This window comes from Dermacentor andersoni, chromosome 7 (assembly GCF_023375885.2).
Source record: "Dermacentor andersoni chromosome 7, qqDerAnde1_hic_scaffold, whole genome shotgun sequence".
NCBI classification, from domain to species: Eukaryota; Metazoa; Arthropoda; class Arachnida; order Ixodida; family Ixodidae; genus Dermacentor; species Dermacentor andersoni.
The window spans coordinates 133,984,688-134,056,776 of NC_092820.1; the positions used below are offsets into that span (position 1 = coordinate 133,984,688).

The following is a 72,089-nucleotide window of genomic DNA, read 5'->3' on the forward strand; positions in this document are numbered from 1 at the left end:
GCTCGCTAATTTGATATTTTACCTCGTGGGCACGGCACGTGTCTGGTTTCAGACCCACGAGGAGGAACTTACCAGCTGGGACATTTGTAAACAGAAACTCAAAGATTTGTTTGGCAAGCCTGTTGGACGTCAACGCGCCACCCAAGAAGACCTCGCTTCGCGTGTCCAGACGTGCACTGAATCCTATCTCACGTACATCCAGGACGTGCTCGCTCTGTGCCGCAAAGTGAATCCGAAGATGTCCGAACCTGATAAGGTTGCACATGTCATTAAGGGCACAGCAGATCATGCCTTCCATCTCCTTGTCTTCAAGAATTCCTCCGCTGTGCAAGCCATCATTACCGAATGCCAGCGGTTTGAAGAAGCCAAGAGTCGCCGCATTGCCCAGCCATTTCCCTGCCTTCCCAACACGGCTGCTACGTCCACCTGCGAAGACCTCCGCGGTCCGCCCACACCCAATCGCGCTGATGACATCCTCCATGTCATCAGACGTAAAATAGAAGCCGCATCTCCTGTCACGACCCCAACCCATGGCCCCGACAATTGCCAGGCGACCGTCTCATTGATAAAGTCCGCCGTGCGCCAAGAATTGGCCAACGTTGGCTTGACCGTCTGCTCAGTTAATCCGTCTGACTACACTCCGTCCAGCACTGTCATACGCACCCGCAACCTGAATGTCCCAACGCGGTATCGCAACCCGGCCGAATGGCGTACTCCAGACGACAGGCCTATATGCTTCACTTGTGGCCATGTCGGCCATATTTCACGTCACTTCCGGTCTTCGTGGAATTCGACCCCCTGATCCTACGACCCATCCCACGGCCCTCATGCTGCTCCTCGGTTCACCCTGCAAACGCAGCCAGCAAATTCTGGCGACACTTCTCTTCCTACCCGCTCTAGCCGCTCTCCCTCGCCACGTCGCCGCTTCTTCCGATTGCCCCCATCTCGCCGATCACCATCCCCTAGCTCTTTCCGGTGCACCCTCCCGGAAAACTAACGGGTGCAGCACCTGGAGGTGATGCTGCCAAACCGACCCGACGCAAAAATCATCTTTTGCATTGCCCACACATCGGAACCTCATTAACGTGAACGTGGATGGTGTACCTGTTACGGCTCTGATTGACACTCGCGCGTTCGTATCTGTGATGAATGCTCAGCTTTGGAATCGTCTCAAGAAAGTCCTCACTCCTGCCCCTCCTCCTGTGGTCGAAGTCGCCAATGGTGGAACACCAGCCGTTATTGACATGTGTCCGGCTCGTGTGAGTGTCGCCAGACATCATACTTCTGTTTTATTTTATGTACTAGAGCACTGCCCTCACAACCTCATCCTGGGCCTTGACTTTCTGTCTACACATTCCGCTTTGATAGACTGTTCTGCTGGTGTTGTGCAACCCTCCCGATATTCCTGGCGATATCCCTGGCGGAATATCCCTAGCGCAACTAACGCCAGCCAGAGACTACCACATTTCGGCTTTTACTTGTGACAGCTCCTCGTGTTCAACTCTTGCTTCGCCCCCTGTCCCTTCGAACTTGAATGCCCTAACAAAAATGATTGCTCCCGACCTTCCTGCCCAGCGTGCTCAAGAACTACGTCGCCGCCTTGCCTCATACTGGGACATATTCGACCTTGGAGAACGCCCTCTAGGACGAACATCTGTCGTAAAACATCCAATAAACACAGGTGCTGCGAGCCCGATCTACCGGCGACCCTGCCGCGACATATCATCCAAAACGAAGTTGACAAGATGCTTTTTCGAGACATCATCGAACCTTCTTGCAGTCCATGGGCATCCGCTGTTGTACTAATTTAAAAGAAGGACAACAGTTGGCGATATTGCGTCGGTTATCGACACCTCAACAAGGTAACAAAGAAAGACGTCTGTCAGCTACCACGCATTGACGGTGCCCTGGATTGCATTCATGGAGCACAGTATTTTTCGTCCATCGACCTTCGCTCCGGCTACTCGCAAATTGTCGTCGATCATGGACCGCGAGAAGACTTCCTCCTAGAAAACGTCATCCTTCACCACGGCGCCCCTCGACAGCTCCTCACCGACCGAGGCCGCTACTTTCATTATAAAGTTGTCAATGACACTGTAAACTCGTGCGCGACTAAACACAAACTTGCTACTACTTACCATCCACAAACGAACGGTCTAACCAAGCGCCTTAACCGCACCCTTACTGACATGCTGTCTATGTGTGTCTCCGATGACCACCGCGACTGGGACGTTGCGCTGCCGTTCGTTACTTTCGCCTTTCATTCATCTCGCCATGATACCGCAGGCTTCTCTCCATTCTTCCTCTTGTTTGGCCGCGACTCTACGTTACCTTTTGACACCGTTCTGCCTGCTAGTCTGAATTCCACATCCGAGTACGCCCGTGAAGCCATCCTCAAAGCACAAGAAGCACGCCATATTGCCCGACGTCGACTTGTGCAGTCGCAGGACAATCAGTGGCGCTTATATGACGCCCACCATCATGACGTCCATTACACACCGGGAGCCCTGGTTCTCCTTCGGTCGCCGTCTCGACGCGTTGGCTTCTCGGAGAAGTTACTTGCACGCTACTCCGGCCCTTACCGTCTCTTGCGTCAAGTAACTCACGTCACGTACGAAATCACCCCACTTGAGCCAACCGTGGCTCAGCATCGCTCCGACGTGGTCCACGTCGCGCGTCATAAGTTGTACCACTCGCCTGCCTCCTAACCAGCACCGAGCCGGTGCTGCAGCCGCCGGGGGTCATGTGACACGCTGACGAAGATGTTTTAATCATGTCTGAAGAAGACGATATTTGGGTCTTCGCACGCTATCTACCATATTGTCAGCAGCTATATTTATTGTAAATATTACACGTCTGACTGGTCTTAACACCGCAACAATATATGTGCGCATATATATATATATATATATATATATATATATATATATATAAAGCAGACCATTTAAAAAGGGTGATGTGCGCAGAAGCGAGCGGGGGCAGGTATGCATGGAAAAATGGGGTCGTACAGTTGACATTTATTTCTTTCTATATTTATTATACATACTTTCAAGTCCTACTACACAACAGAAACTACTACTACAGTACACTACTACTACACTACACTATACTACTACTACACTACAGAAAGGAGTGGTACACAACAAAGCAATGTAATATGCTAGCGTAATATGTAATATGCAATGTAATATTATATAAACGTAAAAACAGGAAAGAGTATAATCGATTGAGTACTAGGCAGGAAAAAATGTTTTCGGAATGGTGAAATAGGTGAGGTTTAGGAATCAAGGTTAGCTGGTGGCATAACGTGTTTTGTGCTTGGCTGGTGGTATGACAATTTCAGATTTAGGTTACCGCTTTTAAAGATTCTAGGTTGCCACGTGCCAAATTATTTCCCGTCGGGTGCAGGCAACAAAACTTGTTTATGAGGTGTGGTTCTGTATATTTCCTTTCGTGAGGTGAATGGAAATTTGCTTGTAGTATATACAGCCTTGCTTTGTCGAATATATGACCATGTTCATTGAAGTGGCTGGCTACTGCTTTAGGTAAGTTGTGTGTTGTATCTGCGCGGTGACCGTTGAGTCCTTTATGAATTTGTTGTCCAGTCTCACCTATGTATTGTTTGCCACAAGCTGCACATTCACTTGATTCGCTTGACCAACAACACTTGATCGAGCCGAGGTCCTCAAGCCCCACCCGAGAATCACAAGAACAATAACGCCTCTTCTTACCACTAAATTCTCAAACGCAATCCCAAAAGTGAATAACATCCGCAGTAAATACTACCCAATCCTCACCAGCAACCAGAAACCTTACAAAAATTTTCCGCCCCGCCCAGGGTAGCTTACAGATGCTACACTAACTTTGAAAATATTCTTGTATATGCCAAACTAAGGACAAAAACGAAGTTGGGCACCGGTACCTGTGGCCACCCCAGTTGCTCTACATGCAAATATCTAGAATCTATTGCTACAGTAAAGAGCACAGCGTCGAATTACTCACACAAGGTAACTTCGGGTTTCACCTGCACATCAAGCAACGCAGTACACTGTCAAGAATGTGCCGCTTGTAGCAAACAATACATAAGTGAGACTGGACAACAAATTCATACAAGACTCAACGGTCACCGCGCAGATACAAAACCCAACTTACTTAAAGCAGTAGCCAGCCACTTCAATGAACATGGTCATATATTCGACAAAGCAAGGCTCTATATTCTAGAAACAAATTTCCGTTCACCTCGCTAAAGGAAATATACGGAATCACACCTCACACGCAAGTTTAATTGCCTACACCCGACGGAAAGTAATTTGGCACGTGGAAACTTAGAATCTTTAAAAGCGGTAACTGAAATCTGAAATTCTCATATCATCAACCAAGGCACAAAACACGTTATGCCACCAGCTAACCTTAATTCTTAATCCTCACCTATTTCTCCATTCCGACAGCTTTTCTTTCCTGCCTAGTACTCAATTTATTGTACTCTTTCCTGTTTTTACATTTATATCAACTGTACGACCCCATTTTGCCATGTAAGGCTGCCCCCGCTCGCTTCTGCTCACATCACCCTCTAAATTGTGATTATATATATATATATATATATATATATATATATATATATATATATATTGAAACGCCCTCACTAACACATTCCAAAGTCCCAGGGGCCAGCATACCATTTTCGGTGCCTCAGTCACACAGGGTTTCGCCATTACTGTATACTGCCGTAACGACACTTATATTGAGATACTGGGGCTAATGTCTCTTGAAAGACCATGCCGCTGCCTTCCAGCTAACCCATGCATTGCACGCCAAACTCCTTGTAGCCATCTTAACGCCTTCTAAATTACTCGACGCATTTACTGCTAACCCGCCGTGGTTGCTCAGCGGCTATGGTTTTGGGCTGCTCAGCGCGAAGTCGCGGGATCGAATCCCGGCCACGGCGGCCGCATTTCGATGGGGGCGAAATGCGAATAAACCCGTGTACTTAGATTTAGGTGCACAATAAAGAACCCCAGGTGGTCGAAATCTCCGGAGTCCTCCACTACGGCGTGCCTCATAATGAACAAGTGGTTTTGGCTCGTAAAACCCCATAATTTATTATTTATTTTATTTACTGCTAAGCTACCAAAACCACTTTTTCAACTGGCGTCTTTTCGGGTTTTTTTGGCTTACTCGCGCACTGACCGTCGGACCGGCTCTTCTAAACCCACAGAAGCATGCCGCCAACGACACCCCTGAATGTTCCCTAACCTCTAGCTTCCCCAACACCGTCCCATGCCAGTCTTTTGCTTTTCTTGTTTTCCCCCTCTTGGTGTCCCCCTCTTGTTTTCCTTGTTTTCGCTCTCCTTCGCTATCTTTTCTTTTCTCCCCACCTTCCCACGCTCCCGCTCTTGTCCCCCCGTCTTGGGAACCGCACTCAGAGACGTCAGGCGACAGTGTTCTTTCTCTTTGAAGTCTCTCCCTTTACAACCAGCCGCCACCGACAGCCGTACGTGACGTCACTGTACTAAACCTTCAAAACTAACATGCCGAGGATGACGAGGCTGCCTTTGACGATGATAGGTCCTTTTATCGAAACTTTGGCCAGCCTTTCTGAGGCACTTTATCCCTGTTTGTAACCTTTGTACCACAGTACTAGAATTGAAGTTATTCGTTATTTTAGGACAAGTGATATACAGTTATTATATTACATACACTCAATAGAAACATATCAAAATAAATTACAAATTGTCAATATAATATTTAGCACAAAATTAATACTAAGTAATATTATACAGACTTTAGCTCCTTAAACAGCGTGAACAGCTTATATAAAATATCACAGGTATCAAGCAACAGCAATTAACAATCTAGTTGTTACAGTACACTTTGAATATACAATGGGAAGTAAAAATATTCTGTTATATTCGATTTCATTTTTAATTAAGAAGAACTTGAAAGATTCCTTAAAAGTTCTTGAAAGAACTTGAAAGTTCCTAGACTATTCAACAATGCAGAGGTTTGTTAAGTTACATGTCTGCCATAATTGGTTCTTGTCCACGTAACTCGAATAGCTTTCCTACGTAGCGGATACTGATTTTGCGATTGTGGCTCTATGCATGAAAAAATTCATTAGCTTTATAATTGTGACAACTTGCAATAATAAATTAGACATGCCTTCAGTAGTTCATATTTGATAAACAAAGGCTCTATGCTCACGTGTTCCGGTCTTCCTCGATAATTTTGAGAACTCTCAGTACTCTCTTTTGTAATATATTAGGTTATTGTAAATCTGCGTACATGTAGTGCCAACTAGTAACATACAATGGGACAGCCTAGAGTAAAATAGTGAATAATAAAGGAAGCTTTTTAATCAAGACAGGCATAATGTTACTTATTTTAAAGAAAGAACTTGTAATTTTGCTAAGCTCAGCTGTAAGGTGCATGAGTATTTCATGATAAGTCATCTCTCAACCACACACGAAGAAACTTGTGAGCTTGTAGCTGTTCCAGTTAAGCCCCACGGAATTTAACTGTAATATTATAATGACGTGGCTTCTCAATTGGCGCAAATATTATGTACTTCGTTTTGTTAACATTTAACTGTAGCTAATTGATATGGAATGAATTCGATAGCCGATCTAAATATGCAATATTTGAACTTTGCAACTCTGACATCGATCTATCCGCAAAGAGCACATTAGTAACAATGGCTTATATGAATAATCTTTGGGAAAAGGGAATTAAAGCTGATGATTACCATAAAGGATAAACAATAGCAGACCTAATATGGACCCTTGGGGTGCCCCATTTTGAATTTTGAATTTCGGTGAGTACCTTATTGACCTAAATATATTGGTATCTATTTGTAAGGTACCTTGCGATAATTTTAATGCAACACCGCGCATTCCGCAATCATATACCTTATCTAAAAGCACGTCATGACTCACTGAATCAAAAACTTTTCTTAAATATACGAATAGCCCAATAGTGTATAGCCTTTGTTCAAAGTTTTCTATGATTGCATATTTAGCATTCAGTATGGCCAGCCCACAAGATATTCCTTTCCTAAAAGCGTATTGCACACCACACATGATATTGTGTTTAGCCATGAAGCCTGCAATGCGGATATTTACGACTGTTTCAAAAACATGCGACAACAAAGGAAGCACTCATAGTGTGGTGGAAAATTATTGGCACTGTGATCTGTTCCCCCTTTATGAATTGGGCATACTCTAACTATCTTAAGCGCATCAGGAAATATACCACACTGAAACACTGAGTGAGCGATGTGACCTATAAAGATATAAATTATGTCTGCTACATGTTTGACTGGAACTGAGAGGATATCGTCAGTACCAGAAGCAGTATATTTTTTTTTAGATTTCTGCTTATTTTGACCAGTTCATGCATTGTTGTAGGCAATAAAACAAGTGAATTCAGAAGTTTCATTCTTTCCGTGTTCGCAGTGTTTGCTAGATTAACCAGTAATATATGTTCTCCACTATGTATAAATTGAGCCTTTAGAACTGTAGCAGCTTCTTCGTCACTAAGAGTACCCTCAGTTGTCGTTACATTTATGGTGTTGATTTTTTTTTCCTATCAGTTATATCATTTACAGCCTGCCAGACATTCCTAGAATTATATGAAATCCGAGTAAACAAATTTTCATAATACCGTATTTTTGGACGCTTTAAACTGGTATTAAGCTTATTTCGATAGTTTTTAGATTCAGCAAGTTAAGTCAGATATCTACTTTCAACGAAGATGTGGCATAATTTGTTTTTCGTCTTGATTCTGCTCAAAATTTAACAATAACCCACGGTTTCCTATTTTTGTTTTTACGATTTCTACTGTATAAGAATTATTATTGCTGTATATTATAAGCTTATTAATATTTACATCACCAGTAATTACAAATATAGAACCACTATTACCTATGCAATTTAAGAAATATTCTGCAAAATTAAGAAAATGTGTCTTGCTGCCACAGGGCGGCCTGTAGATAACCCGCATTTTGTACGAATAACAAAACATTCCACATATTCATTCATGACGGTATATTACGTAATACTTCATACTGGATGCACCTTTTGGCATACATCGAAAGACCGCCGCCAAGACTACAGTTTATTGATCCTTCATTCGTATATCCATAAAATTGTGGTGGACTATCCCGTTCTGTAAACCACGTTTTTGAGAAACAGAGAATGTCAAATGTGCATTTGATGTTTTCAAGCGCCTCTTGCACTTTTTGCCGCTTATTTCTCGCACTTCGTGCATACAGGTGAAACATGGATATCCATGTTTTTATAAGGTGTGTCGCCATAATATGCTATAAAACAGTCATGATAAGAGCAGATATTATGGCTAAGGCCCATCATGTTTGCCATCATGTTTGCCCATCGTGCCATTTCACACGCTATGGTACATGCGCCTCGCGTAGCGTTGATGCGTACAAACTGGGTATTGCAGCTCCCGGGATTCTATCAGGTGTCCCGATATGTAGCAGTTGCACGTGGCAATTGAATGCTGCATGTAGCTGGACCTGGTTAACTCAAGCAGGCTAGGTGACTGTCACTCTTAGTTTCAAAGTGAATGCCACTAAGTCATCATCATCATCATCGCTAGCATCATATCGTGCAATTTGACATACGACGTAACATGCGCTTCGTGCTGCGTCCACAAGTACAAAGTTCACATTGCAGTTCTGTTGTATTCCAACAGATATCCCGACATGTAGCAGTTGCATATAGCAGTTTCATGCTGCATGTAGCTGAACGTGGTTAACTCAAGCAGGTGAGCTCACTATTCGTCATCACCCCGTTCGAAGCGGATGCCAATGAACCATTATTATCATTATCAAGAGCAAAGTACAGTGCCATGGGTCAAGGGATGTGGCATATGCGCCACGTAGTCTGGGTACCTGTGTTTACTCTTCGGTACACGTTATGGCGCCTTCTCACAAGGTGCGAAGCGCTGCTGAAGAAGCGAATCATGGAGCTACGCGCGCCTCTGCAACCAGGCAACATCCGGTTCAGCCGACCGCTGTGCACGTAGCACGACAAGTCGCAACTCGCCGTCAACGCCAGGTGGACAGTTCAGATCATTCTCGTGAAAACGATGCAAGAAGACCGCCGCGAAGACGCTGTAGTGCGGGTTGCCGAAAAACGGAGCTCCCATGGAGCCGCTCCTCCCGCGTACGCTGCGACTGTGCCTCCAAACACCAACCTCCAATTGAAATAAAGAAAACGCGCCTTCTTGAGCCAATCAGCTGTTGCTACAGTGGTAGCCATTGTGCGAGCACGGAATAGCATAAACCTAAGGTGAAACTGACACATATGTAGCTCTAAATTAAAGAACAGAGAAATAGCGTTCATTAGGAACACGGTTTTTGTTTCTTTAGCAAAATTTGATGATTTATTAGGCGCTTCCTTAAAAATTGACTTTGCGCTGCGGCGTCTCTATGGAAAAAATAAAACTGAAGATACATCGAAAATGATTATCTAAATAAACGAACTTTTGTTATCTATCTGAATGGCTTGTGGATCCCGGAAATGCAATGCATGTTTTAGAACGAGTCCGAATGTTTTAGAATGAATCTTTTAGAATGAGTCCGAATGAATTACCATCGTCATTCATCAGCCCTTTCCCTCCCCGTCCCTTTTCCCCAGACTAGAGTAGCAGGCCAGAGCAAGTTATACCTCAGGCAGACCTCTCTGCCTTTCTGTAAATAAATTTCTCTCTCGAAGACATCTTGCCTAAAGTTTTAAGAAGTTGTTGATTGTAAATGCTTGAGTTTGTTGTGTAATGTTTTGACGAGTAAATACAAATGTTTTCAGGGAGCAATCAGTGATGTTGATTGAAATTTTGTTAGATTTGTATTCTTACTGTCGGACAGGAACCGTGGCCGATCTGGCACACCACGTCTAAATAGGCACTACCGAAGTGTTTCTCGTAGTAACGGTTACCATCAGTCGAGCATGGGTGCTGACATTGCGAGTATGGAGCGCTGAACTTGCTCGTCGAGTCTAGAGGTTGAGGTGGTAAAGCACTCCTCTTGGCAATATAACCTTGCCCAACCTATTCGTCACGTAGACGACGTCGCTCTACCAACTCTAATTCGGTGTAAAGCTGTCTCGGCGGCATTTTACCCCCCGTTTCACGCCGCCGTGAGTGTCGGGTAACCACCGAAATCGAGGGAAAGACTAGCAGACCAGCAGAGACGCCAGCACGGCTCTGCACAGTGTGGCGTCTCGTGTGTCACGCCGGCCTGATTTGTCGCTACACGGATCACTTCGAAGCACTTGTGAAACCCTCCTCGCCCCCGTGATGCACTTTTGCTTCACGTTCTCGGCCCAACTAAAGCCCTCACCACTTTTGCGCACTCTTAGCCTCTCCTTCGCTGGTGAGATAAGATAATACGTGTCAGAGCAAGCAATATTCTTTTTTGGATCAAACTAGTTCAATCAATCGGAATGTTCAAACATCAATCGGAATGTTCAAACATCAATCGGAATGTTCAGGAAGCATTGCGGCTCTACGCTCCCTGGTTACATAAGCTTCATGTCAGGAGAATGGTATAAAATCAAAATGTAATTGGCTTTGCGTTATAGCGCCTCTGGTGGAACTCAGCGTAGGCATAGTCACCGGCCAAAACCAGCTAGAAACGTTGCACTGCCGTCAAACCTGGACAAGCGTCAGGTGTCTTCGTACCCGTCTTTGTCGGCACCACAAAGTTACTCCTCTACGCCAGTCATTTTTCGTGGTCTCGCCGAGCATGGCGATTGCATTGGATGTTTGCACTGAAAAGATTGGGTCATACTAGGGGCCGTCAAGCTCTAGAAGCTACAAGACAGCGGGTGATAATATACCCGCAGGCGGGAAACCGGACGCTACCGGGAAGGCGTAACCAAGTTGCTGCGCCAACAGCCAAGTGGCTTGCACGATCTGCGTCAGGCTGCTTGGTGACCTGCGTTAGGAGGCACGGATGGCGTCCGCGGTCAATTGTCGGTTGTTGTACTTATGGCAGTGCAAACTATGGCGAAGAAAGCGTGAACGGCATACCTTGGCAGGTCATAGGTCGTTGGAGCCCTGGCAAAGATGTCTAGGAAAGAGAAGAAGTGGACGGCGTTCTATAGCACTAGGAGTGACCCTGGAGAGCAAATAAATACTCACGATGACCTTAAGTCTTGGTTTTCGTAGACTGCACTAGTGTAATTAGGATGCAAATGTTGTCTCTGTGAATGCCTGTTTACTTGTTCACCTTTTCCTCTACGTATCATTCTACTCATTATCGCGCTGCCGAGACAGAGATCGACAGACAGATAGAATTTGCGCAACACACAGACACGAACTGGCGTCAATGTCATAACTATTTCAATCACTAAAGGAGCGTATGCTAGGTGTAGTTACCATGTATCAGGTTGAGGTGGGATATTTAGTCGCAAATTGCATAGGTGAAGCCAAAACGGTTGCATTGCCTAACAATGATTACTGGTTAGTGTGGCAAGTATAAAAATGGTTGTTTTCGATATATGTACTACATATTTCTCTTGATTTTTATCCCAACGTAACGTCTAGGCGCTGGAACTTTTATATGGGAAGCAAAATAATCCAAGCTGCTACAAGGACATCGGTTGCTTTCGTTATTTGAATAGGATGGCGTTACAACTTGGTGGGCCCGCCAGTCCTCAAGATGTGGAAACAAAAATTGTTCTCTTCTCTAGAACGTTAAGTTCTTCAATCACCGTAGATGATGTGATATGGGAGGCGAAGTATGTAGTTAATTACAAGATTAACTTGCAAAAGCCGCTTATTGCGTTACTACACGGTTTCAATATTAATAACAATGTGAGCTGGATGTATACAATGAAGGATGCTCTGCTTAAAATGGTAAGTAAACTCTGAACTTGGCATATATTTGATTATTCACCAGTTTCTAACCATAGACAAAATAAAGGCACCTGTAATGCTTGGCAATTTTAATGTGAGCACGAAATTATAGATTCAAAGGTAGTTCGTACCTTAACATTGGTGGTCGAACTTTAATAATTACAGCGTGGCTTCCTCAGTTAGAGCGGAATATCTATTCCTTTTCGTTTATTCATCGACATGGGTGGCTCCTTGAATACCGTCCTAGTTATCCATTTTCTCGTATGAAATTTTAATTCTGTAACAACGCACTCACTAGTTGTCACACTTCTTCTCACGTAACTGCAACGAATGCGAAATACATGTGCCTAATCATAAATTTCATGTGCCTAATCATACGTACCATTATTGTGTTTTTAACTTCCTGCCCAAGTTTAAAATTTTATTAAATTTGGTTTACTCTATGTCGAAACTTCTTTGTCATACTTTAAACAGACGGTCAGCTAAGATTATGTCGATGGCTCATCACGAGCTGCTTCTACGCGCTAGTGCTGCGGCAGCTTGCCCGCCGATAGATGAGCGTCTGCGCCATTCGTTCCACTGCGAGTTGTCTTTTGCCTGTGATCACAACGTATTAGCCGGTGGCGCCAGAGGTTCACCAGATAATGCCAAAACCTTGCCATGTTACCGAACAGGTTCACTACGTGGGACCTTCGCAATGACGTCAACGTCACCAACGCATCGAATCACTCCACGTATCTTGCGTTTTGACGAAGAAATTCCGCACGCCACATGAAATGGCTACTCGTACGACACCAAAGGTTCCACTCGCGATATGACTGCATTATAACTGTAGGCGATGGCTGTTGCAGCAAGACTTCTAGACATGCGAGACGAGTGTCCTTCAAGCTTGAATCTAGACGAATAGATTACGAAACTTGACGAGAGCTATTGACGAGACCCAGACGATTTCCTCGACAGTCAGGCTCTAGACACCGCGAAATGCTGTTAGAAGGTTCTGACAAAGACATTGAAGCTACGCTTTGAACTATAGGACGACCGATCATCAGAAGCCTCAACCCAAACTAGCAAGAAGACATGAAGAAGCTTGAAGGACAAGCTCTTTGAGCTCGAGTTCATGAAGTCGTGCAGAAACCTCAAGAATCGGCAGCGCTGCTTGATGTAGTTTCCTACAGCCATACATAATAACCACGAGCTCAGCACTGCGTACAGGTTTATATACTGTAGCCCCCTAGTCTCAACAGCAGCAGCTTCAGCCATTTCAGGTCTCCTGGTCTACCTAGGTGTGTTACAAGGAAGTGCTTGACATCCTGAATGATTCGGCAAGGAGAGAATCCTAGCATAAGATCACATCCGAAGTCAACTGTATTTCACGTCCATGTCACGGTGGTCGAAAATTGGGCAACCTACCGAGCTTTATGACAACCTGCATGTATTAGCCATCAGAGCGCTTGGTACTGGCTTACTGAAATATTGGGCCATGCTGCATAAGGTTCTCTTAAAAGCTATGCCACAGCAATTGGTTTCGATGTATGGTTGGCTTGAAAAGGCAGCGAAAACATCAGTAGCTGCAGATTCAACGAGAGAAACTGACATCACCGGCCCTAAAATCACACTAGCACAGAAGTAACTGCAATAACTGCTTGAATTCTTCAACAACCAACCACAGTACCGAACAGACCATGGCTGAAACAATCAGGTCTAGAAGGGCTGACGTCGTAAAAGTACAGAGAAAAGCCTCTAGATTGTCCCGGCAGTGCATCTTGCCCATTGCCATGGCTCCACAAGGCACCGTAGAGAGCCTTAAACAGTGCCTGTTCTGCTAATCCATTGATCGTCGAACCGAGGCCTGTGACTTCGAAGACGCGAATACGGCAAGTTAGAGGAAAGATACTTCTCAGTGCCCCAAGCCGTCTCACATGGTGAGAAATTGTAACGGGATATGAAGATGCAGAAAGTATTTCGCAACGCACTCCACACCTACGTGCGCCTCACACGTGTGGAACAGCAAAAACGTGACCTCAGCGCCAGTCAGCCTTATATCGCAACAAACAGGGCCCATAGTCTTGCTAAACGCTTTGACATCCACGACAGGGGGCGAATGAATGAATGAAACCACGTTTATTCCACATTAAAATGCGCCGAAGACGCTGCGGTGGAAAGGGGAGGAGTATTATTGCAAAAGGGGAAGGGTAAGGCTGCCTCCGTTTTATTTAACGAACGTCCTGGAGGCAGCTAAGTGGGGGCCGCATGACGCTGGTGGCTGTCGCGGAGCCGATCACCGATGGGTGGTGCCGCCGGGTCCTGGAGGAACAACAGCAGTGCTCACCAGAGCTCGATGGCATGGTCCGGAGCCGTGGTATCCGGGCAGCCCAAGTCCAGAGAGAAGAAGGCCAGGGTCCCCGCTCTATGGTGGCCAGGGCACAAAGCCTTGGTGGGATGTAGAGGGGGCACTCCCAACAAAGGTGGTTGAGATCAGCCCATGTGCACATGGAACAGAACCCACTTACGGGGGGTGGTGTGCCACCCCTGTGGAAACGGTTCAACAAGTGAGGAGTAAGGAGGGTGCCTGTCTGAGTTCTCCGAAGCAAGACTGACTCTCGCCGTGTGAATACCTTCGATGGAAGCGACGGTATAAAGAGTTGCCCACTGCTGTGAGGTAGGCGGCACGTCTTTGTTTGGTCGCATGCTTGTCTACCATCGGGTCTGCTACCTCAGGTGTGGCAGCTAGGAGAGGATAAGGAGTATCGGAGGCTCTGGCTAGCGCGGTAGAAAGATGAGCTTGCGCCAGTCTATGATGAGCCTTCTCGTTTCCGGGGATACCGCAGTGCGCAGGAGCCCAGTGGATGGTAACATCGTGACCGCACTCGCTGAGCAGGCGTGCCTGATGCCGGATCTTCTGCAGTACGGGATCTGTGCAAATAACATTAGCACATACCCGATGGGCAGCCTGGGAGTCTGTGTACACATGATGGTGAACAGGGTCAGTTTGAGACGAAGTTGCGAGGGCCCACTCCAAATAGTCTAGTATGGCCATTAGCTCAGCGCGGGTGCTGGACATTGCTTCTGCTGATATATGATGGCGGCGGTTATGATTTTCATTTGTCTGGTCATACCGCGCAGTGCCATAACAGGTGTTACTAGCGTCGTGTGCAGGCAGTGCAGCGTCCGTGTATACGATGCGTTCAGTCAAGGGGAGTGTAGTCGTAGCTTTGAACACTAAGAATTGCCGAAACGATGCAGAATTTTTTCAGTAGTGGAAGCAAGTGAAGGTTTATAACTTCACACACGTAGCGAACATTAGGCTGCGAATTCCAACAAAAGGAAGCGTTGAAGGAAGCAGTATGTCGAGGTCAAAGAATAAGAAGCACGTTGATAAGAATGCGCGTGCGGATCTTTACAGAGAAGTCAATTCAGTCGATTACCATCGAAGCTTGGAAAAGGGCTGCCACATGCAGCAACCATGTCCCGAGGCCAAATGAAGGACTGATCAACATGAAGAATCGTATTGTATTCTTTCGAGCTCGTTAGTTACAAAGAGCTTGTGCCTCTGCTACACTCATCCAAAGATCAGATTAATAATTGATCTTCATTGCCAGCAATGTGAAAACAGTCCATGAAAATGTCAAAGCCATTTTAACTGTCGCCTTAATAAGTGAGTATTAACTTTTTTATGCTCGACTCAAGTGCTACACAAACAAATCATGAGATAACATAAATTACCTAACTTATACTATATTGTGAAGCTCTCAGTTGTAATACTGTTGTGCATCTGTTCAGTGAACTCAGTAACGTTTGAGAATTTGTTGCAAGTTGCTTCATTCAGCAATTGCCACAAAATAAAATCGTACCTCAATTGTCATGTTGTAGTAGCGAAGCAGCAATATGACTGGATTGTTCAAAGTCCCCTAGCTGTTCCAGCTAAGATGACTCACTGCACTAGCGTTACCGTATTGAGAGCTTCGCAGAGTCTCGTATATCCAGTGCTAAGAGTACATTCTAGAAACGTCAGATTGTCGGCAACAGTATGTCGTTAAACAGAATTTGTGGAAAAGAACTCCAGTCTCAACCGGTTTACAACCCAGCTATGCTACGTTCAAGAAACGCGGAGCAGTAGCAGTTATCCTAAGGACAACAGCGTAAGGTAGGTTTGCGGCACATGAGCAAGGGAAATGTATGAATTATTCGTTCCTCACCACACTATAGGAAATCGACCCGTTATATCGAGAGCATTTTGAGGTGTTCGTAAACATTATATCGGATTTTTTCTGTGAGCTATATGAACACCGTATGAGACGTTGACTGTATTCTAATTTTTCTCTGATTTGAAAACGTTCGACACATCGCGGAGTCTCAAGAATGAACTATCCCGTGCTGCTCGCGAGGAAGCAATTCTCTAATGCGAAATGTACGCTTTCAATAAATCAGTCATATAGTATTCAAATGACTATAGTGAAGGTGGGAGCAGTTCCCAGTTGTCTAATCGTGGCCAAATTTTCTGTTCCGAGGTCGAATCTGCTTTACTGATGCTTCAAATATTAGGTAATGCTCAACAGTTAACCCTATAATGAATATGAAGAATTAATATTATAATATATAGGTTTACATTTCCGCGCCGTAGGGTGTCTTTATGCATGCTAGTAGTTATTTTACGTACAACTAATTAGTAGAAATTCCACTTACTGTGTGAAGTTTTCCCCTCACAAAAGTGCACTGTTAATTTCAGACACACTTCTAGCAGAAGTTTCACCATAAATTTGACCTCTTACTTTTTATTGTCCTTACTTTTGGTTCACAATACTGCAATTACTGCAGAATACTGTAGAAGCGCTGTGCAAAAAAAGTAATGGCTCTACCTTGAGTTCAAATTGCCCCCTTCCTTCTCCCTCATGACTGGGTGAAATTCCTGATGGGATGACGCTGATCTGGCATAATAATTCAGCCTTGAAAGAGCAAAGAAACACAAAGAAATTATTCACTTTTATATAACTGTGCAAAACACACCAGAAACTGCGTAATCACCGAAAAAAATGCCTTGTGGCACATTGTTTAGCAGTAGGGTACCGGCACTGTGTAGAAAAGTAGAAGTTGGCTTCCCCCAAGCCACATATTTTTTCGCTTCAGACTGATCCTAGCAGCTCATTATATGCGACCCATAGGTGCATATCTTATTTGCTGCACATCACGTGTAATAAGATTATAGTCGGAGCTCTTGCACCAGTATGTCTCCTCTGTCAGTGCTTTGAAAAGACAGCGAGTCGCGTTACAATGCTCTTCATCATCCTGCGTTCCAGCTCTTAACCAACAGATGACGCTTGCTACCGGTCATTCAATGGTGGCTGAGGACATTTAACCAGAAATTTGTACTTATTTCTAAAACGCAGTAACTTAATTTTTGCGTATATTGCGAGTAGGCAACACTCGTCCATAAAGAGTTAAGTATGACGAGGTTAGTTGATGGTTCCCAACCTGGCATCCATTATTTCAACACCCCAAAGAAAGCATAAAGATAGTAATGGGCGACTTAGTGCAAAGGACCAAAGAAATACTGCCTGAACAATAGGCTAAAACCCGTTTTCACAATCGCTAAACAGTGGATTTTTCATACAGACGAGGCATCGTAATGGGTAACTATGGTGTAGGTTGTTCTTAGGTTTTAAACCGGTAACTGAGGCAGACCCTCAGATCTCGCTAAGACGGAAAAAGCCATTTGTTTACGTTGATAAAAGCAAGATAATTAATGCACACAAACATTTCCCCTTCGACGTACCCAGTTAACATTTGACGTTTATACAAAATATTAACAACTAGAGGCAACAAAAGCAAGAGAAAATATATAATCGGCAGTATGCGCTAGTGTAAACTGGAGCGTGCTAGTCAGTGAAAGCACAACAGTTCAACGCTACATGATCGGCCGGACAAGATGATGAGGAAAGCGGCGACCAGCTCACCAAGAAGGGTTATGCGGCGAATTAATGTTGGCCCGAGATTAGTTATTCCGCCTGGCTGTGAGGAAGCAGGCTTCGTACGGGAGGCTTTCAAAAGGAAGCGGTAGGAGATAGACGTGGTGGCCAGGTGGCTGAACGCAAGCACGGGCCCGCTTCCTGAATGCTCACGCTCTGCCAACGGGCCCGGGCGTCCACAGGCATCGGGACTTTCACCCGAGGTCTGTGTACGCCCGAGCGCGGCGAAATCACGAACCTTAGGAAGGCCTTGCCCGACCCTTGACTTCTCAACCCTGATGGGAAGAAGACGAAGTGCCTTTCAAGCAGAAGGTGGAGTCTTCCAGTTCTACTCATTTTGCGAATTTCTTAGACTTTGCCAGTGAACTGCTGTTCCTCCTTAACTGTGATGGAGATGGAGTCTCACGCGCGTCCGCCGGACTCGGCAGTGCCCGCTGCGGCTGCCTCACGGGAAGCGCAACGGTACCGAGAGCGGCAGTTACAGCGACGACACCATGCAGTATTACGTCAGCAATGAAGATTCTTGTGGCGACACCTTCGAGCTGGTGCGGAGTCGCAACGCAAAGCGAAGATTTCTCAGCGCATCTTCGAATTCGACTGAGTCCACCGTGAGATCTTCGCGGGATACCGAGGAGCTCACCATCCTGTTCTCGCCAGTTCTCGCCACTGACAACCTGAAACGCCTCAACAGGCAAGCCGTGTCTTCACATCTAGAGGCGCTGGTTCCAAATGAAACCAAAGACATCAGAGTTAACACCCGTAAGAGCGTGCTAGCGTTTGACGTAGAACACGCAGCTGCGTTGGATTCTTTGCGCAAAGTCACGGAGCTTGACGGGATGAAAGTCCACCCTCATATTCCGCTGGGTAAACAAGTCCGTACTGGCGTAATTTGCGATGTTGATGAGACCATTGTCGACTCCGATCTGTCAATCTTAATCAAGCCAGCTACGGAAAACACCATCATCACAAACGCGTTTCGTCTCGGCACGTCATGGTGTGTGAAGATCATATTTAAGGGCGAATCCTTCCCATCGCATGTAAAAGTGGGCCACTTCCGACTCCCAGTTCGCCCCTTTATACCAAAACCGCTGCAGTGCTGGAAGTGCATGAAGCTTGGCCATGTGAGTAGTGTGTGCGATAACACTACCGCCTGTTCTCGCTGCACTGGGCCCCACACCACTAACTCGTGCGAGGCCAGTGTGCTGAAGTGCACAAACTGCAGCGGCGCTCACGATGCATCCTCGAAGGAATGCCCTTTGATTCGAAAGGAAATGGAAATATTGAAGAAAATGGTTAGAGACCACTCGTCTCACCGAGAAGCAGCAACATCTATTAAGCGACGACGATCACGTCGCCGACGTCGATCAAGAGCCTCCAAAGCCTCTGCAGAATGCCAGCCACGCTTCCGCCCAGGCCAAACCCAGTCAGCTAAAAGGACAAAGGTGCATCGAACAGCACGGCTGCTGACGCATGACCTGCACTCCCGAGGCTACATGCCCCCACTGAGCGAAATGATACTTCTACAGCAGGGGACACTTCGTCTGTTCCTGATAAATTGGCGGACCAAGACCAACAAATTGTTGTTATGATCAGCTCTCTGGTGAGTGCTATTCGTGTTCTTCTGGACAAGCTACAGACACCAACAGCTCGAAGTGCATTGCAAGTGCTAGATGCCATCAGTCCGGTTTTGGAGAGCCTTCAGAAGTCCAGCGCTTGAGAACTTCTACAGCAGAACTATGACTCATCGACAACAACGATCGTTCCTGCACGATGTCAGAAGTGCCTCCATATTCCAATGGAATGCGAGATGCCTGAGGTCACGTATTTCGGATTTCGAACAGTTCGTATTTGAAAACCATTTTCCTATACTGGTCATCAGTGAACCGAACTTATCAGCCTCCATAAGACTATCAGGATATGAATCTTTTGTTTCAAACACGTGTGTCCGTAGTAGTAAGGTTCTGGTTTACATTCGCAAGGACCTTACGTATTTTTCCCAACACGTAGCGCCACACGACGGGAACCAATACGTCTGTGTTACTGTGAAAAAGAAGAAACTGTCTTTTACTATTATTGGCGTCTACCTTTCCCCAACAAGTCAGTTTGATAGCAAAAGACTGGAAAATATTATGGCTGCTACTCCCGGTCCTTGAATAATTACAGGGGACTTCGACGCTCACCACCATATATGGGGAAGCTCCAGGATAAATTCGAGGGGCAGGTCACTAATATCCTTTGCATCAGGCCACAACCTGTGCCTTCTAAATGACGGAAGCCCGACATTTCTGCGAGGAACTACGTACAGCAGCTGCCTTGACTTGACTTTGGTGTCGCGTTGCCTGACTTTGAGCGTGCAGTGGTTTTCTGATATTGAAAGCCATGGAAGTGATCATATTCCGACCTATGTGAGAATCGATGAACTAGACACCGCATTACCGGTTGTCTCTCTCCAAATTGACTGGTCAGTCTTTCAAGATCGTGTAGAAGACAAATGGAAGACATATCGCACGCAGATCAGAAGACATAATTGCAGATGCTATGCGAGATTGTACACGCTGCTTCACACATTCATCAAAGCGTACAGAGAATTACATTGAATTGGAAAGGCTTCGCGCACTACGTCGCGGACCTGCAAGGAGCTACACGCACGAAGTCAATTCTTGACCTCAGAGAAGCTCGGCGGATTCAAAAGAAGATCAAACGCCGAATGGATAAGCTAGCGGATCAAAGATGGAAATGCTTTTGCGACTCACTAGACCCCCGCAAGCCATTGTCGCGTGTGTGGCGTACTCTACGGGGTCTTTGCTCAAGTCCCCAGCAACGACACTCTTTTAACGCCCTTGCTTTCTATCAAAACCGCCGTGAGATAGACGTTGCAGAGGAATTTTGCGCGAAAGTCGCCGGCGGCACAGTTTCAGTCCCTGACATGGGTTTAGGCAACATCCCCGGCCCACGAGATGCAAGTATGGACGCTCTTTTCTCTACGGAAGAGTTAGAAGCTGCTATGGCGCTCTGCAGGTGTTCGTCTTCACCAGGGCCCGATATCATCACATATACTGCTTTGCGCCACCTAGGTCGAGAAGCACGAAGAGAACTCCTCAGCCTTTTCAATAGTTCATGGCAAGATGGTGTCATCCCACAGGAATGGAAACGCAGCCGCCTGGTACCGCTACTAAAAGAAGGATAGTCACCGCTCGAACTGGCATTGTATCGGCCTATAGCTCTTGCCAGCTGCGTCGGGAAGCTCATGGAACGTATGATCCTCATGCGTCTCGAATGGTACCTTGAACACCACAAAATTTGCCCTGATTCTATGGCAGGATTTCAACGCGGTCGTTCATCGATTGACGGTGTCATCGATCTAGTATCATCTGTAGAACAACAAAAATCTCGGAAGCGATTATCAGTAGCACTCTTTCTTGACGTGAAAGGCGCTTACGACAACGTTTACCATCAAACCATTCTAGGTGCACTTTTGACAATTGAACTAGGAGGGCGAGTATATGAATGGATGAGAAACTACTTGACACAAAGGTCCTTGTTCGTAAGTACGGAAAGTGGTCCGACTATCAACCACTACACATGCCGAGGTGTTCCCCAAGGCGGTGTTCAGAGCCCTATTCTCTTCAACCTCGCGCTTCTTCGGCTGGCCGCATCCCTACCGTAAACAGTGAGTATCTCAACCTACGCCAACGACATCTGCATCTGGACATCAGCGGTTACTCGCCTGCGGGTTCGCGCACGGCTGCAGAAAGCAGCAACACAGGCATCTGAATACCTTCACGCACAAGGCCTTAGCATCTCAACAGAAAAATGTGCATTAGTCGCTTTCACGCGAAAAGCGATGACCCGTTTTGCAGTATGCATCAATGGTCAGCCTATCTCCTACAAGAGAAATCACCGGTTTTTGGGCGTCATTGTAGACCGGGACCTCCCGTGGAGCCCTCAGGTTCTCCACTTAAAGAAGGAACTCACATCTATTGTTCACGTCTTCAAGTTCATCGCCGGCAAAGCATGGGGATCGTCAGTGGGCTCCATGCTACAGTTATATCGAGCACTTTTCATCGGATGCCTGCGCTATCTTCGAGAACTTGAGAGCGTGCAGGCGCAGGCAATACGTGTTTACCTAGGCCGTCCGCGGAGCGCCTGAACAGCAGGAACCGTTATAATGGCTCAAGACCATCCGATCACGACTTACATTAGCAGCGAAACGCTTAGAGCCCATGTTCGTCATGTTTCAAGGATGCAGTCAAGCTCTCTTGCGTGCCTGCCAGAACGACGACCACAGGCGTCCTTCTCCAACAAGGTCACCATCCATCGTGCTTCCTTACCATCGGGCTTCACACCCTCAGCACGTCCAACCTCAGCTTTGTGGTGTTTAAAACAACCTCAAGTGCGCCTTACGGTTCCAGGGATAAGAAAGAAGACCGACCTGCCTACCTTGGCCTTGAGGCAAGCAACTCTGGATTGTTTGCACACTTTCTACTTTGATCGAGTCCACATATATACGTATGGCTCTTCCACTCAGACCAGCAACACCAGCGCAGTGGTTATACCATCACGAACACTAAGCATCCAATACAAGATTTCTCACTTGGCAACATCGACCGGTTCGGAGCTTGTTGCCCTCCGAGGTGCCGTTGATTATATCAATAACCAACCGGCTAATCGGTGGGCAATATTCTGCGATTCGAAGGCGGCCTTACAATGTCTTCTGTCATCTCTTTGTCGCGGGTTATGTGAACAACTCGTGTCGGAGATACGAGAAATGCACCATCATATGATCGCAAAAGGGCACGACGTCCTGTTTCAGTGGCTGCCTGGTCATTGCGGTATCTCCGGCAACGACCTCGCTGACGAAGCTGCTAGGAAAGCACACGAAGGAGCAACCCTTGTTTCTATACCTTTATCGCGGACCGACACAGCCCAACACTTTGGCAAGCTAGCGCACTCTTTGACATTGGAGAAGTGGCACACACCTGAATTCACTCAACGTCGATTCCATTCCCTCGATGCCTCTATGCAACTGCGGCTGTTACCAGGTCGTCCGCGTAATGAGGAAACAGTGCGGTGCCGCTTACGTTTGGGAGTCACATTCACCAATACATATACGTTTTTGATTGGAATTGCTGATAGCGCCGAGTGCATTGCCTGCGGTGTAGACGAAACCATAGAACACCTACTGTGCTACTGCCCATCTTTTGAAAATGAAAGGCAAGACCTCTGCACAGCTCTCAATCAGCTAGATGGAAAGCCGGTCACCTTGAAGAAGATCTTGGGACCATGGCCTCGCATATCGCAGCTACAAAAAGCCACAAAAGCGCTGCCGCGATATTTGAAAGCTACCGGATTGAGTCAGCGTCTGTGATCCGGACTAAGTGACCGACTGATATCCCCAGTGGACTTTCTCTTCTTTTAAGCTTTCCGTCCCCCTTTTCCTTTCCCCAGTGTAGGGTAGCCAATCGGGCTCAGTCCTGGTTAACCTCCCTACCTTTCATTTATCATTTGCTCTCTCTCTCTCTCTCAACCCTGATGAATTGTCTCCGTAGCTCGTGTTGAGAACACGATGGCACATTTTAGCTCCCGCTTTGGTAGCCGATCTTCTTTCTGCGTCGGTGCTTGTAACTGCGCTCTCTACGATACGGAGACGCAGTCGCCGAGTCAGTACGGATGCGCACCTGCTCCTCGAAGTTTTCGCCCTATCAACGGAACCTTCTCCGATAGGACTTCAAACTTGTGCTAGGAAGACGTCTCAAGGTACCCACCTTCCGGTGAGACGAACTTTTCATCGTTTCTGCGCAATTAATGGAAGAACTTGGCCAGCTTAGCCAGCCGCCGGCCACTAAGCCTAGTCCTTGGCCGGACGCCACCTCGACACCACCAACGCCACGCGGGTTCGCGGGCTTCTGAAGCATGGAAATCGAGAAAGCAGCGGCGTCCGCTTCGACACTCGGCCGCTGACACACCGTAGGGAGAACGCCACGCCAGCAACAAGCCACCACTGTGATTGTTAAATTCACGGCATGCCTGAATCTTGCCGCATCGACGTCGGTACCCTCGACAACGCTATCCACTCGGCGGCAGGACTCAACACCGTGGAACGCAGCGACACATACTTCAAAGTCCGCACCACACAAAACCTGGTGGCTATTGACACATATCTGCTGCCGACAAGCTCACGGAGCTAAAGAGCATCACTATCAACGATGCAGCTTACGAGACAAACACCTACGTGGCCGCTTATCCCATGAACGCACGCGGCGTCATACATGGAATACCCGCCTCGGTCTTCGACGGAGAGCTGCGGAGTATTGTGGAAGTAGAACAAGCGAAACTCCTGACAATTCGCCGAATAGGCTCGTCCAACACCGTGATGGTGACGGTAGAAGGCCCACGTTTACCCATATTTGCCCTTATTAATCGCGTTGTCCAGCGCCTCCACCCATTTCGACACAGAAGTTCGCTGTGCTCGCACTGCTTCACGCTCGGTCACGACACCGCCGTATGGCCAAATCGTTCGACGTATTGCGTGTGCCATCAATGTAGTAGAAAATTTTCCAGTGCGCAAAGCATAGCCCCCCCGCCCCCCCATGAGTGCTTCCCCTACTGCCACAATTGCGGCGATGAACATTCACCGACTTCGAAAGACTGTCCAGCAAGAAAAGAAGCGGACAGCGCGGCGCGTTCGCGGGCATTCAAGCATCGTCGCCAACGGATACGCAACACGAAACCCTTCCAGTATACGTCAGATTTCCCTGAATTGCCACAGGGGACACACCGTCCCCGTCAACAGGACACAAGAGTCACTATAAGCAACAAGACCCCAGACACCTCCATCGCTACTTCCAACCGGTTTGTCGTGCTTCGCCACACGAGTCGCAGCCGGAGTCGCAGTCGCAACCGCAGCCGCAGCCACAGTCGCAGCCGCAGTCGCAGTCGCAGCTGCAACCGCAGTCGAAGTCGCAGTGCCAACCAAACCACCAGAAAATAATCTCCAAAAGCCCGCCGTCTAAGGCCGCCAAGCGATCTACCCCTCCGGAGCCGAAACGTCCCAGAAATGACAAGAGCCTGCTAGCCTCTGATAACGGTGAGCCAGTCCGTCCAAACCTACCTACTAATTCCTCACAGCCCTCACCTAACACTTCACAGTCAACCCGTTCTATTTTACGGACTCCAGTTCTTCCTTACTCGTACTCTCAAGCTCTTCGGCGCCCTATGACACCATCTACAACACCATCGTACATGCCGGACCAAACAAGCATGCAGCGCCTTGAACGAGCGGTCCAGGTTTTAGCGGCTAAAGTAGACCGCCTCGCGAATGAGGTTGCAGTGATTCGCACGATACAGACTGAAATGCAATATCTAAAACAAGAAATTGCACGCACTGATGTCGTCGTTCAACAGCTAGTAGCCAACGCGCAAATATTCGCACGTGCACAGACATCCACGCAGTCCAAGGTCGATGAGCCCTCCGGCTCGGCAAATCTGTAATATGGCAAGCCCTAATCGACCTCTAGTAATATGGCAATGGAATTGCAGGAGCCTTCGAAGGAAGGAGGCTCTCTTACAACAATTCATCTACCGAGAAGCGCAAGAACAAGATATCCTTTTAATTCAAGAAGCTTGCGGACTTATATCATTATCGGGATATGAACACTTTACGCACGGAAGTATTGCTAAACAAGACAAACGAGCTCCACAGGGTGTGAAAATTCCCATTACCACTGTAACGTACGTGGCCAAACATATTCCAGCCATACAAATCGATACTGATTCCATAAACAATTCGACTCAGGAGCACGTTACTGTCCAATGCTGCTTCGGCAGCCGTGACGTCCTAATTATCAGTGCATACTGGGTCCCAAGGCTCGACTGTCCTTCTCTGAAATGGTTGGACACGTACACAAATCTACATAAGGACAAAGACATCATTATAGCTGGAGATTTCAATACACATAACATATCATGGGGCTACCAGCGCACAACGAAAGCAGGGCAGCGCCTGGAAAGAAAAATGCAAGATAACAAGTATACGTTCCTTAATGACACAACCGAGCCCACGCGCCAAGGAAACAATGCCGAACGTGTCTCTAACCCCGACTTAAGCTGGTACCGCGGAATTGGGAATGTAACCTGGGCGAACCTTCACGAAAATCTTGGAAGTGACCATTACATCATTGAAGTTACTCTAAGCATTCCGTGCTCTAAGGCTCGCCTTGCTAACGCTGCTTCCAATACACAACTTACTGACTGGCACCGATTCCGATCAGACCTATACAGGGCCGATGAACAGCCGGACCTACATTCATCGATGAAGAATATTAGCGAGACGAGAAAAAGTACACCGAAAAGATTGCGCGTGTTGCGGAAAACCCACACATAGACTCTCATCTGCTTAACTTATGGAATAAAAAACACAGGATAGTGCAGAATTGGAAGAAACATAAACAGAATCATGGCCTTCGCAAACTTATTGAGCAAATAACGCTAGAAGCACAAGAATACGCGCAAGAACTTTGCACCAAGAACTGGTTAGAAACATGTGACAAGCTCAACGGCCGCCTGCATACTGCTAGAGGGTGGAATATCTTAAGATCACTTTTGGGTCAAGGAAAACCACGACACACCATGGACAAGATAATGATGAGCTCTGGCCAGACACACCAAGAAATAGCTGATGAAATTCGTCAGACGTTCTATCCCTTGGAGCAAAATGCAGGACAACTTCCGGATTACCCAACTGAGTCACTCGAAGAGAGTACAACAGGCATAAACAGCCTGTTTACTTTAGCTGGGCTACATACCGCTCTCTTTTCGCTCAAAAGAAACAGAACGCCTGGCAATGATGGGATTACTTATAGTACACTTCGTATCTTAACCTCTTCTCAGTTAGAGCAACTTTTAGAATACATCAACAATATTTGGGAATCCGGAATCCTCCCAGAGGAGCGGAAAACGGCAATAATAATACTAATCCCGAAACCCGGCAAACCGACGAACTGTATCACGAACCTACGTCCTATATCTTTAACGTCGTGTGTAAGCAAACTGATGGAACGCATGGCCCTTAACCGTCTCAACTGGCACTTAGAAAACAGCAGTGCTTTCCCTTAGACAATGACAGGCTTTAGATCACATGTTAGCACTAAGGATATCATGCTTCATATCTCAAAGGTGTGTATCAAAATCACAGTCTCGTGCAAACCAGAATAATCGCAGGTGTAGATATGCACAAGGCGTTCGACCACGTGAAACACTCCGCTATCCTCAAGAACCTCTTGACCTTACGAACCGGCGCCTGCCTCTACAATTACATTAAAGATTTTCTTACCGGTCGCTTTATACAAATTTAAATCAATGGAGAGCTTTCAGCGCCATACCCTCTTAGTATAGGAGTGCCTCAAGGCTCAATCCTATCACCCACTCTCTTGAATATTGCTTTCCTCGATCTGCGTGCCCGACTCTCTTCCATCGCACTACTGAAACACAATATTTATGCAGACGGTATTACTATATGGCGTTGCTAGGGGTCCCTAGGAGAACAGGAGCACACCATCCAGTCAGGCTTAGATACAATTCACGAATACGTTAACGGTATTGGGCTTAACTGCTCTCCAACAAAATCTGAGTACATAGTAGTAACTAATCAAATAGGCCACCGCGCGGAAGAGCAGGGCCAAAGCATCAATCTCCATATCAAACACACTCAAATACCGCGCCGATCTAACATCAAAATACTGGGCTTCGTCCTTCAGGATGACGGTAGAGCTGAAGTATGGTTGGAAAAAGCAGTCCGACAACTAAACCAGATATACCACATGCTATCTAGACTAACACGTAAACACAGAGGACTAAAAGAGCAAGAACTTCGAAGGATTATTGAGGCGCTTGTCTACTCACATGTGCTCTACCAACTTTCATATCAATCTCTCACCAAGACCCAGCACTCCAAATTAGAAACGGTGCTCCGCAAATATACCAGATTAGTTAAGCACAATGCGTTGGCGGCTAGTTGGTTAGGAGTACCTCGAGGAGTACCTTTAGGAGTACCTCGATTTGCCGCAAACGACCTTGTGGCCGCCACTGGGCTTTTCAACACACTTGATGAACGCATTGCGATTTGCAGACAAGCGCAAATTCAAAGGCTTCAAACATCCCCACAAGGGCGCAAACTGCTCGAACATCAAGGATACCAGACAGGTGCCCCACCCCCTTTTCTACCACAGTATTCACCACCATGGGACTTACTACCCAGATTCACAGTCCTACCCATACCACAACGTATGCAGCCGCACAATCACGAAGCTCGCCGCTCCCAGTTAGTCAAACGAGTAAATAGGAAAAACCCACTACCAGACACTACGTATTATTATAGGGACGCTAGTCACTCGGAGGGTAGATGCCTAACTGCAGTAGCCATCCCTTACTACGAGCATGTAAACGCGCGCATAGGAGTCCCCGACCCATCTGACGCAGAGGCTCTTGCTATTCTCGAAGCAGTCACCCGGCCTGATCATTCTACCCAACGCATCTTTATTCGCACCGATAGCCAAGATGCATGCCGTATGTTTCGCGACAACTTGCTACGTGAGCATATACACAGCCAACTTCAATGTCACTTGGATGTAGACCCTTCGCTCTTTGTTACCTTGCAGTGGATACCTCGGCACCAAGGCATTGGGCGGAACTCCCGAGGTCATGAGCTCACCCACGTAGCTAGTTTTCCGGTTCCCCCGTGCCTATGGCCATTCGAATTTAACCCAAAGGAACACAGAAAGACTTTGCATAAGGAGCGCACATTACTTTTAAAGGAACTTCGCGCCAATGCAGTCGCCTTTATTACTCCTGCTGCTAACCTCTCGCGAAAAGACAGCGCTATTCTCCGAAGACTTCAAACAAACTCAATAGTGACTCCTCTTTTCCGTCATTATATTCAAGGCCTACCAGGACCACCAAAATGCCCGAACTGCATAGAATATCCGCCCCTAGAGCATTGTCTATGGCATTGCCCTCACACACAACCCAAACTGCAGTCAGCCCTCTCCACCATTCCCACTAACATCAAGCCACGGTCATGGACGGACAGGCTCACTCCACCACCCCATGCAACTAACATTCTCCTGCCAGTGCTTATCCAGCACGTCAGAGACGTGTTGGGTGAGGAGTGGTAGCTGACCGACCAGGGTTGAGCACCGGACGCTAGCGTAAAAGCAAAAGTTTTTTTTTTCTCTCTCTCTCCGCTCTCAAGTAGCATGTTTCCCATTTCGTTTATTTTCTTAGCCGCGTGTTTCCCCACAAGTTGTCTCCTTGGGGACTCTGCGTTTTTCCGTGAGCCCTTTGTTAGAGCTCCTGGAATTGGCTCCTCTTTCATTGCTTTCTTGAACCACGCACCTTCGTGCGTGACTCTTCTTCCGTCACCTCTTCCAAAGCGCTGCACCTGCGTCCGTGCATGTATCCTTGGCTGTCACCTTGCGTCTCACCCTGGCGTCAGTTATTATTACGAAAACATGAAATGGCTCATGAGGCGGAAAATCCGCTGTTAACGGCTTGACCACCCGATGGTACAGAAAGGCCGGTCAAGTTCTGGGTTGGGTTGTTTCCCGTATTCTAGCAATTCCGTGTTGACACGTCCTGCATGGCCGTCTCACAGGAACTTGCTTGTGGTTGCCTTAAGCATATATTCTTCCGTGCCTGGAAGCTGCGGATGTGTCTTCTTACGTGTTGGCGTGTGACCGTCTTTGTTTCCGTCTTAGCCAGCAGCGATCAGATTATGGTCCATGACTTCTTGTTGCTTAAGGTGCCTTGTAATCTTGTGCACATTTCATTCCAATCCTGCCTGCCTAATGTATCGGCGTATACTTCGGCTTCCTTCGTGATCTCAGCTATCCTAATTTTGAGTTTCCTATTACATTTTTGCTTCTTTTCTGATCAGCTTCCCACAAATGTAATAAGTGTGCATCGATTGCCGAGATCTGATCCGTCAGCTGTATGAACTTTCCGTGTTTGGCTACCTTCAGTACGACGCTTTCGGTCCACTCTTCAACATATTCTATACTCGCCGTTGTCGTGTCCCTGCGGAAAGCGTCCCAATCCATGATTTCCGCCTGTCCCACCTTCAGGCCCGTCCTGTGATGTGGCAAGAGGGACTGTGTAATGTGATGCTCACTAGCAAGAGTCTCATCTAATCCCGACCACTCTATGGGCTTGATTCCTATTGAAAAGGTCTGATCCGGACTGGTGTCTCGCGACACTGTTACCGATCCGCTTTGGTATGTGCAGGTCGTTCCAAAAAGTTGAGATGCTGGTGGGCCGCATTGCGAACCTCTTCCTCTTTTTTTCTTATACAGCCTTCCGAGTGGAACACTATATGATTTCGACCGTTTCCTGCGAGACGTAAAGAAAATCACCAAGGGACATTAAAGGTTCGTTGTGGGGGCTTCAACGAACCTCATGCCGCATAGAGTTGCAAATCTACACAAAAGAAAGGTAGTTGAATAAATTAGGAAACTTGCAGGTGCAAGTTCGAATTAGCTAGAGCAAGACAGGGGTAATTGGAGATCGCTCGGAGAAGCCTTCGTCCTGCAATGTACATAAAGATAGGCTATGATGAAAATGATGAAGTGCTGCAGCTCCTGCAATGTTCTATAGTGGGTTCCGCATAATTAGAGTATCCAAGAGGGTATTGTGGCGGCACCTAAGGAGCTACCGAGCTCCCATCACGTACATAGGCGCTGTAAACCCTCTCCAATCCCGGCCCATAAAACAGCGACAGAAGCAGCAGCAGAAAATTCGAAGGAAGAGGCGAAGAAAGTTTCACTGTAAGACCTACAAGGTGCATCGTGCAATGAGCCCGCAAGGCATTCGAATCTCTATCGCCATGTTCAGCGCACGGATGCAACCGTAAATACGTGTTTCCATCGCGTGCACGCCAATATCCTTGCGCATGTGGCGAGGAAGCATGCACGTACGCAGCTCGTGCCAACGCGCGCGGGCTTCTGATGCCTTGCTGTGTTCCGGTTTGCCTATCTCTGTACTTGTACATAGATATCCATGAAAACGTTGAAACTCTAAGAATGCAGGAAACGTAATTTGTGGCTCAAGATTTGGCTAAATTCTGTCACGTGGTAGTGACGGGGAAGAAAGCAAAACAGTGAATGACGAAACTAGCGCTTTATTGGGCGAACTTGTGCCCACAAAAGCAAGTTAGACTCAAAGGAGAGCAATAGAGGCGAACACGATCGGCGATCGTCGAAATCTGATCAGCGGGTCAAGCGCGTCGGCTTTTATGGATCAGTCGTCGAATGTTCCAGAATAATCAGTGGGACTCGCATGCCTTCCACGAAGTTCTACATTATTCGCGTAGCGCATACATGCAATCAGATTACACAAGGTTCGGTCACAGACAGCGTATCGAACCATCGATAACATTCCAGAAACTTCCGATACATGCCGGCGCGTCCTGCGCTGTGCGATAACACTTGTTAGGTGGTGAAACGTGGTCGCCCGATAAAGATAAACGAGTACACGTCTCAATACAGAACAAGTACCATTTAACTGAATGGAATAGATAGTCATACACATGCTATTACGGAACCAAGGATTTTCCTTTCGTATTCCACTGCACTCATAGTTCTACCATCATGTTGTCTATTAACACAATCTCAAATAAATAACAAAAATTAATCAAGCTTCGTCAATTTCTACGCTTGTTTATAAATTAAAGCTCATATTAGCATCGTGAACAACCGTCATTGAGATTTTATACTTGTGTAAGATGATCATGAGTGCAGTATACTTGAAGGAAAAAAAATGTTGAAAAGAAGACTGAAAACAAAAAATTATTTCAGGAAAACGAAAGGTAACCGAAATAAGAAAAGAAAACAAGGAGAAAATGAGAGAAAACGTTCAGTGAATAAAAAAAATTATGGAGTTTTACGTGCCAAAATCACTTTCTGATTATGAGGCACGCCGTAGTGGGGTCCATAGTGGGACCACCCGGGGTCCTTTAACATGCACAAAAATCTAAGTACACCAGTGTTTTCGCATTTCGCCCCCATCGAAATGCGGCCGCCGTGGCCGGGATTCGATCCCGCGACTTCGTGCTTAGCAGCCCAACACCATAGCCACTAAGCAACCACGGCGGGTAGTGAATAAAATAAAAAAAAACATAATTATGCGAACAAAAAAGAAAAAGAAACACGTTATCTATATATGTCGGCAAAAAGAAGAAAAAAGAACACGTAGAAATAAAAATAATAAACAACCTCTCAAGTGAAAGGAAATGAAGATCAACAAATAATTTTTTTCTCGATGATCGTATCGAAATTTTGATGCAAATATATCTTAAGTCATGATACATAACAGTGTGAATACAACTGCAGGCTGTGGAAACTGGATGAATTCAAAAACTTAATCGAATTCTCCAGTTGTAAAAATGAAAGAGAGCATATTGCTCGAAGAATGAAGACATCACAAAGCCCGGCAGAAGTCATCAATAACCGAAGACAGATGCAACAGAAGACAACAGACAAGAAAGCAGAGACACCCTCAGCAAAAAGCTTCAGCACCGAATAATGTGCGTCACGAAAAGTTCACATTCAAGATAATTGTCGTTGTATAACTGCATAAAAAAGAAAAGAAGAGAAGAAAACCTGTACGTCAAAACAATGTCGCCATATTATGTATTATTCTAATATATATACAACATTTCAATAAATTTCGCAGCTACCCGTTCTCCTGGCCCTGGTTTCACTGAGGATAGAAGATTCGCTCTCTCACTTTTTTTTTACACCACACAATATTATTTGACTACGGTCCTTTTTATTTATTTATTTTTATTTTTGCGACTTGCCAGCCTGCAATACTTAGGTGCAGCAGGCGGAGCTTAGTTTATCATTTTGGTTATTTAACGTTATTTTATTAATAATGCTTAATACAATCCTTGTGTTTATTATAGGCAGTCTAACATAAATGCTTCCCCTTTCTAGGTTGACTGCAACGTTCTTATTGTGGAGTGGCTGAAAGGAGCGGAATTTCCTTATTATGCAGCAGCAGCGGCGAATAGCCCTATGCCCGGTGTGCTACTTTCAAAATTGCTCCAAGACATGGTGGAAACATCACAGGGCAAACTGCAGCCAAAGAATATACATCTCATTGGATTCAGCTTGGGTGCACATGCGGCTGGCTTCTGCGCACGCCATTTCCATAACGCCACAAGAAAGAAGGTTGGGCGCATAACAGGTAAGTTTTTCAAACAGTAAGTAGGGTTATAAAAATGCAAATGAGTAGGGCAAGCAGAAACCACAAAAGTGACGCAGTAGCAACAACCAAACACGAAGGGATCACGCGGGCTGGCGAGAAGAGCCCATCGGCGATAATCATGTGAGCGCTGGCGCCCTCTTATTCGGTTCATGTCTCTACATCGTTATACTTCCTTTCTTCTGTACCTCTACTTTTGCTGTCGTACTTGATATTATCGGGGCAATTCAAGATACAGCGTCCCACCACGTCGCATTGTCGCTTCACCTCGCACTCTTGTGCCATGCATTGCACTCAGTGAAAAGAATAGCGGAACGAAGGGGAGTGCAATTGCCTCGTTTCCGCTTTAGTGCAGCGCATGCTTTTCTTTTCTTTCGTTTTACCGACTTCGACGCGCTTTATCAGAAAGCATCGCAACTGACTCAAGCCCCCTTCTTTTTTGGGGGGCGCCAGGCTGTCAGGTGACATTCGATTTCTTCGACCACGCCGTGCACTTTGCCAAATTCGGCAATCCATAACACTTCGTCCTTTAGCACGCTTCTTCGTGTGAACTTTTCAGCCTTCCGCTTGCAACGCGTGCTGACCGGTACTCAAGTCGGTCTCGATTGCTGTTTCGTGTGCACACTGTGGTATGATTAGCGTTTCAGACGCCCCTATATTTGCTACTGCGACAGGAATTTAGCATAATTGAGTTCAGAACGAGGCAGTTCTCTTCCTTTCACCTACGCAGCACGCATTATCGAGGCGTGATGTGCACTCACACTACTCACAGCTCACGCTGTGCTTGAGCGCACAGATCTGACCCACTCTACACCAGTGCACCTGTCCGTCAGGTCAGTATGGCTTTGAATATGATTAACGAGAGCTAACCTCGCGGCGCACACCAAGCCAATTGCGCCAAGTCCTCTAGAGCTCGCATAGCTGTCTCTAGACCGCCTGTACTGCTTCGTCGGCACGGCATCACAATTAGCTCATCCCGGCCTCACAAAACGGTCTAGCTGAATCCTGCCGCTATAGCGGCATCTGTGACAGAAACATTCAGGCCCCTTAGAAAGACGATGCTCACCGAAAAGCAATAGCATACATGCCAAGTTCGCAGTATTTCCCTAAGTTTACGAATTTGGGCTCATTCTACAGTTTTACGAATGCATGCGCCATGTCTTACGAAAAATATATTCTGTTTTCGAAAAAGGACGCAAGCCCAGGTGCAAACGCTACTGCTATGTCCAAAGTTGCCGTGGTATAACGCGGTTAAACCAAGGTTGTCGAGAGGTAGCAAGGTTTTGCTTGCTTTGGGAAAGGACACAAGACGCTGCTCGGCGCCGTCAGCAAGTACCGCATTTACAATTGCACCACAAGACAGCACACGGACGCTGCTCTGCGAGGCAGCAGCAGCGAGCGAATTTATTATCATGCTGAGTCTTCTTTCAACACTAATTAAGCGTCGAAGGCGTAGCGCATACAAAGCTATGACTACTCTGCGCGCTTTGTACACATCGCAGATCGCTTCCAAGATATGGGCGCCCACGCGGCGTACGCAACAGCAGCCGGTAGTGACAGGCTAAGTCCCAGTTTGACCTTGGCTGGACTTGAAGATCAGATTTACAAAACCAGGCGTTTTCTGGGTTTGTACCTGGAGTAGTAGAACTATCGCTCTCAAAATAATTAAATGTGTTGATGGATTTAAGGGACGAAAAATTTTTCAAGATGCATGCAGCAAAGGCATAATTTGGTACTGGCGTCGCCTTCTTGCGGCGATGCAAACTGTACATTAGTAGGCTACTAGTAGTTGCCTACTACTACTAGTAGTAGTTTATTGAATACATTTTATGAGTAAGGCGAAACAACATGGAGTGAAGTCGCTGAAAAAGTCAATGTGATCTAAAGACAATGCGTTGCTTGGCAGTCTCTGCTGCTTCGAATTCACTCCTACAAATAGGTGCGTCTGAACCCAAATAAAACATAAAGCACGCGCCTGTCGGATAGGCGGGAGTTGTGATGGGGCAAATTTCTTAAGATTGCATGCTATAACTCCACGTGCCTCCTTTGTGCTCGCGTAATTTTTACTAATGTTTATTCTTAAGGGCTGTCCTTTGTGACGGCTCCCGACTAGCCATACTCCCGACTTCGCATCTTACACCGGTTTAGTCTACAGATGCGGGAAACTGTTGTGGTTTTCGTTCAATCTTCCGTTCCATCCATTCAATCTCTAGTTCCAAAGTTCTTCCTTTTCTAATGTTTACCTGTATCTGCCTTCTTAGCATTACGTCAGCGAAATTGTCCTTGTCTCCACAATGATTGTCCCTTAAGAGAAAAATCCGCGAATTTGGGCTTGTGTCATATTGTTCTCTGCCTATACATGGATCTGTTCAAGCAACCCCAACTACTTAGTAATCGTAATAATTCAAAATTCATTATCACTCCTTTACGCGTTGGCTCAGCTGTGGCATTAAATTGTTGCAATACCTACTCTCATCGCTAGAAAATTAAAGAATCTTCTGCAGTTCCAATTTATATTGGAAAGAAATTGCAGCCTTAAAGGGAAGCTGAAGAGTCTGTCGAATTCAATAAGACGCTTATATGCGGATGCGGGAACCTTATAAACCGTGTAGGTAAAATTTTGGGGTTTTTTTTCAATTAGGAGCGACGTAATCGTCGGTTGAAATTGCGCTGTAGCTCCGCCCCCCGCCGAATGCCGCGCGCTGCTGCTGACGCTGACGATGCGAGCGGAGACCGGAAACCGCGGTGTTATGACGTCAACTCTAGTGTTTCGTTCCTTCGCAGCGTCCGCGACCGTGCCTGACCGCGCTTGTTTCTGCGTGCGTGCATTCGTAATCTGCTTCGATCGACCCTGCACTCCTTTGTTGGTGCGTCTGCGTGTATGTAGAGTGGTAGTCAACGTGCGTGGTAGTCAACGTGAGTGGTAGTCAACGTGGTAGTCAACAGATGAAGGTCACTACACGTACTGCATGAACCGGGAAGCTTTTCACGCGTTTAAATCGTCTTTGTAGATTGCCGACAGCTTTGGACAGCGCACAAATGCCGACGATCGCATCCCCGCTTACATTCCACGAGGAGGCATGCAGGAACACAACACTACAGTTATTTCACCGGAAACGAGCTCACTAAATCGGCGAAAGATCGGCGACATCACTAGATCGCTTTGTAAAAAACATACTCGCCAAAGAGCATTTCAAACACGAGGAGATCCCAAGATTTTGCTTTCGTTCGCGTCGAAAGCACTGCTCGCGCCAGCATCGTTTGCTTCTTCGAGAGGCCGGCTCTTCGCAATCGGCTCGTACATGTAGGGAGTAACGCCGAACTCCACAGAAAAACGCAGTCTCTCTAAATTTTCCATTACCGTCTCAGAAAAACAGCACCAAACTACCTGGCACCGCGCTTCATGTGTAGCGGCAGCGGTCGGTTACTAGTGTTGACCTCACGAGGCGCCCGACCAATCACAGGCGGAAACGAGACGCGCGAGCTGGGCGTGTCCGCTGCTGCACTTTTCGTCAAAATAAAATATATTTGCGCTTTCTTTCGCTCAATTTCGATACGATATTCGAATTCGGAGGGTTGAAAACCATTATGTACAGATGTTCACTCATTTTTTCTGGAAAACCTTTCAGCTTCCCTTTAATAAGAAATCTCCCAACAGAAACCAAACAAATAAAACACACGAACACCACCGTACCACCGAGTATTTTTCCACGACATCCAGACAATTGCAAAATGAGGTCAACCTCGACTTGCCTGCAGTTGACTGGAAATCCGCTTCCTCATCCGATCCTAAGGTCGATCCCAGCAATCACATCTACTTGTAGAATTGGTGACCGTGGTTGTAACTCAGGTGTCGCTATACCAGTTGATCATCTACACCATTGGTGTGTCTCGAAAACAGGTAGCTGGTTTACACTTCCAGAGTGTCAAACAGAGGATGAGTAGGCACACTTCATCGGTCAGTAGACGTTGTGAACCCTCGACGACGCCTTCTACTTCTGCGGTTGTTTCAGCACCGACGCAAACAATGACGCTGGACCGAGGCTGGATACTGACTTGAACTTCAAGCACATACGTGACACGGCAACCGAGTGGTTTCTGCGGCGACATCGACTTGGACTTAGGTAGATCAATGCGTAGTGTTGCCACACAAAAACCATGTCAGTGATGACCTTGTGTTTGGAGTGTTACAGCATAATAAACGTCGCAGTGACAATCTGTTTATGAACTGTAACTCGGCTGTGAAACTTGGGACTGTAGACGGAGTAAACGGCTCCCGAGTCTGCCAGAGCGGTGACATGTGGTGGCAATCACGTCGACGACGGTGGTTCTTTATCTTGTACTGCTCCTAGGTCGCGGCGCCAGGTCACGATTGCATCGCATTGTCTCGCTGTTGGTGCTATCAGGGTCAAATGAAAAGTGAACAGCGGAGCGCGTGGCCCAAGCATAAGTGAAGGTGCAGTGCGCGCCATCCAGTCGTCACCATTGACAGGCGCGCACATCCGATTCGGCCGCATTGCGCAAGCTTGCTCATCGAAAGAATGAATGTGGCGCCCAAGCGGCAAACATCATGAACGAATGATGACGGTGCGAACCGCACCACGCACACCGCTGTTCGCTTTTCATTTGACGCCTATAGCACTTATGTTTGTGGCGAACTGTGCGACAATACTCGCCATAAACTGCAATATTTTGTCTTCTGTTCTCTCATATATAATTTTGTCGCTTCCAAATATAAGAACCAGAATGCCATACTCTAAAAAAGTTTACGCCCTTTACGGCTTATCTTGTCCCCATACAATAATCGTCATCTGCCTTGCTTGCGTTTCCTCTCTTGAACACTCGACGCCCGCTACTTTCTTGTGGAGAATGATGAGTCAAGCTGATAACGCGCAAGCCGTTCGTGACTAGAAAGTACCGGGCTCGCAGCGTTGAAAGGAGATGCGGGAAAGAAAGATGACGATTATTGTTTTTGGGGACAGCGTGAACACTAAAGGGCGTAAACTTTTTTTAGAGTGCCGCGAAAATATCTCACTATACATTCTTAAACAAAATTACACCCTTTGGGTAGTATCTTGCCACACAACAATAATCCTCATCTGCTTTTTCCGCATTTCCTTTCTTTAACGCTCGAGCTCGATACTTCCAAGTCATGAATGGCATACGCATTATCAGCATGACAGGGCGTTCTCGATAGGAGAGTAGCGAGTGCAGAGTTTTTAAGAAAGGAAACGCAAGCAAGACAGATGACGATTATTGTTGTGTGGCAAGATACAACCCAAAGGGTGTACATTTATTTAAGAGTGTACACTCTCAAACAAAATTACACCCTTTGGGTCATATCTTGACATAGAACAATAATCGTCGTCTGTCTTGTCTGCATTTTCTTTCTTTAACGCTGCGAGCCCGGTACTTCCAAGCCACGAACGACATGCACGTTATTAGCATGACAGATCATTCTCGACAGCGCAGCGTTTTCAAGAAGGGAAACGCAAGCCAGACGGATGGTTATTGTTGTGTGGCAAATATACACCCCAAAGGGTGTATATTTGTTCAAAAGTGTACGACCCAGAGGGTGTAATCTTGTTTAAGAGTGTATAGGTGGATCGTGCAGTGCGGCCAAGCCGGATGTGCGCGCCTGCCAATGGTGATGACTGAACGGCGGGCACTATACCTTCCCTTATGCTTGGACCACGCGCTCGTCTGTTGATGTTTCATTTTACGCTGACAGTACGTCCAGTCGACACGTCACGCATCGGCGGTGTTTTCTTCGCTTTGAGTCTCGATATGGCTGGTGGCGTGTCACTGCTGCGTCGAGAAGGTTCTTGCAGCGTTGTCGTCATCGGCAGAGAATCTTTGACATTTCGACGTACAGCAAACGCAGCTATGTCGGTTCCCGTTTCAAAATTTCTGAGTAATATAGATAAGGGCCGGCCGTGGGTTGGGCCAGTGTACGTTAGATCTTAGCTGAAGGACGGCGTCCAGGTGATGGTGAACGGCAACGCCGTCGCACTCTCCACTGAGTTGCTGCAAGTTATCCGGCAATTCCACGTGGTCGTCCCCCTTGCTTTGGACGCAGCGAGTTAATCACTAAATAATCTCGTGGTATGGGCCTTCTAGGAACACGTCACCAGCTTTTCCGCAAAGAGAGCACAGCGGTTGTCGGTCGGGGTCAGGCCAAAACGTCAGTCTTATTTGGCACATTACAAGAACGACTAGGCCGGTGCACTCATGGCGGTGGTGGACGGTGGAAATGCGGCGCTATGAAGCTGTGGCGCGGGTGTGTCGGTGAAGCCTGACGGCAGGTGACGGAGGAGTAGCTCATTGCTTCCGGCAGGAACGCTTGACCCATGCGCGGCATGCGTTAGCTAAGACGTGGTAGCTTGACTACAGAGCTGCACGTGTCGCGATTTCAGAGCCCAGCCCGGTCTTGACAATAGCACAAAGGGGCAAGCCCGTCCTGATGATGAACCAAGGCGGTACTTGAAGGTACCTGTGTTGAATGACAACATTTACGAGGTGCGAGCCGTCAAAGTTGCGGTAAAAATGCACTGTCGTTCCACTTACTTTATTAGAAAAACCTTTTTTTCATGTATTGAAGTACAAAAGTAACTGAACGCCGATGCATTTCTCCTCAAAGATTGGGAATTATTACATCAACACTGCTGTCATCTTGCCTTGAGAGGATCGCAAGGATCAACCTTGCGAACTCCCCAGATAGAGTTTGTTAATTGCAATATGTTCCATAAGGTAACTAGTTTAAACATGACTAGTGAACTTTTGTTAATTAGTCCATGATGCATTTCAATTTTTTTCCCTGTAATGTCCGCCTCTTCGAGTGGAAAAGCTGATTGACTAGAATTGTGCTTTCTGCTACAGGCAATCTCAGAAGAAGACTTAGAAAGTGTTCGCTGAAACATCCGGTATGTCAAGCATCAATATCGGTTGCAATTTATTTTTTCTTAAAAACAATTCTAGCAACCGAAGTTCTTGTGAATACGCTCAGCCTGAGATTCAGTTCACAACGTCTGGTTAGGCCGTGGTCAAAGGCAGGCGCAGCAAGCTGAACTCTCCATGGTTGCTCTGTTCACCCGAGTGGCGTGGTTCAAGTTTCGATGTGTTACACTTTCACTAACAATAATAAACAAGGGTCATGCACTATATCTTAATCTAGTCTTAAGACAGCAAGCAGCGTGTGTGCGAAGAAAAGACGTGTACGTTTACCAGCCACCTATCATGAAAAAAAAAAGAGCATAGTGAGATGTCCAGGTAAATTGATATAATGGTTGGTGACCCTAATCTTGGACTTTGGTGTCTGTTAGTGGCACTCGCACCTCGGTGTTTGTGTGTTTAGGTTAAGCGAGCGAACATCCCCAGGCACAACATGCGGGCTAGGAGCGAGAGAGGGCGAGGAGGAAGCGCATCGTGCGCGCCACTTTGTGGGGCGTAGCCCCCTAGCGCCCGGCGGACGAAGCGCATCTTATGAGCCCTCGCGCGCAGCTGTTGCGAGCAAGCGAGCGAGCAGGTGAGCGCCAGGAGAGGAGAAGTGAGAGAGGATGGAGTGACGTCACATTCGCTCTTCTAGGCAGATGTTTAGCCTATCCCAGGCAATTATTTTCTATTAATTAGCCGTTTAAATATCATGCCGCCTTCTTGCGTGGGACGTGATTAGTGACGTAATTATTTCCGATTTCTACTTCCGGGTATCTTGGAGCTCCGTCAAAGTCGCTCTCATGTGGCGAGTCTCTAAAGTCTGCGATTGTGGGTATTGGTGTGCGGAAACTAGTGATTTCTAAATATTCGTAAATATTTCGAATTATTTACACACTTCAGTAGCTCAGCTTGTAACTAAATATATGCTCTGATATATTTATGTTGAAACCCCCGAATTTTGCGCTGTACTATTTTTTCTTCTAATTTGTTTTGAACTTCGTCCCCGTTCGTCTCAGATGATGAAGTGAAAGTGCTGCTCATCCAACAAGAGTGGCACTCGATGCTCGTGCCATTAAAATTGCACCTTCGCGAGCTTGCAGGCGTTCTTTAGCCGTTGTAACGCGTATGCATAGAGCGGTAAATAGAAGCTGACTTTCTTTTTTTTCACGACGTATACAGGTTGGCTTCACTAGTGGCCACTCTCACCCTCTCTCTGGTGACTAGAAGAGCACTGTGTTTCCGATTCCGAACAGCTGCTCACGAGGCCTATTCAGCCTCTCATCGTATGTTCTGTGATGCGGTAAGAATGCTGCACCCCACTGTCGCATTCATGTAAACGCTGCTATTCTTGAAGACATTTCCGGTTATCCTTTGTTTCGGGTAATCTGGGCGCGTCGAATGAAAATTTACAGATATTATCATCAGGTGATATCAAATGCGCAAATATTGAGACAGCGAAGCATGGCAATATCCGTGAAGCATGCATGCCTTCCATCCTTGAAGTCTCACGCCGTTAGACGTGATCGTTTTTTGTGTGCACGTGTTTTGAACTTGCACAGAAAAAGATATTTCCACCTCCGGTGGAGCACTTGCTATGCACGGGTGTCTACTGAAATCATGTTTTTTTCAGTGATATTGTACATATTGTTAACGTGAACACCCTTGTTTTCTAGGTCTAGATCCAGCTGGTCCTTTGTTTGAAAACACGATTGTGGCGTTGTCGAGGAAGGACGCGGAATTTGTTGATGTTATACACACCGACTCGGGTATTCTCGCAGAACTAAAACTAGGAATCAAGGCGCCCATTGGGCATGTTGACTTCTACCCAAATGGTGGGCATGATCAGCCAGGCTGCGAGGGTAAGCAATATTTTATTACTATCAGAAGGCAGACAAATTCACTGCAGAGTCAAATCAGCCGCCTTCCTCATTCATCAGTGCAGGCAAGCACATGCTTAAGCATGTGCGACTTGTCCCGTTCAGGACACACAGTGACACTGCCGCAGTGCCCCACATGATTATTGTACCAGTGCGTCGCTGGGAACTGGGACACTGGAGGCTGAGATGCGCCATATTGGTGCACCCGTTAGTGACCGAAAAGGAGCGTTTAAATAATTCTATACAATGGAGATCACGCACAGCTTTTAAGAATGACTCAGCCGCAAATACTTCGGCAAACTAAAGAGAAAGCAGCGCCAAAAGAAAAACACCTTAGGAGAAGGATTTAAAACATCCTATTAAATTTGAAGTCCTACGCATTACCACGGCGATGGACGATGCTCACTTTTTTTTTTCACGTACCAACTAGTTTCCAATAGGCGTGTGGTGAGTTTCTGGTATTGGAACACAAACAGGACTAACGTAGTGCGTAATTAAAGCGAATCATGGCTAATGCGTGTTTTTAGAATGCGCTAACCAGAATAAAAACTTCCCTCTGGCAGTAAAAAGAGAGAGAGAGAGAATCGCCACACTTCGTGGATACAAAAATCGCTCCAACTCAATAAGTGTTTATTCCCTTCTATATCCAAATGAATTTTACTTCTAAAGTGCTCGCGAAAAAGTTCAGTATTTGCCAGCTAACCATAAGTACCAAGTACTACGCCATACCAACCATTTAAGTTTAGCGTTCTACTTCCTGCAGCGCGACGTCGGTTACAAAGGATAGAAGAATTGTCTCATCAATTGAGTAACTGTTCGAGCGCAGTTAGGATACTTAATTAATGTCATATTTACTTCTTTCAGTGCTCGCGTAAGAAGCGGGAAACACCTAAACAGAGCGCTGGGGTGTAAGTATACTTCACTGAGAATGTAGGTTCCTGGTAACTCACCTAGGTACTTTTCAGTGTAATGGGCAGGCACGGAAGGACGAACTGCTAGGGCAACTTTTTGGTGATCATCAAGGGGGACGCTGACAGCGCTTTGTGTTTTGAATGTTAAGTTGGTGCTGCTATGTAAGTGAAACATGAGAGATAGCAAAGAGACGAAAGGCAGGGAGGTCAACCAGACGAGCGTCCGGTTTGCTACCCTTTCACGATGTAGTGCCGACCTCAAAACAATGTTGAGAAAGTGCGCACTCCCTAAAATAGCGTCTAGAGTATGCTTCTCACCTAACAATATTCTATGGTATGCACTAACAATATTTGTGTCATTAGCATGACGGGGGGGGGGGGGGTCGAGGGCGGGCTATTGAATTCGATAACGTACGTGCGCTATCACTACGCAGTAACGCGCTACCGAAGTGATACATGTTTTTTACCATGCTATCACGTTACGATAGGCACAATTTCTGTGTCTTTTTCTAGGCTGCGAAAATGTATGATCCCAGACAAGCTAGCTTTATAGATATGAAGCGAATTGAATTTCAAGTGCTGACACTGTAACCAGTGCTCACCAGTGTTTGCAGCGCAATCCGACTCAAACCAGTACCTAGTCCAGCGCGTCACTGCGAATGCCAGTGGCACAACTTCACAGTGCGATCGCAGCCAGTGCTCACCCAGCGTGCCACAGTGAGCCGCCAGTGCTGCCAGTAAAGGAAGGAAAATACTGGAAAACGTGACTTTTGGTCTCCCCATCAGAGGAGGGGCATGGTTTTGGCTTCAGGAAGACGTAAACTTTATGGAATCATCGGCAATTGTTTGACCACATCACTGCCTTTCAGCAGACTATGGGAAACCAAGAATTCTTACCTACGATATAGCTTTGATACATGCGCTGTTGCACTGTATTCTTAAAGGTCACACTAAATAGAGTGTTTCTTTAGGGCGAGCATATTCAATAAAAAAAGCCTGGAAGGTTCATTCGAATAACATCACTACACACATAAACGACTTGAACAGGAGGACATCAGCTGTACGAAAAACCAGAACAAACTATTACGCAGTGAAATTAACGCAATTAATTACTTAAATACAAACTTTAAAAAGCGCGGTTGTTAAGAAACGTTGACGGACGATATAATAAATGTCTGCTTACGGGTTTATAAATTTCAAAAGCCTCATGTACACCCAAATAACTGGCGTCTCATTTTTCGTTCAGTATGCCTTATTATGCACGCGGCACTAAGAGGTGTGGCTCTCACTTGAATTCATGCGGAGCGTAGAGACAGGGAGTAAAAAGAAAGTAACGTCGCGCTTCCCTCTTCCGACAAGCGGAACGGGATTGGCACTTTACGTTCCTCCCCATTGGACCCGCATTCTATGGAGCAGCAGCGGTGAGACAGACCACTTTATTGCGCCGTGTCGCGAAGCCTGAATTCACGTCACCTTACTTGCTCACGGAGGGCGTTGCACGAAGATGCGCATTGCACAGTGCTGAAAAAATAATTCCACGCCAAGGTTTTCGGTGCACGTGGCCTTTCAGAGTGAAGCTGTTAGAACCTCGCTGGGTTTCTCTTGACGTCCGCAGATTCGCCGAGCTGGGGGAGAGGGAGCTGAGTGAGAGTGAAAGCAGAGTATAAAAATAGCATCGCGCAGCATTGCGACGCGGCGAGGGCGGGTGGATCCTAGCGGAGGAGACGGAGCGGCGCGGCGGTGACACATGTGGTGTGACATCATCGCTCTCCGATAAAAACCCACGCGCACGCTTCGGAGTATTTAGCTACCAGGTACACGGCGACGTCAGTACAGCGTCTGGCACACGACACTGACGCATATGGGGTTTCAACAAATGGCTTCTGTTGCGGCGGGCGCCTCAAATGGCGAGCCGTCCCAACCGAAACACCCCACAGTGGAAGACGGCCTAGATTTTTCTGAAGCTTTAACTTCCCTCAGCTCCGCTGGTCTCTGGTGTTTGCAATAGCAGAGCCATGCATAATTCTTTCATACGTAGAAAGTTTTAGCCACAATATTGTATCGACTTCCTTTAACTATTCATTTTAAAGATCTGTCGTAAAGTTGGTAATTGGGAAGTTGTAAGATATAATTATATGTAGTGAAGAAATTGCCATTCATTTTTCTTGCAGATGATGTTCATTGGGCCGTCAATTCAGTTGTAGTGACATAAATGGGGTCAATTTTGTACGCTGCAGAGAAAATGTTCCACATAAAGAAATCCACCCGATATACATGTACTTCTGTGATCAATACTACCAACCTTCACGTATATTTTGACATTGAAGATTCTTTTTTATTCAGACATAATTCGCTTTGTAATCATTTTACCAATAACATTACCGTACACTAAAACAGAATCGATGATCCCAGTTACATCATTGTGTTACTAATGGTGCTGCTCTATTTTCTTCAATAGTTCAGCGGCTAGGTAGGAGAAGTGCCAAAACGGTCTAAAAAACGGCTACGAACAATAAGAGAAACGCAACCAAGTGAATAAAAATTGTCCAAAACCATTTACCGGGGTGCTATAACGTAATGCTATTCCAAACATTTATATTCCAATTCTGCAATCAGCGCTCCGCGATTAATCAAAAACGTTTTTGGGCCACCCATGCTTCGCCTGTGTGTCACGCGGCGTCACTAAAACCGTGTTAGCTCCTAATGTGACATAACGTGCACGCACTGATTATGCATCATTCGACTGAACAAAAGAAAATCAATTATTTCTCATTCGATGCCTTTTCGCCGTTAAACCTCTGCTGTTAAAGATGCATTAATATACCGAACTAAACTGGATCTTTTTTTCTGAATAGCCGGAGACTGCCCCGTTACGAAAGTAATAGAAAATGGCTGCCGCCGATCGTTCAGGCACTGGCTACTCGCACTTGCCGGAGAGCATGGGTTTATTTGCGTATAGTAAAACATTTTGCGTTGCCGTATAACCTTATCGAGCCCTTTCGGCACGTATAGGACGTCACTCTGCCAGCTCTTCTTTGCTGACGATCTGTTTCGGCGGCATTTTTAACTGTCCGTTGCACGCCGCCGCGATTTTAGACAACACACCGCAAGCTAAGTAAGGGAAAGCGGACGAATCGCAGGCGCCGGCGCCTCCCTTTTCATTTGGTTATCTATTTCAGCGCTGGCTCGGCCTCAACGATACCCTCTCCACTTGAGCGTGCTCCTTGCCTCTTGTCAGCCAGTTAGATAAGAAAAACCACTCAATATAGGCAATATTATCCGTTTTGAAAGCAAACAAAAGTGACCTCCTTTAAACTAGGAGATCGTTTGATTGGGCTGTTAGGCAACGCTGCTGGTCACCGCCCGATGCTTGCGTCGGCGGTTACGGAAATTTGAAGTCAGGAGGTTCGAATAAGAACATATTAGAATAGTTTTAAGTTGTAGGGTCCCTGTACTACGTTACTGTGCTACATGCACTGAATAATGCGTACTATATCATAAAGATAACACTTGTAAACGACCAGTAGCGCTAATCAAAACACTAAATACTGCCCAAGAGCACTGATTCAAGACGTGCTAGGTTCACCGTTCAGACAGTTGAACAGCAACCTAAATTAATATGGACGTGATTACAGAGGCCGTTGTCAAATTCAGGAAAAATCAGTTACAGATACGGTTCCAACATGTCGAGGACGTAAACAGTTGTCTGTTACTTTAGAAAGGCTATCGGTATTCTGAATAGGATTTGAGGAATCAAACTTCACGTTGCTAGGTTGTTAGACGAACTGCAGCCATCGGCTACAGTCGGATAACGCAAGACATAAATTATTGGTAATCTGGAGGAGGTCTGTTTTCAATAATGAATGTCAAAAAATGTTATAATGAATTTACAGGACATTACGTGGTGAATGTTAAAACGTAGTTACAAAGTTATTAGCGACTGCTAAATGTAATCTTCCAAAGATTATTTTGTGAGCACACAGCCACATTTAACTGTTGTTCAAACACTCTACGAATGCGACTCGTCCCTTTCGCCTTAAGTAAGGGGGAGCAGCGTTTAAATTGCGATATCTGGCTGTGGCATGTATCCCTAGCGCTTTATTCACCAGCTAGAGGTACAAATTACTGCGCTGCCGGGTAGATCTGATACCATTGCGTGCACGTGAATTCGCCAGTGAAGACCGGCGTATTAATAATGCATATATTGAAATGCATTTTGAAAGTCGTAGTAACGCTTCTCTGTAATCTGAGACAACATATGTGTATATATTCTTTTACATTCAGGTATTCTGAAAATTGGCTGCAGTCATGCAAGGGCACGATATTTATTTCTGGAATCAATAACGAATCCTCACTGCTCATTTATATCATATCCCTGTGGTATTAATGTGAGCGCACTCACCGCACCAGAGAATCTGATTATCGGATGCGAAGGGGAAATGGGGTTTAAGAGCATACAGAAATGGGGAAGAGGGCACCAGTATTTGGCAACGAAAGCAGAATCACCATACTGCATTTCAAAGGTACGTAAAATATTAGAAAATGTATTTTTAGTTATTGGAAGCCTAGAGCCTGGCTAGAATCGTCTCTCATTTAGCGTGTCTGCCATGCAGCACACAGCGTCAGTTAGTATACTGGAAGAAATTACGTGACCAGAAATTCAGTAGTAAAGGATACTAGGAAAATGGGACAAATATTGAATGGTGTCAACGAAAGCAATGAGTAGAAGTTCCTTAAGTAATTTACTGACATTCTCTCGGCTGCAGAGTGTGCGAATATTCACAAATTTTCGGCACGAACGAAGTAATTGTGGGTAATTTCATTATTGGCCGAGATGGTGCTTCATGCTAAGCGCCAGCTCCAATATACCACAATACAATATACAATACACAACATACAATATACAATACAATACAATATCTCATCGTCAAAGAAAGCTTAGTGACGGAATGTGACTCCTGCTAGGTCAAGCGTGGCGTATTTTTACATTTGTGTCAAGCAAATAGTAGAACCATGTGGGGCTTTCCTGTGTGCTTTTTATTTCATGCTTTTTGGGGCAGGTTGTATAATATGTACAATGCAAGTCTTCGGCATCAAGTCTGAATACTCGTATTGAGGACGTAGACACGTGGGTAAAGGTAGATGGACTACACGGTCGCCGAATTAACTGAATTTATTGGTAATTAACATGCGTAAACTGATGATGAGGAGTACACTGCAAAGCTCGCAATGCGAAATTTGCACGGCAGTTCTAGTTTCAAGTCGTATTCACAGGCACAAGAGAAAATGAGCTTTATCGCGCAATCATTGCTCCGTATACTTTTGTGCACGTGTTCGAATAATACGGGCTCGAATATCTACGGGCCATTGCCTTTTACCAAAAGTGCTTGACATTTCTAATCTACACATTTTCTTGTCTTTGAAAATGGACTCCTTTGAAGTTGCATGAAGTGATTCTGATGCCTAACGAGCTTTTTATAAAGCTGTGCTCATTTAGGCGTCATGATGCATGAGGTTGCACCAGATGGTTGCAGTTGCAGTTTGCATGTGAAATGGTTTTGAAAAATGAAATGGTTTCAGCGTTCCTAAATATGATTATTATTGTGTATTCATAGTGGTGCTAATGGTGCTAATTGTGGTGCTGACAATTATTGGTGCGAATGTCAGCGCTCTAGAGGAAGTTTCCAACACCTGGATTTCACAGCACCCTATGGTGTCTTATTCCATAGGTCCCACATATGTCGGAAGTAATACAGACGTCGCCATAAGAGAGCCACGCGCACCCCCCCCAGGTGTTCCTCGGGAACATCGCCACGAATCGCCGCCATTGTAGAACAAAAATTTATTTTCGTTTACCCCAGTGATTTCGCGTTCTGCGTTTTTGCCGAATAAAGTATCTGATACCGTGCGCTGTGCAGTCACAACTGGGTGAGTCAATGTGTACCTGCGCTCAAAACAAGGTATTTCCGGAGCAGGGTGTAATAAAAGCTTGTTCAATCGGGGGGCGTAGTCCAACGAGAACCTCGGCCAATACCGAAGCCACGAAATACTGCCGATCCTGGAGACAGTGCGAGCAAAGGTAGTGGCTATACGGGTTGGTATTGATTCCGTTAGTCTGTCACCAGAAGAAAAGTGCAAAACGTTTGCGTTGTGGCGAGTCCAGTTTCTGCATGAAATCAAGAAGCGTGTTTGGTTAGACTGCGAGAAGAAGCGCTTTGAGAAAATGTGCCAGCTGAACAGTTTCTTGGAACCGAAACGCAATCCAGCTGCGGAGGAGGCCGAACTTACACTGGTTTTTGTAACTTTCTGGGATAAATTCATATTCTTGTTGTTGTTGTCTAAACGGGGAGAAGCATAAGGAAACAACGGGACCAGTTTCTTGTCGATAGCACTAATATTTGGTTTTAGTAGGTAAGTTCATACTTGCAAAAGTTAAGGCTCAAGATGATATGTTGTTCCAATTCCGCCTATCTAACTTTCAGGCGCATCTTATAACTAGGGCAGCTAGACGAGGTAGTGAAACAATGGTCTTCATTAACGCTAAATAGTTAGTTACACCGTTTTCGTTTTCAATTTAGGCTCCTGAAAGCTTTGCATGCTGCCTGGGCACTTTTGTCACTGCTCTCTCGTCAATCGCAGTGTATCGTCTGCCGTCAAACACGTGCAGTCATTTCTCTATGAACGGAAACGAAAGGTAGATGTCTTAACCCTCTCACAATAACATGTGCATTATCAGGGTTAAGACATAACATGTGTTACATGTTATGTCTTACCAATAACACACAATAACATGTGTGTTAACAGACAATAACATGTGTTAATGCACATTATCATGTGCATTAACATGTGCATTATAATGAAATAAAGAGCGCTATGGGGATACAATAGGTACGAGGTCCTCTGAGGTATGTGGAAAGGTGTAATGGTTTCAAAACTTACTTCTGGAAATGCGGTTGTTTGCTTTAAATCAGGGGTACAATCATGACTCGATGGGAACCAAAGGGCAGCGGGTCGCCTCGCATTGGGCGCTCACGGGAAGACTACAAATGAAGCTGTGCAGGGTGACATGGGCTGGACTAGTTTTGAAGTGAGGGAAGCTCGCAGTAAAATTGAGTATGAAGAACGGCTGAGGAATATGAAGGAATGTAAATGGGCTGGGAGAGTTTTCAGGTATCTGTACAGGAAAAACATTGATTCACAGTGGAGGAAAAGGACTAGGGAACTTACCAGCAAGTATGCGGCATGTAGGGTGCGCAACACAGCAACAACGAAGGTGAAGCGGAAGGTCAGAGAGGCTGAAATAATCTCATGGGTGGCGGCAATGGAAAAGAAACCTGCCATGCGTAACTACTTAAGAGGAAAAAACGAAATCAGGAAAGAAACAATTTATGATAACTCAAAGGGAAGCTCATTAATTTTCGAAGCGAGATCGGGATGCCTCAGTACACGCACCTATAACGCGAGATATAAGACGGAAGAAGAAGCATATGTTTGCTGCGGTAAAGCTAGGGAGAATACGGAGCTTGTTTTATTAGGATGTGAAGACGTCTACCCAGAGGTGGATTTAGGCACCACTGGCCTCCTTCAAGCCCTTGGGTTCAGAGAGAGCAGTGGAAAAGTAAACATGTCCGCAGTAGGCGTTAGTAAGAGGCGATTGGAGGATTGGTGGAAGAAAAGTAGGGAAACGGCAAAAAACGGAGACGTACAAAAGCACAGTTCGCAATAGGGGATCAGAAAATTTGGTTGTGGGAATTTAAAGTGTTTTCTTTTTCTTTTTTATTGTTTAACCTAGGTAGGACATTAGGCAGTATAATAGCAAGAGCTTGGTGGCGCAAACCACCGCCCCCCCGTCCCAAAGGGGACGCTCATAACATCCATCCATCCAAAACTCCCGCGCTGGTTCCCCATAGGGAGCACTCATGCCTCACGCGCAACCAGACAGAGCCGTTTCGGGGAGGGAAAGGCAAGGAAAGGGTTTCGCGCGCGCAGCACCGGCTTCGCTTCCGTTCGGTTCAGTCTCGGAAAACAGATGACACGGCCACGCATTGTGCGTTGCCCCGAGGAAAGGGCACCGTTCGAAAAGCGGCAGCGAGAACTCACCCGTGAAAGGGTTCGCTGTCGGCGCACCGATCCAGCCGTCAAGGCCGTTCGAGCCAAGGCAGTCCGACAGCAAGGAGAAGATCCAGAGCTGAGGGAGCGGGAGGCTGAAGAAATCGGGCACGGTTACCTGTGGATTACATAACCTCGACGAGGGTCAAGTGCACGGAGGGCAATCTTCGCTTACCCCCATTTTCCGGTAGGGGAAGGGTTGGTCATTTTTTTTTAAAGCGAAGCTTGCTTTGCCTCTGTCTTCGACTTTCCGCCACCGCCGCCGCTGCTGCTGCTATAGCTGTTGTCTTGCGCGCCGCTACAGCCGGCCGCGTCTAGACGGGGTTGAGACGCACGCCACTAACGCCGGTCGCTTGGGGACGCGCTTGAGACGTGGTCTTGTCACAAAGAGATAAAAGGGATGCGCTGTCGGTGCTTTGCTTCAGGAAATTTGTTTATGAGCTGTCATTCTCAAAATTCCAAGCAATAACTTTGTAAACACAGTAAGACAAGGTCTGCGCCCTGTCTTACTCGGTTTACCGCAAATCACATGATACCGGCAACGCTGACGCACTATCACGCCTGCTGCTTCAGAACACAGGTGACGGGTACACAGAAAACGTGTGTGACGTGTACATAGGTTTTGAAGCGAAAAGCTTCACTACACTAGTCAACATTGCGCTTCGCGCGACCCGGCGTATGTCGGAGCACGAGTGACGTCACGCACGGCGCAGGTGGCCACTGCCACGCGCTATGCGTCATCGTTTGACGTTCGCCGCAAGCGCGTGTTTATCGCGGAGGCCGACTATATAACCGCTTGCCAGAGAATAGGCGTGCGCATTCGACATGGAAGGAGAAGAGAGTGATACGACCGATACAGAAGTGCTACCACGGGAGTTGGCTCAAAAGGAGCGAAGAAATGAAAGGCTGAAAGCTCAACGAGCGTCCGAGACACCCGAACAACGAGAAGAACGTCTCGCTAAACGACACGGCAAAGCAGAGTCTGAAAGGCCAGAAGTACGACAGGCACGTCTCGCTAAACGGCGTGAAAAGGAAGCTGAACAGCGACGTTCCGCCATGTCAGTTGAGAGTAGCCAAGATGGTGAAAGTTCGGGAACTGCTGAGCAGTGGCGAAGGAAGAATGAAAAGGCCAGAGCCAAACGAGCTAGTGAAACACCCGAGCAATATCCAAAGGCTAAATCATAAAGCATAACCATAAGCTAAACCGTAAGCATAACCATAGGCTAAATCATAAGCATCACCGAACCTTTTCGCTTCGAGATATCCAGGCTTAACCTTAGCTAAGCTCCAGCCAATTTTTTCTATGCTGGACGAGCTCCCACTCTCGGCAGAAGACATTAGAGGGGAAACAAGCAAAGACAAGCAGTTATCAAAGGTGTTGTTTTACACGCAGGTCGGCTGGCCTTCAAAAGTGTCTGATGGCGCTTTGGCACCATATTTTGTGGGACGAAGTGAGCTTCCTGTTGACAGAGAATTCGTGACGTGGGGAAATCGAGTGATAGTGCCAATGTCTCTTCGCGGAAAAGTGCTATCATTGTTGCACGAAGGCCATCCTGGAATGGCACGTATGAAAACGCTGTCTAGAGGCCACGTGTGGTGACCCCGCCTTACGCAAGACTTTGAACAAACAGTGAAAGAATGTGTCACAAGCCAGTTGGCCCAAAATGCGGCACTCAAAGTTCCTGTAATGTCATAGGGAATGTCTAGGCACCGGTGGGAGCGTGTGCACTTAGATTTTGCTCATCGTGACCAGCATTGGTTTCTAGTGCTAGTTGACTCCTATTCAAAGTGGGTCGAAGTGCTTGTCATGAAGTCAACTAGAAGTGAAAAGACAATACAGAAGCTGCGCACAGCATTTGCCGCGTACGGGTTACCAGAAGAAGTAGTAACAGACAATGGCCCGCAGTTTACATCAGCACCTTTCGAGACATTCATGAGACGGAATGGCATTCGGCACATTAAATCGCCTCCTTATCACCCAGCATCGGATGGCAGCGCGGAGCGTTGTGTACAGACTTTCAAAAATCTTTTTAAGCAGGTCATGGACGAACAAAGGAATGGGCAGATGAAGTCTCTCCAGCACCGGATAGACCAGTTCCTATTCAATTATAGGAACACGCCAACGGGGGTCACTGAAGACACACCGGCCCAGCTATTCTTATCGTGGAAACCTAGGACAAGGTTTAGTCTTCTCCATCCTGATATTGAGCAAAGGATGAAATAAAAACTTAAGCGAACAAATCAGTCGGCAAATCAGCGACGAAGTAGGTGGAGGGACTTCGGGGAAGGGGAAGGCGTCCTTGTACAGGGTCTACGACCCGGGGAAGAGGACTGGTTGAACGGCAAGGTAAATAAACGTGTAAGTTCAAGCACTTATGTGGTCGGGATAGGCAACGAAGAGCGGTACGTTCATGTTGATAATCTGCGACCGCGAGCATTCCAGGACTGCTTCTGCAATCGGATCATGCGCCATCTCCAAACCCCGAACCGCCAGCATGTAGCCAAGACATTGTGTCTCGCACGTCTCAAGCTGCACACCCTGTAAACGATGGTGGGGCGCGAGAGACAGTTCAGGCGCCGTCTCCAAACACCGAGCCGCCAGTGTGTAGCCAAGACATTGTGTCTCGCAGGTCTCTAGGTGCACACCCTGTAAACGACGAAGGTGCGCGAAAGACGCCTGACACCGATCAAGTAGGTGAGGAGGCAGTAGCTACCGACAAACACGCCACCCCTCCGGATCCGTCGTCTGCAGGCGGGGAGTCCAGCGGTGGCGCATCGCCATCTTCCCAACAGGAGTTCGACGCAGCACCCGGCAAAGACGACCACCCGACCGCTACTAACAACATTAAGGGGGGGGGGGGGAGCGAGTGTTGTGTCATCACCCCTTAGATAGAACCTGTAGTGGCACTCTGACGTCACTGAGGTCTTGAATTGTGCATCTTAGATAGAACGCACCTGCCTGTGTGTGTGGGTATGTGTGTGGTGTCACTGATTAGTAGCTCTGTATAGCTATATAAGACGGCCACGTAAGTGCCTTGTGCTTCTTTTCCGTTGTATTGCAAGTGGCAATAAACATATGTTCTGGCAAGTAGGCTACTGCGTACTTGAAGACACACAATTTCTACTCAGCTCCTTACACTCAATTACTAACGTAATCACCTCGGTTGGAAAGCGCTATTAGCTTCTGTAATATGCGCACCTGTCGCGAATGCTTACAATGTGTTCCTGCTTCCCACATTAGCCTGCAGTTGTAATGATTAGCATATCAAGAAAACAAGCCGTACATTCGGGGCGCATACTGCAATTATGTCGGCTTTCTAGCACTTGCACGACGTACTTCGATGTGATTTCGTACAATAGCTGGCATCACCATTGCATTTCTTGTTGCATGTCGATTTATATTTATTTTACCCATTCACAACACTTCTGCCTTATAACCCAACGATTGTTTACCTAAGCAATACTCAATATTTATTTATCTTCTCACTCGCTATTTGTACACCCCAATTTGTGGTTTGAGAAAAAAAAAACGCATTGCTATAATACTGCACGAGCGCGCCACAATATTTCACAATGTTGTCGATATTCACATTTGTAAATCACAGTATTGTTTTAACAAGTCACATTTAGGTGCGCCACTATGAAAATTAAAGATTTTTGACATTTTATTCTAAAACCTGAAAGGTATGATGAAATTTACCTAAAGAGGGCAGAAAGTATGCCATCTTCGTGGTTTAGGGAAATTACGATGCCACCCTTTTCATTCTATCGATGCTCACATATGAGCTCTTGGCTACCAGTAGCGTATTGAAAACCTAGAATATTATACGAAAGCATTCTGCACCGCCTTGTTCTTCTGTTAAAGCGGGTGTCCGCTTCCCTAGATCCACAGCCGCCACAATATCCCTGTAGGTTCATTGTCGAGGAGTACATATTTGGAGTAGCTGTTCCTGAGCGAAATGTATGGTGTGGCCCAAACAGTAAAAATCACCGGCCGAGAACTGAGTACAGATGGTTAATCAGCGAAGCTGAAACGTGTGGCCACAGTGTTTGTCACTGAATTACTGCCGATGTTTCATTAAACGACCGCTTGGTTTCCTCGTTTTGCAATCCTCGTTTTGCAGCTCCTGCTTGCGCTCGGCTGCACAAGCCTGTTCTTGTGCCCGGGCTGCAGCATCGGCACGCCGTAGACGAGCTCGTTCCCGGTTCTGCTCGCGGCGTTGCCGATCGAAAGCTGCCTGCTCCTCCGGAGTACGCATGACGTGCGGGCTACCCATTTCGCAGGCGGAGAGAAACTGCTGCGCGCCCACTCGGCTGCGTTGCAGAGCAACGGCGTTACTACTGGCGCAGTCAATCGCGCGCTTGTTTTTTTTTTTTCGCGCATGCGCACGGATTTGATCAAGATAAGTTTTCGGCGTACAGGCGACAGACAGACGGAAGGGTACACGAGTCGGCGAGCCATATACAGCTTCGCTGTAAAATGTTTATGTAGCACTAGTAAAGAAGTGATGGAAATAAGATGGAGGCCAGTGTCAAAAGCGAGCACATGTAATCTGGTAACCCTGCTAATCGGGCCTTCTAACCCGAAATTGCACTTTTGAGGAAAAGAATGGCTTCGGTTCATAAATGATTCAGTGACCAATAAGACAAGGAGGACTATGTTTATCTTGGTTGTTTCCGTAGTTGGCACACCGGACAATCTGGAAGGATCTCTAAAGACCTGTGGTATATGGCGTGTCAGCTCATAAGACAACTAAAGAGTGCATGCGATAGTTTTGAAGGCACTTGGGCACGAACGCACCCCACGCTGCGAACTTTTATCAGTGCTTGTTCCAACGCCTCAGCTACTGTCTGCTGTTATGCTGTTTATTTCTTGTGTTTACCAATTTTTTGGCAGCGAACAATGTCTGTGTAGACACAACAAAAATTGGCCAGGAAGATTTGGCAATAAACGGCTTAGAACAGGCACTTCAATGCCTTCAAAAAGCGGAAAGACATGGGGACGCAAGACATTGGTCGGCTACCCGAATTTTCTGACAGTGGTAGGTCATGAAAAGCATGGTTTGGGCGCCTCTAATTCGTTTTAAAAGGAAATGACCTTCCCATGCTTCCAAGAAACGAGCTCAGCTGCAAACACTGAGCGGGGAACGTACCTACGACGTCCCATGCATTATCGTTCAAACCAAGCCGCTAAACCAATTAAGGTACCATTTTATTGTCAAGCTTCTCAAGGCTCACTTAGATTCACAACCTTCTGAAGTCCGGCATAACAATCTTTGAATGACGTGAAACGGCAAAATGATAAATGATTTCTTGACGCCACAGAAAAAGGAAGCAGCTCATTGTAATTTTGGAACTAGTGCAGACACTAATACGAATCCAACACTGCTACTTTGCCACAGTGCTTGATCTTTCTTTTTTTCTGCTGTCTCCAAATCAAGTAACATCACCAACGTCTGTATTAGCCTCAAAGCGCTGTCTTCGCCTTAGCTCTCTGTCACTTCACTTATGTGGCTTGATTATTCAAATGGAAGCAGGCAGAACTTAACAAACTTAATGTGATGCTCAGGAAGCTCGTTAAAGTAAGCCTAAGGATACCCAGTAACGTTGCAACCGACAAACTCATGAGACTAGGGGTGAACAACACAATGGAATAAATCGCGGAAGCCCAACAGCTAGCGCAACACGAAAGATTGACAAAGTCACGAGCTGGCAGGAACATAATACAGGCAATAGGTGCAGAACTGAATAGATCAAGGAGCCCAGGGGCTGAAGTAGAATTAAGGACTGAAGTTAGGAACAAGATCAGAACCAACCCTCTCCCCAGAAACATGCATCCAGAATATAATGTCGAAAGGAGAAAGGCAACAGCTAAAGCACTCTTGCAGGAAATAGAGCAGCAGAACCAAATGGCAGCTATAGTTGATGCTGCCTGGGTGGAAGGTAAAGAAGCATATACGGCCATTGCATCAAATTATCAAGGGAAGGTGCAAGACGCTCTCACTATTTTTACCAAGGGCCCCTGGTGGCAGAACAAGCGGCAATTGCTCTAGCCATCAGGAGTAATAAGTGGGCCTGCATTTACAGTGATTCGAAATCTGCTGTAAAGTGTTTTGATAAAGGCTACATCAATCAATCAATCAAATCTTTATTTCCAACGACTGTTGGGGGTCCCTTAGGTGAAAAGCGGTAATAACACCACTTGAAAATACCTAAACGCCCACATACATGACAGCGGTATTACCATTCATACGTTCAAAAAACAAGTTTACAGTAATCAAGTAAAAAATGCAGTTCAAAAAAAAAATTTAAGAAGAGGTTGTGAAAATACAACAACGGAACAATAGAACAAATAATGTCAATATATAAGTACACTCCAGAACAGTTGTACATTATAGTTGAAATATTCAATGTTCACGTGAACACACATCATAAAATGACGAAAATAAACGTGTTACAAGGAATAATGAAACATACTTGATCATGTTCGGGCAGTACAAAAGACATTAGAGAAGAGTTAGAAAAAATTCACGCATTTCTTTTTTTGTAAACGTAGAAAAGTTGGCGTCTTTCTCTTCATATTTATTAAGTAGGGACGGCAGTGTGAATCTAAGAGACTGCAAAAAATAGGTCGTGCGGGAACGAGGAACAAGCCACTTGTCGGTGCTGCGGGTGCGTGAATCAGTGTAATGCATGCTTATATTAGATAAATCTTTATTAAACACTTTGAATTGTTCGTTTGAAAAGAAATAAGCATACATTAAACGAAAGTCGAACATGCGTTTCACACTGAATATTTTATAGCGGGTAAACAATGCAACTGTAGAACTATTGCGCGGGACGTTTGCAATATACCGAAGTGCTTTTTTCTGCAATAGGTGAATTGTATTTATGTTGCTAAGGGTTGTGGTGCCCCAGACTAACAGGCAGTAATTTATATGGGAAGAAAACAGAGCATGATAAATCTGAAGTTTAGCATTTTCTGGAAGAAAGTGCCTACATCGTGACAGAACACCAGCAGCACGTGATAACGATTTAGTCAGTGATTCAATATGACACGTCCATGTCAAATGAGCAGAAAAAGTCACGCCCAGAATTTTATGTTCTGCCACTATTTCGACGGGTATTCCCTCAAGTGTTAATGATTGGTTGACGTTTACTTCAGTGCCTCGGTATCTGAAAAAGACAGCTTTTGTTTTTGTCGCATTTATTCGTAGACCATTAGCTCTAGACCATTGCAGCACATCTGAAAGTACACTTTGAGTTCTCGCAACAATTTCAGTTGGATCTTGTCCAGAAACAAAAATACAAGTGTCATCCGCATAGAGCAGGAATGAGGCGTCATTGTTTATCTTAACAATATCATTTATGTAGATATTGAAGAGCATTGGTCCTAAAATGCTTCCTTGAGGTACGCCACAAGAAATGGTTTTAGAAGATGAAAAACAGTTAGCAATGGAGACGCATTGTTTTCTCTCAGACAGATACAAACTAAATAGTGAATTAGCTACACCACGCACATAGCTGGAGTTGCAGCTAAACTTTTTGAAAGCATTGGGATTATGAGAACTGAAATCCGATGGTTTCCTGCATATATGGGGAAAGTGGACGAGACTCGGGTAAACCTCAATGAGGTTGCTCATGACTTGGCACGAGGACTTGCTAATCATGACAGTCACAACCGAGCCGTTCACCATCAAGCCAGGGATTCTAGAGATCATTGAATAACATACAATGACTTTACCAAACATTACTATTGAGGACGCAGACAATTTCCATTGCCACATTCAAAACTGAACAAGGCTCAGGCAGTCTGCGCTTATTGCAAACGGGTACATATCCCACACCGTACACCATTAATAAAATATATCCAGAGAGAGAGATTAAGATGGACTGCAACGATTGTAATGGCATCATTGGAATCAGGCATATGCTGGCGGGGTGTCCCGCGACTCTCCCCAACCTCGTTGAAGAATGGACACAGTGGGAGAAAAAGATTCAAAGCCCATTGTTTCAGGACGAACTAAGGGCAGTCCAGAGGGCCCATGATGTCGCTCAAAGGCTTGGCCTGACAGTGCCAATGTTGGAGCGGCCCGCCTTGGCTTAAGAAGTCGAGCCTCCGGACCTCATTACAATAAAAGTTTTCACACACACACACACACCAACATCTGTTCACAGAAGGGGACTTGACGTTCAAGGAAGTGTACGACATTTACCTGCGACCTGAGAACGCTGTTAAACACCAGAAAACTGTGAACACTAATTTTAATGAGATTCACAAAGTTGGTACAATTATCTCCAAAACGGAAAACCAAAGAAAGCTCAGCACCTATTCAAAAAAAAAAAAAAAAAAATTCACAGGGTCTCTTATTTTATCCCTAAGACGACTTGAAGGCGAAAGCCCAATCGCCGATGCATTAAGGACGGGCACATGACGTACACATTCCGCTTAATTCTCATAGCCTACTTCGCTTAGTCATCTTTGTTAATTCGCTAACTCATCATAATTCGTTTACTAGTCCTCCTAAATCGCTTAGTCATCCCCCTGCATTCGTTTAGTGTACTTCGCTTAGTCATCCTTCTTAATTCCGAAGGTGAAGGGCTCTACTCCCACCCAAGCTCGTGGGCTCGAGTGTCTTAATTAACACTAATTTACATTACCTGTGGCTTAATTACCCTGGTTTTAATTAGTGGTGGCTTAGGCCGAGGGTTCGACTCCCACCAATGGTTTTGGGCTGGACTCTCTCCAAAGGTCGCGGGTTCGACTACCTTACCTCTATCGAAATTATTTATGCCTGAATTTGCCTTCCTTAAGGCCTAAGGTCATGGGTTCGACTCCTCACAGATGGTTTGGTTCCACCTCCGCCAAAGGTCGCGGATTCGCAGCCTTAACTGACACCAAAAGTAGAAGGTTCATAGCATTTTTGTACCTTTCGTGTCGTCGACGCATTTTAACTCACAGTTGACTAACGGATGCGAAACATAAGGCCTTTGCCTTAATACCCATCGCTGTTGGCGTTGTCACGCGCAGCATGCTCCAGACAATTGTAAGTTTCGACCAGCTCCAGGTTGTGGACCAGTGTTATCAGGTGCTTCCTGCAACTACTGCAAGAAACACGGATACACAGAAAAGACGTACGTAAAGAAGCGAAAAATGCTAAAATTGAGAGAAGCAATAAGGCTGAATTCCCACGACAAACAGCTGCGACAGCGGCCTCAGCACTGGTCGCGAATCACTACAGATCACCAGACATGCTGTTGTAGAAACTGAACACCCATACAAACATGTTCAATACACATAAAATTACGATCCAGCTAGGCAATCATGAATCCCTCTTGGGTTTAGAAGTCGAGTGAAGTGCATCCTGCGCGCCCGTCAGTAAAGCTTTGTGCAAGGCCACGTAGACACATGATCCATCACGGCTCCAGATGAAAAGCGTCTTCCTATGCATAGAGTTAGGACAGGTACTTCGAGTTCTCGGTTGTTAAACTGTGGAAGTAATCCAGAGTGACAAGATCTCTAGATTATAGTTTGTGGTTATCAGGAGAGGAACTTGTAACCTCTCCGGAAGAAACAAGCTTCTTCCTACTAGGTACACAAATACCACGCATCAACGACGTATTAGACGAAGAACTGTTCCGAAGTTTTTGTACTAGTGTCAGTGTGGATTCGACAGGGACATCTTAGGACACGCTGGTCCTGCTGTAGAACGTGAACTTGTGAACGTGAACTTCACGCTGTGGTCTCCTGTATAGGCTAAACTGCCTCGACTGCAACATCAAGGCACAATCGAACAACCCAGCATTTCCATTCATACACGCCTATCGTACTGGTTCCAAAGAAAAAAAAATGGCCAATTACGAGTATGCGGCGAATAATGCCGTACACTAAATCAGGTATGGAAGAATGCAGCTCACCCACTTCCTACTTCAGGGTAGGCAAGGTCTTCAGCCACTGGCATTTAGTGCAGCCCTACCACCAACTTAGCGTAACTTCAGGGAGAGCTGAAATACTGACCCTGAATATACTTAAACGGCTGTACAAGAACAAATAGTTGCCCTTTAGAATCTTTGCAGCACCAGTCATCTTTCGAGGCTTCATGGAGACTATGCTATTTGCCATCACAGGCATTTCTGCATACCTAAAGGATGTAATTATCATTGGGAAGGATACCGCAGGACATACAATCAGATTGGAAGAATTCTCAAGAAACTGCAAGAGTTCTACTTTGCTGTTTTGAAATTCTACCAGTGAAAAAAAGTTCATCGTATTGCTGAGGCTTCAGAATTAAATTGCAAACAAATACTTCGGTTGTTTCTCCAACATTGGCTTTCTACAACAGATCTTGAACAACAGGGCAAAAATTGCCAGCTGTTTCTACCAGTATCTTCAGAAGGGCGCAAATAGGAGACCAGAGACCCACCGTCACAAAAATTTGACCTACCTATGAAATTTCTTACGAGGTAAACCTTGCTGGCTCACTACAATGACGGAAAGCAGCCTCTTGTCTGATGCTATGCTTCGCCATACGGCATAGTAACCGTTGTTTATTAATGTGGTCACCAGACTAGAAAGGCATTGATCGATCATTTCTCCATCTAGGGAAGGGGGTGGGAGGAAGACGAAGAAGTTCCGGCAGAGCACGCTCATTCACATGGGCTACGCCGACTATCGACATTTTAGCCGAAAACTCGTCAACTGCACCAGATTCGACTATCCTATCGGGTTCCACTCGACAAACGCTCCGTTTCAAGACCAAGTTCAAGTCCGTGAGTGATTTTTTCGTCATTCCACGCGACTTTGAAAATTCGAAGCGGCGGAAGCCCCGTTAGGCCTCGATAGGCTTAGTGCGTGAGCGACCGCCTCACCACTTAATAACTGGATCGCCTCTACTGAGCGTACGAGATGGCTACATCAGAGGACATGGACCTCCAAATAACACCCCCGCATCCGGTTAACAACGCGGACGAAAACGGGGACACAAGAATAATTTCCGAAACGGGGACTAGCAAAAGTCAAGAGATCGCCGCCCACAACCAGGCGATGGACGGCTGGCAGTTAGTTCTATCGCGGCGACAGCGAGATGCTGTCAAGCGCAACGACAGGGAAACGGCTCCCAACAACAAGAATAACATAAACGGACAGCCATCAGCAGGCGGCGCGAAAGGAGACGGGCAAATCGGTCGTCGCAACATGCGCCCGAGGAAGGGGAAGCCTCTGCCACCATTACCGAAGAATGACATCAAGATAATACTGAAGCCCCACAAAGGACTAATGCTCAAGGAATATCTGAGAACAGAAATACCAAAAGCGATTATTCGGGCTACCGGGACGATAATCACAGGAAACGGACCGAACCATCGAAAAATCACTGGAAAAGATTTCATACTGCGAATCCGAGAGGGAACAAATATCATCATCGTCTCCACACCTTCACTGGAAGTGGCGGACGTCATTCGTCGAATCACGTGCATGGAGCTGCGAGGCAAGCAACACCCCTTCAACGTGTACGTAGCGGATCCAGATGATAGCTACAAAGGGGTGGTGCACGGATTCCCAGCACACACCGAATCAGCAGATCTCCAGCAACACCTGCGAGTCAGGACCCAAGGGGTCACCATCGAAAGGGCCCGAATGCTAGGAAGCTCTAATACCGCTCTCCTCACTTTCTCGGGAGGCACGCGCCCCAAATGCGTGTACTACATGGGAGTAGAGATGCGGCGTACGGAATACAGGCCAACAATCTAAATGTGCCTGGAGTGCATGCAAGAGGGACACCGCTCGGACGTTTGTCCGAACCCCAAGAACATATGCCGTGGCTGCGGACTCGAAAACCCACCCCCACAAGGACACGAATGTGAAGTGAAGTGCGCCGTGTGCAGGGCTGCGGGGCACGAGACGCGTCAGTGCCCGAACAAACTGATTGCCGCCAAGCGCGTGAAGACGACTCGCCAGTCTCGATCGCTGGAGCGGTCGGGACAGAACACCAAAAAGGCACCGGGGCGCTGGTTCGAGTCCATGGAAGAGGAGGACTTCTACCGGCACCGATCGAGATCCAGATCTCCACACGAAAGCAAAGCGAAGAGCACTACCCCTCGAGGGACCCCTCCAGCTCGAGGGCTTCGCAGCGGTCAAATTCGCCACTGCCTAAAAAACAGCAGGTGAGCTGGGCGAGGGTTGTTTCTCCCACTGCTCCAAAACAGAATACTGGTGAAAACGATAAGCGTATTCAAAAACTGGAAAAGGAAAATGCGCGACTAAGAGAACAGCTCTCAGGAGAAGAACGCAAACGACAATCACTTGAGAAACAAATGTCAGAGTTAGAGGCGCGCTTCAATAGCACAATACAACAGCTGGAAACACCGCGTCAGTCTGAAGAAATAGCCAAAGCGAAAGCGGCGGCAGATATAAACTCCGTCTCCACGCAGTCTCCGACAACCCAAATCTCAAAAGACACGCAGATAACGGCAGCGCAGATCCAGACAATGATCGCGGAAAACTTGAAAATATTTATGCATGAAATGATGACGTTATTTACCCAAAGGTTAACGGAATTTCAACAACTATGCACGAAGGACTTCGGGAAACACAAGGTATTCGTGGCGGAACAGCTTAAGGCAGTCTCGAAGGCTGTTCCCACCAAAAAACGCGCAATTGCGATACGAGCGGGTTCGGCAAAAACTAAGATAAGCCACTGCCTAACAGAATCCGACGGCTCGGACACGGAAACGTCACGGGCTTAAAATAAGTGTGGGCAACATGGCTAATCACGCTAAGAAATCACAACGAATACAAAATTCAGACCAATTAGAGATATGGCAATGGAACTGCCGCTCCTTCTCCAGGAAAGCAGCACTGTTCCACCAGTTTATCAAAAACTCCGGAATCGCTCCGGACGTGATATGTCTGCAGGAGGTGGGGGCCAAGCCGGCCAAACTGCAGGGATACTACACTCTGAGCGATCCTCAAAATTCTAAGGTCGCCACGCTGGTGAGCAAGCCGATAAACGCTCAATTATTAACACTTCCGCAAACTGAGGGAGAGACTAATTGCATTGTTATCAGTGTGATGCCAAAGAAACGAAGTAAGGCACACACACTAATCACAAATCTGTACAGTCCTCCCAAAAGCAAAGGGGACGACCTACCCCACATTCTCTCAGCAACAAAAGATTTAGCGGGCACCAGGGATAAGGCGGTGATAGTGGGTGACTTCAATGCACCCCGCATACTATAGGGATACGCGAAAACGTCGCCCAAAGGGTTCCTACTCGAGCGCACCGCAAAGGCCTTGGGCTTACGGGCAATCAATCAGATCGGCAAACCGACGCGCACAGGTAACAGCGTCCGCAGAGACACGGCGCCCGACCGTGCCTTTACAATTAACATCAGAGACGCACAATGGGTTTCCTTTGACGAAAATTTGGGAAGCGATCACGACATAATCCGAATAGCGCTCTCCACGCCCAACATACGGAGAAGATTAGGAATGACTAAATTAACTGACTGGCCTCGTTATAGAGAACTCCAGAGAGCGCTGGAGGAGTCGGATACAGCCCCGACCAACATGCGAGAATGGACTGAATTCCTTCGACGAGCACACGGGGACACCACTAAAGCCATTGAGCGTACAGCGGAGGTGCCGGTGATAGACTCTCACCTGGTCAGCCTATGGGAAGAGAGGCGGAAACTGGCCAAGAGGTGGAAAAGGCAACGTCTAAACAAACACCTGAGACAACGCATCGCTCTCTTGGCAGAGCAAGCCCAAGGCCACTCGCTAAAAACGAGTGGGCGACGTTCTGTGGAACCCTGTCAGGAACTCTTGGAACGACCAGTACGTGGCGAATACTACGAAGCATACTAGACCCGATGAGCACGCGTACTGAGAATAACAAGAAGCTCCAAATTATAGCACACAACTTCGAGGGTACAGACCAAGATCTCGTCCATGCGCTTCAGAAAAAGTACATAGGACCCTCACCTGCCACGGGATCGTCGTACGCGAGGAGACAATACGCGGGGGAGGCGAACCCTAAATTAGACGAAGATATAACGTACGCGGAAGTGTATGAGGCGGCACAATTCGCAGTTAAAAACTCGGCACCGGGCCCAGACTCGATCACAAATGCAATGATTCGAAACATGGATTCGGTAGCCCTAGCGAAAATCACAAAGACGTTTAATAGCGGGTGCTGGGCCAAGGGAGACTTGCTCCAAGAGTGGAAATTGGCTAAAATAATCATGATCCCCAAACCAAAAAAGAATCCCTCGATTGATACACTTCGGCCGGTGTCGCTCACGTCCTGCTTAGGTAAGCTCTATGAAAGGGTTATCCATAGCAGATTGCAGCGATACCTGGAAGAGCGGAGCTGGTTCCCGGACTCCATGATAGGATTTCGCACGGGTTTATCTTGACAGGACGCGTTCCTCTTACGTAGAGACGAAATTCTAACTAATATACCGTACGGCGACGAGAGACTAGTCCTAGCACTAGACCTGAAAGGAGCCTTCGACAACGTCTCTCACGCCGCAATATTGGAGGAACTCGAACTCGCGGGTTGTGGTGAGCGCACATACAATTACTTAAGAGCGTTTCTTTCCAACCGCGAGGCGAGCATCAGTATAGGCCAAATAACTTCGGATTTATTTAAAATGCCTGACAAAGGAACACCTCAAGGAGCTATATTATCTCCTTTTCTCTTCAACATGGCGATGTGTCGCCTCGCGCGCGATCTGGATCGGATACCCGACCTAGGTTACACGCTCTACGCGGACATCACGCTGTGGACGAGCAGAGGTTCACTAGGGGATAAGGAATATACGCTCCAAAGCGCAGTATTAGCGGTGGAGAAGTTTTCTAGATGGAGTGGCCTGAAGTGCGCACCCAAAAAATCTGAGGTTATCCGGATACACGCGAAAGGCTACAAATCCAGAGGATCCATTAACATCGTCGTTGAGGGCCAATCAGTCCGAGAGGTACCCACGATGTGAGTCCTGGGTTTGTGGCTTCAGAGCGACGGGAGAGCAGTACAGACACTCAAGGCCCTCAAATCCACAGCCAACAACATAGCCCCAATGATACGTCGCGTGACGTATCGAAAAGCGGGAATGCGAGAAGACGATACCCTAAGGCTCGTACAGGCCTTAGTGGTTAGTCGAATAACGTATGGCTTACCGTACCAAATCCTGAACAGGGAGGAGGAAAAGCAGGCTAACACAATAATCCGAACCGCTTTCAAAGCTGCTCTGGGCCTGCCTAAATGTACTTCAACGGAGCGCATGTTAGCTTTGGGAGTGCACAATACTTTCGACGAACTGAGGCAAGCCACCCTGATGCGACAGAGGGAGCGCCTCAGCTTCACAAAACTGGTAGGGCAATATTGGCTAGACTGAATATCCCAGCATACCTCATTTATATCACAGAGCAGGCCGTGCCTCTCCCTCTTTCGATGAGATCCAAAATTACAGTAGCCCCAATTCCAAAGAATATGCATCCCGAGTACAACAAAGAAAGGCGCAAAGCACGCGCACAACACATTCACTCAGCGTACTCTAATAACCATAGGTACAACACGTACTACACGGACGCAGCTCTGTATGCAGAGGCCACCGGGCAGCGCTACCAAAGGAGGTACGCCCTGGCACTCGTGAACACTATCAGCCAACAGCAAATTACCGCGTCGGCCACGGCAGGATCTCCCACCTCGGCTGAAATATTAGCAGTGGCGATCGCACTCGCCCACGCGGAGCGTTCGCAAAGGGACTCGGTCGTGGTCACGGACTCCCAGGCGACATGTCGCATGTTTCTCAAGGGGCACGTGACTGCGGCTAGCCTCGCGATAATTCCCAAATCCTTCAACCACCATCATCGCCTACTCTGGTGCCCTGGCCACGCGGGGATACAGGGGAACGAAAAGGCTAACGCGTTAGCTCGACGGTTCACTAACCGAGCGACGGCGTCCTCTTCTAACCCCAACCACCCGCACTATCCCTCACAAAATTCCACCAATTTAAATGCCAAGGACATCCTTGCTCATCAGCGTGGAGTCCGCAGAAAATACCCGCCGCCCCACCCACAACTTAACGGGGAAGAGGCCGCCGATTGGCGTAAAATACAGACCGGGGTGTTCCCCCATTTAAAATTGCTAAACGCCATGTATCCCACTCGTTATAGGGCCAACTGTCCTTGGTGCGGTGGCATACCTACCCTAATACACATAACCTGGGAGTGCACTAAGCACCCTCATAGGCCAAATACCAGTAGGACGATGGAGCAGTGGGAGGCACAGCTCGGCCGCTCCGACCTGGCAGGACAAAAGTCCTAAATTAGCCAGGCCAGGCAGGTGGCAGAGGCCAGTGGGGCCCTGGACTGAGAGGCTCCGACCACCCCTCCTTCAAATCTTTACAATTGCAATAATGTTTCTCTCTTTCTCTCTCCATCTAGGATAATTAAGTCGGTATAACTAAATTATTCTCAGTTCGACGGAGAAGCCCTTGCAGTAGTTTTGCCTTTTAATAAGTTTCATAAATATAAAGCGGACAGAAAGGTAACTTTCGTCACTCACCAACAGACTGTTGGCATGCTGGGTCCGGAAAAGCGAAAGACTCAAGTGCTCTCTCCATGAATGACAAGAGGGTGCATCAAAATACCTGCCTATGAGTGCAACATAATTTACAGGCACGAAAAGAACTAACAAAACGCGGATTCGTTGAACCGATTGCGATTACCAGAACACACGAGCGAACCATGGCCCCCAGGTGACGTAATATTGTTGGAATACACCCAACACTGTATCTGTAACACTAACCAAATGTTTACAGCTACAGAGACAACAGGTCAGGTACCGCAAGACCACATTCCACAAAGGCTGTTCTAAGCAGTAAAAAAATGGTCAAATACCTCGACAGGGAACCTCTTTGGAAGTGAGTTCACGCTTAACCAACATGAGTGACCGCAGCGGCATTTCATAGCGATTGCTTTACGCGTCGATCTCGGCTGATTATACCAAGTTCAGCAGTGTTTCACATTCTCGAATTATACAAGCTGGTCACTGGCACAAAGTACCCACGTATAACAACGCTAGACGCTATGGATGAATGCCCGGTTTTGACAAGGCACTCAAAAAACTGTGTGGTAGTGCCGAGTATGCCAGTGAGCGCGGAAGATTCCAGTCGAAATTTGCGTTCTTACCGGGGACCGTCACAGTGCACGTTGACTTCGCGGAGCCACTGCACCGTTCCGTCAGCCATGGTTCCACCAATCCGAAAAACTTATGCATTGTAAAAAAGCAAACGAACATAGCACGAATTGTGCACTGATGTCAATCTACGCGTGCGTAAAGATTCTTGCACGCTAAAATTGTCATACATAATAAAGTTCTAGTCAATTGATGTTCTCCCTACGTTTGGTGTTTTTCCAACTTGATACGACTTTACATTTGGGCCATGATAATGTAAACTGATCAGCACATTCGTAAAAGAGCGCAACAGTAAATTTCTAACTCGGCCCTTTTGGCAAAGGCATCGTGATCACTGCAAAAGTGGAAGCACCAAGCAATTATGAGGCTTTCAACTTTATCTCACGACCTTGCCATTTCTCTAAAAATGTCATATTTCCTGCACTTTTTTTCTTGCTGCAAGAACTGATTTTATGCCTCTTAAACTTTTAACCTGTTCTAACTATGGCAGCCACAAAGCGTACGCCTTTCTAGGCTTCGCTACTACGCGGGTTGGTTCAGATCTGGCTAAGTCTAAGCTGACTGATCTGCGGCGTTTCTTTTTCTCTCTCTAATCCCACGGGCACATGTGGCATATGGATTGCGGGGGGGGGGGGGGGGGGGAGGAGGTGGAAATGAGAATGATTGTACTAAATAAGAAATAAAGGACGCAAGTTCACTTTGGCCTTCCTGCTTACGCCACGGTGAAGTGTCTTTAGCCCAGGACGCTGCTTTGGCTGGCTGGCCGGCCCGACACTGGCTTTGGCTGGCTGGACGGCCCGACGGGGTTTATCAGGCTTTGGTTTTAAACCCCTAGCTCGATGTTTGCATATGTCGGGTAATAAACCCTTCTTTCAATTGTAGTTGAATGAGATCAAACAGCAACTCGGTAGAGGCATCATCCACGTTTCAGAGAAATTTCTTAGCAATCTTATTTTCAGCAAAGCTTAAACTGCTAAACCGTCGTAATTGTGGTGACCAATGCAACGTAGTACACACGCCAGCCACCGCTTATTGTATTGGCCTAAGATTGCTTTCTATACAAACTTTAAGCAACGTTCAACGTTTAAACAAATTTCACATTTTAATAAATATGTTTGTTAATTATACGCAGGCTCGAGACAGCTTGGTGCCATGGACATCATTGTACTGTCAGAATAGAATGCGCTCGTACCGGGCGCGCGCGTACTTTTAAAGTGTTTCCAGAAACATGTTGTTTCTTTGGCTGCAACAGCACCGAAGCGCAGTGGACGCACCGTCAGTGCACCACCCAATCGGGTTGGTGGTGGGCGAGGGTCGGTGTTCTCAATGCGGCTCCTTGCATGACCGTTGTGCATAGGCATTCTATAAAAGTACTAGAATTCCCTATGAGCTGTTGCGTGTCTCTACAGGTCTGAGCGGAACCGAGAGCAAACACGAAATAACGTTATTTGAAGTTTAATTTTGAACTAACACGGACGGTTTTCAGCCAGCTTCATCTCGAGCACCATCCAAAGGTGAAGGCTGAAACAGCAACTGTGGTGCTCCTAAGCACTCCAGTGTTGTGAGACTTCTTGCAGCTGCCAGGGCGCTCGTCTATCTGCTTAACAGTAGTTACCTTGCGTGCTGCGTTGTCGCAACATGTCTCAACCGCCTATACTTAATACACTGTCCGAGGAGATAAAGCACAGCACAGTGCAGGACTTGGCAGTTTCTGGCGAAACTGACAAACTTTTCGCTTGACCTCTGCTGTCTCTATTCAAATAATGATTAAAAACTTCCTGCTAATGTTCGCATTTGTCATGTACGCGACATGTGGAAAACACATACAAACCCGTAGGAAACAGAATGGTCAGCGAATGTGAAGTTTTTGCAGCATACTTCGACTCCACAGAAGTTAAAATGATGGAGGAAGTTAAAAAATCAGGAACAAATATGTTGAGCCCGTGAATTCAGAAAAGCAGGCGTCATGAAGTTGTACCTAATTTATTGCGTTCACATGTACATTCGGCGTTTTTACTTCGCCAAATTTGAGTCATACGAACTTAGTGACACGTTCTGCGTGGCTCTCGCGGCTCTGATGATGAGTGTTTATTTGCCTTCGCATCTATTCAGACACTGCATTGGCACTCGCGGCCTCTGGGACCAAACATAGTATTGACACGTGTACATGTTTATCTTTCTCGGGTGACGATGTTTCTTCGTTTAACAAATGTTATCACGCAGCGCAGGACGCGCCTACATGTATAGGAAGTTTCTGGAATGTTATCGATGGTTCCATCCGCTGTTTGTCACCGAACGTTGTGTCATCTGATCGCATGTATGCGTGAAGGGAATAGTGTAGAACTTGGTTGAAAGACACGCGGGTCCCAGTGATTAGTCTGGAACATTCGACGATCGATGTATAAAAGCCGACGCGCTTGACCCGCTGATCAGACATTCGACGATCGCCCATTGTGTAAGCCGCTACCATTGTGCTTTATGTGTAGCCTGTTTCTGTGGGCACAGGTCCGCCCAATAAAAGTTAGTTTTGTCTTTCACGGTATTGCTACTGTGTTCTTCAACGTCACCACCACGTGTCAGTATGATGTCCGGCCTACGTATGGCCACCTTCGGGGGGCGAAGCACAAAGCCACCAAGTATTGCCATTACGGTTGCAACTATGGTCCGCCTATTTCGCCATATTCTTGTAGTCAGCGCTAACAAATGCTGACTGGAACACTCAGCCATCAACTACTTCACCTTCAGAAATGAAGCAATTAAATATGATTGATTTCTGTGCAAGTGAAAACTGAAGAGAAGTTTGAGCTGAAATTGTTTAAAGTTGTTATCAGTTTTCGGTTTTGAATATTGCTCAAAGCCATGTGAAAATGTCAGGGTAATTAGCAATATAGGAAGGAAACAGGTGGCGAAATCGCCAAATTAAGGGTAAATTTTCTAGCCGTCAGTAGACAATGACACGGCCCAATTAGCTGCTTTCGGTTCAACATGAGGCTGCTTATATGTACTGCCTTAATAAGGTGCAGCTACTTCGAACTCGTTTGCATTATCCATACTCACTCGTTTGCAAATCCATACTCACATGTGCAAACATAAAGTTAACAATTGGCCATTTGTACAGCTTAGCGCTGCCTTCATAAAGAGCTATTATGACGAGCTCTATATGACAAGTGGAAGCACAAAACAGCGTTTCCGTAAATCCCAACCATAAAGTACAAGTCCCGTGCGATTATTCGAAGTTGGCGCAGGCCGACGTTGGGGGACATGTGCCAGCGTCGTCATGAGCTATAAAAAATTGGAGGACGTTCAAGCATCGCTCCAAAGGATTCAAAGACCCCTGACTGCTTCTCACATTTCCCGAAAACTGCAGCTTGTGTAACCGTAATGTTTACCAGGAAACACTGGCGCCGAACCCTATGCACGAAGGTGACCTTTCTGGTAGAAACGCGGCCTCTTGCTTGGGCCGCGATGCGGCAGAGGCGAGCGCCATCTCGAGGTGTTGCAAGGAATCGGGCGAGCTGCTCCAAGGCCTCGAAGATTTGCGCGCGCCGACGCGCGCAAATCGCGTACGCCATGGCCGGTCTCCGATTGGTAGAAGAGCTGGAAAAGGGGGTTTGCTTGAGTTTCCGCGTAACCAAATGATGTTTTCTCGTATATTCTAGTTACAATCCGGCGCTACTATTTCCGTAGGTCGTGTGTAAGTCGTACCTTACAATTTTCCTGACGTATTTTCGTTGAGAAATTCAATTATTTCAGTTACTTTCTTGCTCAATATAGACGTTCAGTGTGGTTTGGTATACGCGGTTTGGTTTGCACCGTAGGCATCGGTTTTGCCGAAGCGATGGTCGACGCAGGACGCCGACGGCTGAATTTCTGTGACATGGGGTCCTTAAGGCTATCGGGTTAAAACGCGGCAGCCGAGCATGTTGACCGACTGCGAAAATATACTGGGAATATGTTCTTTGT

At 46.6% G+C, this 72,089-nt stretch overlaps 1 protein-coding gene across 1 annotated transcript; it reads left to right on the plus strand.

Annotated features, from left to right (window-relative positions):
- Positions 1-31,374: 31,374 nt before the first annotated feature.
- LOC129385356 (lipoprotein lipase-like) lies at positions 31,375-47,399 on the plus strand. The gene is made up of 3 exons (XM_072289526.1): positions 31,375-33,080; positions 41,705-41,890; positions 47,230-47,399. Exons 1-3 carry the CDS (start codon positions 32,909-32,911, stop codon positions 47,397-47,399), a joined length of 528 nt encoding a protein of 175 aa, XP_072145627.1. The 5' UTR covers positions 31,375-32,908.
- The last annotated feature ends 24,690 nt before the right edge of the window (positions 47,400-72,089 follow it).

Excerpts from the sequence above, each read along its gene's own strand:
- LOC129385356 (XM_072289526.1), top strand. The coding sequence starts at position 32,909 with ATGCCCGGTGTGCTACTTTCAAAATTGCTCCAAGACATGGTGGAAACA. Across the intron at positions 33,081-41,704 it reads GAAGGTTGGGCGCATAACAG|GTCTAGATCCAGCTGGTCCT; the intron begins GTAAGTTTTTCA and ends CTTGTTTTCTAG. Across the intron at positions 41,891-47,229 it reads TGATCAGCCAGGCTGCGAGG|AGAATCTGATTATCGGATGC; the intron begins GTAAGCAATATT and ends TCACCGCACCAG.